This window comes from Lathyrus oleraceus, chromosome 3 (genome assembly GCF_024323335.1).
Source record: "Lathyrus oleraceus cultivar Zhongwan6 chromosome 3, CAAS_Psat_ZW6_1.0, whole genome shotgun sequence".
Taxonomy (NCBI): Eukaryota; Viridiplantae; Streptophyta; class Magnoliopsida; order Fabales; family Fabaceae; genus Lathyrus; species Lathyrus oleraceus.
The window spans coordinates 394992253-395064341 of NC_066581.1; the positions used below are offsets into that span (position 1 = coordinate 394992253).

The following is a 72089-nucleotide window of genomic DNA, read 5'->3' on the forward strand; positions in this document are numbered from 1 at the left end:
TGCTGTACCCTTTTGGCGAATCTTTTCTTTGATCCTTATACTTCATAGGGCAGTCCGTTTTATAGTGTCCGGATTTACCACAATTAAAACAGGATCCTCTTCCTCTACTCTTCTTGTTCTCTTCTTGTTTCGAATTTGTAGATTGTTTTCGAAACTTCATGAGATTTTTGTCGGAATGCTTGACTCCATTCTTTCGAATGAATCTATTGTATCTCCTTACAAACAGTCCCATTTCCTCATCATCCGAGTCTTTGTCACTACTTGAATCATTGTCGCTTTGTTCTTTTCGTGAGGACTTAGAGCTAGAAGCCACAAGAGCTATTGGCTTCTTCTCTCCCTCTTTGTCTCTTTTCTTCTCCTTTTCCTTCTTACTTTTATTCTCATATTTTTCAAGACTTTCCAAAGCTTGCTGATGTTCTTCCAGCTTTCCAAACAGAGTTGTAATCGTGAGTCTTGTAAGATCGTTGGCTTCCTTGATTGCTGTAACTTTAGGTTGCCACTCCCTGCTAAGACACCTGAGAATTTTATTAGTAGCAATTTCATTGGAAATAGGTTTTCCAAGAGCATTCAATCGGTTAGTTAGATGAGTGAATCTCTTTTGCATGTCGGAGATGGATTCTCCTTGTTTCATGCGAAAGAGCTCAAACTCTTGATTGAGTGTGTTAATGCGGGACTGTTTTACTTCAGTAGTACCCTCATGGGCAACTTCTAAAGCGTCCCACATTTCTTTAGCTGTCGTGCAATGGGATACTCGATAATACTCATCAACACCAAGTGCTGAAATTAACATGTTTCGAGCTCTCCAATCACACGACCACTTTTTCTCATCTTTCTCATTCCAATCATCTTCTGGTTTAGGTACTATGCCGCCAGCCGCATTTGTCATAGTGATTTGAAACGGACCGTTTTCAATGGCAGCCCATACTAACCTATCCACAGAATTTATATGAACTCGCATGCAGTCTTTCCAGTAGCCATAATTTTCACCGTTGAAAATAGGCGCTCTATTATACGCCCCCTTTGGTTCAGAATCCATATTGTTACAGGCAGCCACAGAGCACCAGCGAACCGACGCTCTGATACCACTTGTTAGACGGTGTGGCTAGTGATCGACAGGGGGGGTGAATAGATCACCTCTTTTAAATTTAACGGATTTGAAATTTTATCAGAGTTTTCAAAGTTGGCGGAAAAATTAGTCCCGAATCGACTTCCGTCTATTCTGAACCGCTACTAGAAAGCCGGACACACAAGTTTAATTGCTGGATTTTAATGAGAATGACAGAACCAATTCACACCAGAATTTTAACTAATTGAATGCACTTATCATTAAAGTCTATTTCCAATGAATAAAATCTAGCTAACCGTTTTATCAAACAGTTGGTGTGTATGTGATCAATGTTAAACAGCAATGGAGTTTGATTAAAGTTTTCTTGCCACTGCTGTCTTGAAAAAGAAACAATCACCACACACTAACTGAAATTGCGAAAACAGTTTGAAAAACGTAAAGAGGAGTAAGGTAAGAGTACGATACGCAGAGATTTGGTAAGGAAGTTCCCCACGTCGTCCTCGCGTGTGGGTACTTCTCCCTCTCAATTTCAAATGAAATTGAGAACTTTGATTATCAATTATTGCCGAATCCGTTGATACAAGGTTATGATACAAAGACAGAATTCTAAACTCTAAGAACCTCTTCTTGTATAAACCTTCACTTGATCTGAGCACGATCAAGATTTTCCTGCACAAAGTTGCAAACAATTCACCGGTTCCACGACCTGCTTGCGAAATCCCCCGATCTCCAAACGCAACGCTGCGGCTGAATATGTTCTGCAAATGTGACTCCCAAACCCTCAAGAACGCTCCAGTTCTTGAAGGACAAACCAGTAGGTTTTTCCTAGAAACCCCCTTCAATCTTCGACTCAGCTAGATCCTCGATCGTTCCACTGCAAACCACAGCTAGATCCTTGATCGTACCACTGAACGTTATCTCGATGCTTCTTTAATCCAAAGAACAAGAATGGTTATGTATAAATGTTCTTGAAGAAAAGTGATTGAGAAGATGAAGAAGATGAAGTCTCTTTCAGGTTTCTAAATGCTCTCAAACAATTGCTCCAACACTGCTTTTGATCTGTGTTCAATTGTTTTCCCTCAATGAATTCGTTTTTTTTGCACTGCTGTTGTAACCTGTCTTTTATATGCTGCAAAACAGTTGCTGTTATAACATAAAACAGTCTTTTGTATTGATGCATAAGGGTGTGTATCGATACATACTGTAAGTAATGTGAATTTTGGTGAAATTGATTATTCATGTATCGATGCAAAGGTCGTGTGTATCGATGCAAGTGCTTATTACACTAGTATGTATCGATGCCTGGTGCGTATGTATTGATACACAGGCTGTTTCAATTTGTCATGTATCGATGCAGGGATCGTGTGAATCGATGCATAGAGTATTTTGTCTTCCATGTATTGATGCATGACTCGTATGCATCGATGCATACTGAACAGAAAGGTTTTGTGATTTATCTCATGCTGTATGTATCGATGCAGAGGCTTTATGTATCGATGCTTACTGACATAAAATGCATTTTAATTGTTATTTAAAGGGGAATATCAATGTAGGTTTATATGTACAGTTATGCAACAATATAGTGGGATGAAAAACATAATAAAACACACATGTATCATGTAATGCAATGCACAACCAACATTTGGATGATGATCACACAATTTGCTATCATTAAAAATTAATTCAAGGTAAGGAATTTTCTCACATCAAGGACTTTAAACATTGAAAACATTTCATACATTGCATAGCATAACATCACATTGCATAACAGGTACTCTAAAGGGATCAATGTGCTCACGGTTTTCCTCCAAACAGAAAAATGGTTCTCGAACAAACTGTCAAAGATCTCCAGGCTCAGAATGCTCAATTCCAGGAGATGATCTTGAACTTATCCAAGGGGCAGGAGGAACTGAAGGCTCTCTTACTCGAGAAGAAAAAAGACAAGAAACCTGTGAGTTACATTAACCCGGGAAGAAGGCTTAAAGGACAGGTTACAGGAGTCAAGATTAGAGTTCCGAAGGATCAAGGAGAGGAGACAGAGAGTGATTCGGAAGAGGAGAATGTTGACCTCTTCAACCCTGAGGACGACGATGAAGATTATGAAAATGAACAGTACTCTCCAAAAGATGATAAGTATAAGTTGCTGGAAGAACGTATGCTAGCTATGGAGGGTTAGAAGGCGCCCAGTCTGGATTTCGAAAGCTTGGGTCTGCTCTCTGATATGATCATTCCCCGCAAATTCAAGGTTCCCGCTTTCACTAAGTATGATGGGGCATCTTGTCCTCAGATGCATCTGAGAGCTTATGTGAGAAAGATTCAGCTGTATACCACTGATAGGAAACTATGGATCCATTTCTTCCAAGAGAGTCTATCTAGCACACAGTTAGAATGGTACTATCAGCTCGAGAGCTCTGACATCCGCACCTGGACTGATTTAGCGACAGCTTTCTACAAGCATTACCAGTATAATTCTGAATTAGCGTCTACTCGGCTACAGTTGCAGAATATGACTATGGGCTCTAAAGAAAGCTTCAAAGAATATGCTAAAAAATGGAGAGATTTGGCTGGCAGAGTCAAACCCCCCATGACTGATCGAGAATTAGTGGACATGTTCATGAGCACACTGACTGGCCCATTCTACAGCCATCTATTGAGAAGTTCCTCATCGGGTTTCACTAAACTTATATTAACAGGTGAGCATGTGGAACGCGGCATTCGAAGTGGAAAGATATAGGCGGCTACCTCTGATCCTCCGGAGACTCCTAATGACATCACTGCCCCTCTGCCTAACCATGACGAGACTGTCAATGCTGTGGAAGATGCTGATAACGATTGTGACTTGGATAGTTGGATTTTCCTAACAATTGGTGACGGACTCAATAATTGGAAGGCTGAAGACACTATCCTGATTTCCTTTAGTCAGGAGTAATTGTTATTGCTTATTTTAATGTATTAAATTTTGTTAAAGGCTTTGTCATTTTTATAAGCATATTCACATTCATTAAATCAATGGACCTTTTTGCATTCAAATATTGCGCTCTTTATCTTTCCTGTCATCTTTCAAATAAGCTATGTTTTCTTGCACACACTCACGTAACAATTTGCCGATCCATATCCACTCTGGATCCTGTTGGTAATAACTCTGCTACTGTTCATTATGACTTTGAAAATTCGATCTACCAAGCCGAGGATGGAAGTGAGGAAGATTGTGAAGTACTTGAGAACTTGCCAGACTGTTACTGCAAGAAGAAAAGACCATACAGCCGCAGGAATAATCAATTGAAACTGTGAATCTAGGTACTAAAGTAGACAAGAAAGAAGTCAAAATAGGAGCAGGCTTGGAAAACAGTGTCAAAGAAAGATTGAGTCGGATGTTACGTGACTATGTAGAGGTTTTCGCTGGAAAAATCAAGAGATGATATGGAATGATGAATGTCAAGAAGCTTTTGACAAAATCAAGAAGTATCTCCAAGAACCTCCAATTCTGATGCCACCAGTTGAAGGAAGACCTCTAATCATGTATTTGACCGTGTTAGAAAATTCAATGGGGTGTGTGTTGGGGCAACATGACGAGTCTGGTCGAAAAGAGCATGCCATATACTACCTTAGCAAAAAGTTTACCGACTGTGAAACAAGATACTAATTGCTCGAGAAAACTTGTTGTGCTTTGGCTTGGGCGGCTCGCCGACTAAGACAGTATATGTTGAATCATACCACTTTATTGATTTCTAAGATGGATCTTATCAAATATACATTTGGAAAACCTGCTCTCTCCAATTTGAACAACAAGATGATTACTGAACTCTGCACGCAGTTCAAAATAAAACACCATAACTCTTCTCCGTACCGGCCAAAGATGAATGGCGCCGTAGAAGCTGCTAATAAGAATATTAAGAAGATTATACAAAAGATGATAGTAACATACAAAGACTGGCATGAGATGTTACCATTTGCTCTTCATGGTTATTGCACTTCAGTACGAACTTCGACAGGGGCAACTCCTTTCTCTTTAGTCTACGGAATGGAGGCCGTCTTACCAGTAGAGGTTCAGATTCCTTCTCTAAGAATCATGAAAGAGGCAGGTTTAGACGAGGATGAATGGATTCAGACTCGACTGGATCAGATAAATTTGATTGATGAGAAGAGACTTGCGGCTGTTTGTCATGGGCAGATATATCAGAAGCGCATGACCAGGGCATTTAACAAAAGGGTCAAGAGACAAGTGTATCAAATTGGCGACCTGGTGATCAAGCGTATCATTCTACCACAAGGTGATCCCAGAGGCAAATGGACTCCCACATACGAAGGGCCATTTGTAGTTAAGAAGGTATTCTCTGGTGGAGCCATGATGCTTGCTACAATGGATGGCGAAGATTTCCCGCATCCTGTGAACGTGGACATAGTTAAAAAATACTACGCATAAAAGAGACCCGCTAGGTCGACGTATCTAGGCAAAAGTAAGGGTATCCCGGCGAACCAAAAGGGTTCGGGAAAAAATTAGGGATAAACATATAAAAATGTACACCCGGCAAGTCGAAAACCTGAAAAGGCGGCTTGGGCTAAAAAGGGTATCCTGGTGGACTGAAAACCTGAAAAGGCGGTCCAGGCAAAAATTAGGGATTAAAGCGTATGACTATGTCCCGTTCTCAGTCAGCTTCACCCAAGTCAAAAGGACTGAACAAGCCAATCACTTTTATCCGATAGCTGGAGATGAGAGGCTTCAAGACATAATGACAGTAGTGGAATTAAAATCAATAGGACTTTTTCTGCATAGCTTTCTCTTTGTTTTCTTGACAACTTCCTCTTACTAGGATTTCTGTCTCCCTGTACATAAATTGCCTATTTATAGGCCCTCTGTCAAAATCAATACAATTTTATTTCCAAAAAGATGCTTTTGTTTTACTTTCTCTGTTTTGTTTGCATAAACGTCCGTTGATTTGATTCGAATGAGTATATGCATTTGAACATGATTGATGTTTACCGAAAATACATGCATAAAATAGCAATAGCAGTTACTAAAAGACTTTGGGGTCGAGGATAAGGTCTAACCATGCTTTCCAACAAGCCCGGTTACAAATCCTTTCCCCAGCAAAAACCAGTTATTCCCCAGAAGAAATTGGCATCACTAGACAGACTGGTCATCTCTTCTATCCCCAGCCAGGCTCTGTTGAATATTTCTATCATCAGACAGAAATCAAGTATCCCCAACTAAGAAAGGGTCATCAATACAAGTATCTCCAACCAGAATATTGGGATTTATTTTCCCCTGGAAGAACTTTTCAGACACATAATTCATTCATTACATCATTTCACAGCATACGCATGCATATAATGTTCGCATTTATTTTCGAAAGCATAAAACATCTCATGCATCATGACATGACATGAGGCTAACTTTATTTTTCAGGTTAATTATCCTCCTGATACGGTCAAAATAAAGATCCATTCAGACGGACATCTTTATCGATTACATTCAAGATTCAAATACATCTTTCGGATAATCCATGTGAACATTCATTCTGACAAACACTCGGATATCCTCCTAATGGTGGCATCTTTAAGCCCACCCCAGATATTTATGGCAAATACAACATATACAAATATTATCAGATATAGCCTAACGTACGGTTCATTCTGATTCAGCCCAACATATGATTCCTTCAACTATTCCAATACGGTCTAGCGTACGACCCATTTGGATCTTCATTTCCTCAGATACTACCTAGCGTACGGTACATTCCGAGGTGTAGTCTAGCGTACAACTACTTTCTTTTTCAGATACAACCTAACGTACGGCTCATTCTGCAACTCCAATACGGTCTAGCATACGACCCATTTGGATCTTCCTTCCTCAGATACTACCTAGCGTATGGTACATTCCGAGGTGTAGTCTAGCGCACGACTACTTTCTTTTTCAGATACAGCCTAACGTACGGCTCATTCTGCAACTCAGATATGATCTAGCGTATGATCCATTCTGATCCTTTACCCCCAGTGAAGTCGACAACCTAATGGATGACTCGCTATGCGGTCTAGCGTATGACCCGGTGTGGCACCCATGTCTTCAAATTGGTCTGATATACGATGCACTCTGAAGCTCTCATCATCAATGATTCTTACTTCGTCAGATACAGCCTAACGTACGGCTCATTCCGCAACTCAGATACGATCTAGCGTACGATCCATTCTGATTCTTACTTCGTCAGATACAGCCTAACGTACGGCTCATTCCGCAACTCAGATACGATTTAGCGTACGATCCATTCTGATTCTTACTTCGTCAGATACAGCCTAACGTACGGCTTATTCTGCAACTCAGATACGATCTAGCGTATGATCCATCCTGATCTTTCATCCCCAGTGAAGTCACCCGCCTAATGGATAACTCATTCTGCTACTCAGATACGATCTAGCGTACGATCCATTCTGATCTTTACCTCTCCAGAGGCAGCCTAATAGACGGTTCATTCTGCAATTCAGATACGATCTAGCGTATGGTCCATTCTGATCCTTTATCCCCAGCAGCGTATGATCCGTTCTGATCTTTCATCATCAAACTTCCTGGATGGCATCTTTAAGCCCATCTCCATCAAGACTAATTAATAAGTTCAAATTTTCGGGGCATTCTAAGTGTTCAATAATCTTCCACCTCCAGACCACGAATGGCGTACATACCATTCTAACTCTCTCGGTTCAAGAATATTGAACAGGGGCAGCTGTCATACCCCAAAATTTTCCCGTTAATCTTGCAAGACATTTTTCAAGGCACTTCAATTCATTTTTCAAGACACTGATCTTAAAGGAACAAAGACCCAGCATACAGGTGGCCAAATCCAGAAAATGGCTCAAAATGGCTTGCTCGCTAGGCGAGCAAAATCCTTCGCCTAGCGAACCCTTCGCTACACCACTCGCCTAGCGAAGCTTTTGAATACCAGAAATTTTGGGCTTCATTCTGAGCCCATTAGGTCACAAAAAAATCATTATAAATACCACAACTTCAGTCAGAAGAAAAGGGAGGAGACAGACGGACAGAGACAGAAAGAAGGAACATCAAACCCTGGAGGCTAACCCAGAGAATTCAGAGCAACCCTAAAGGAAACCCTGAAGGAAACTCATCTGCACAAAGGTTACCTCCGCCCAACTCAATCCGACACCAACCCTAAGAGTGATCTGCCAATTCAACGTTGCAATTCAATTGCCAACAGGTTTGCACTACCACTACCGCTTTATGCTTCCAATTTACATGTGGTATTATGTATGAATTTATAAATATATCTTAGGTTTTGCATGTGGATTTAAATATGTATGGATATCTTGAATGTTTAACCATAAAATTTCTGTAATGGATGCCATAGGGCGTGGAGCTTGCTGAAATCGTACTGTTTTTAAATTCAAAACCCGTAGCCATTCCCTAGCACATCGCTAAGCGAACATGTAGCGAGGGTTCGCCAGGCCCTCGCTAGGCGAGGCAGCAGCGAACATGACAGTCGCTGATTTTTCTGTTCTGATTTTTGCTAATCTGACATGTTTTATTGTAACCATGCATGGTTTACCTGACATTATTACTGTTGTGATTCCTTTTGGTTTGGTGCAACTCTCGATTGCACCCTGATTTGGTATTCTGACCTGTTTTGCTGAATATTGTAAGGGCTCACATACTCCTGGAAAAGGTAGCTTGCTAGGTATTCCACTTTATTTGTGGGATACCCCTGTGGAGATTCATCCTAATTACCTAATTGATTATAAAATATTACCTTTGAATATGTGATCTTGGACCTCTCTTTGTTGCCTTACGGTATTACGGTATTACGGTACTACGGTCATGTCCCGCGAATGTGGGGATACACTTAGCAAAGACCCTTCGATTAAATCATCATGTCCCTATAAGATAAATCATAGTCCCTCGGATGTTGCCTGCGAATATATGATTTTTGTCCCTCGATGACCCGTCGTTGTAGCCTACGGTTAAATGATGATCGTCCCTTCGAATGCTAAGGTATCCTTACAAATGTTGCCTTCAATGACCAATCAATGACCCTACGATGTCCCTTTTACATCCAAAGGATAAAACTACTTACTTCTCAATAGTAAGGACAGTTTTACCCTCATAAGGATAGGAAACGCCCATAAAGACCTTGGGTAGGTATAACTCTTAAATGCTGACTCACAACCTAAAACATTTTTCATACATCACACTTTGCAAAACATCTACTAGAAAATCACCACTTGGTATACATTCATACTAGAATCATTGCCAAGTTATATTTTTCTAAACAGCTTTCAAAATTAAACGAGATAAATACTTTGTATACATTCATACAAGAATCATTACAAAGCTAAACTCTCTTTTCAAAACATTTTCTAAGCAGTTCACAAACACTTTTTCAGACAAGAAAAACATAAGTGATCCAGCAATTAAGAGCCCATGGATAACCATGGATACAAAGGGTGCTAACACCTTCCCTTTGTATAATGTACCTCCCGAACCCAAAATCTAATCAAGGTTTTTCCTGTTCTTTTCCGCCTTTTCTTATTGGATAAAAGAAAAGTCGGTGGCGACTCTTGCTATCTGCGACATTTACTTTCCAAAGCAAAAACACACCAGGTCAGTTCACCGTATGACACCAGGTTTACTCCGAGCGTTTCCTTTCCCTCTTTGGGATAAATAACGCACGGTGGCGGCTCTGTTTGTTCTGTTTTTAGCCCGCCGGTTGTTTTTCGCGGATGCGACAGTTGGCGACTCTGCTGGGGACTTAGAAGTTGACCTTTTGCTGGTCCATCTTCCCTAAGCGAGTCTCTCCTAGCGTTCTCTAGGATAGTTTAGGTTGCTTGTGCTGCTATTTATTGCATTTATGATTATTATGTTGTGTATATATTTGCATAAATGTTTGCATGCATCATACTATCATTGTGCTGTCTTCTGTACAGGTGGTTCCTCCGATTTTGGGGTGGGTGTTCTGAGTGGGGCTAAAACCCAGGCCCGAGTATACACCTAGGATTAGTGTGGTCTCATGTTTCCTCTCATGTTAGGTCAACATGTTTTGGGCGACGTGATATACTACAAGCCGGACGAGGTTCTTTGAGGGAGCTCTTCCTTTGTGGAGTATCCACTTTGGTTGAGTAACTTCATCTGAACTATTGACTTCGGTGACCGTTCATTCCTGGATCTTTGGTTTAGACGATCTTAAGAGAGCTGCAACGGCACACCCGAAAGGGCAAACCCGTTGAGTATCTTTGCCCGATTGTCGAGACTATTATCCGCCTTAGGATGACCTGATTAGAATTCACCTGTGAGGGGAGGGTTGATTCGTACAGATGCATGTTCTGATGGTGACTTTGATGGTGACTAATGGTTCAGTTATTGATCAGAGTCCTATTTATAAGTCGGATTTATGGACTTTTACTTCCGAGACGTCGGAGTTCCGTCCGTGGTATTTATCAGTGGGGATCCGTTTATTTCAGGATTCCCTGGGCTGATTCAGAGGGTCTTATGGTTATCTGTTCAGAGAATCTCCGGTGATGATGGTGATGTTTCTTTCAGGTCCGTTTATTTCGGAACCCTGAGTGGGATTTATGGTTACATATCCCTTCAGATGGTGGTGATTAGTTCAGAGGTTGTAACTCAGTGCAGTGGTTGTTCAGATGACTTGGAGGATGGCACAGTGCATTGCATTCATACATCAACATCATTCACATTTTGCATTTTATCTGCATCTAACTCATGTTTATCCATATGCAGGGACATTCTTGATTGAGATCCTGGTTGAGAGACTTCTTTGTTCCAAACATGAGGACCGGTTTGAAAGATGATGTTGTCTACAGTTTCTTCGACCCAGAGATTGGTGTGCTGAGAGATATGATAGCATTGATTACACCTGACCATGTGGGGATGTTCAGAGAGGCATACGGTGGTATTCTGAAGTTGGTTTTCAGGCTCACAGACAGCGATAGGAGCGCCATTCATACTCTTCTCCAGTTTTATGATCCGGGCTTGAGGTGTTTCGTCTTCCCGGATTATTTGTTGGGACCTTTGATGGAGGATTATGCTAGCCTCCTGGGTATTCAGATCCGAGATCAAATTCCTTTCTATGCCACTAAGGTGGAGCCTGATGTTGTGGAGATTTCTCGTGCTCTTTATTTGAGCCCAGAGGTGACCAAGGGGGGTTTGAAGGAGAAGGGAAAGCTGCCTGGTTTTCATCTGAGTTTCTTGGAGGCTAAAACTAAGGAGCATGTTGCTGTGGGTAATTGGAGGACTGTCTGTGCTTTGATTGCTGTCAGCATCTATGGGATCGTCATGTTCCCTAATCAGAAGAACTTTATGGACATTAATGCCATCAGGTTGTTTATGCAGAGGAATCCTATTCCTACCCTGGTTGGAGATGTATACTACTCGGTCCATAATCGGAACGAGAAGCGGCAAGGGGGACTGATCAGATGTTGTGCTCAGCTGTTGTACAAGTGGTTTATGGGGTGTTTGTCGTCCAGAGGCGCCTTTGTCTTTCTTGATCCTACTGTCAAGTGGTCATTCAGGTTGATGGGTTTGCGGGCCAAGGACATAGCTTGGACTCACAATGGTATGGCTGGACAAGATTTCGTTTACAGTTGTGGGAGTCTTCCCAATGTGCCTCTTATAGGAGTTCAGGGTTGCATTAATTACAACCCGGTGCTTCTTAGGAGACAAATGGGGTTTGCTGTGGAGGGTCCTCCTCTTGGACGAGAGATTCAGGAGTCTTTCTACTTCCCAATTGAGGGTAATCAGCCAAAGTTGAGGCAAGTGTCTGATGAGTGGCGTGACATTCAGAGAAAGGGCAAGGTTCCTTTTGGCAAGGTTAACAGCATGTCTTTTCCTCCGTTTGATGATTGGCTTAGGAAGAGGATAGAGCTCACACATCTACCATTTCCTGGAGGTGATCCTTGGTGTCCTTTGATTGAGGGGCCACGTTCTTCTATCAGTATGGAAGAGTTCCTTGAGATGAAGAAATCCAGAGATCAGCTGCAAGCAGAGAAGACTGAGTTGGAGATGAGTGTTGCTAGGATTCAGATGGCTAATCAGGAAATCAAAGGGAGAATAGAAGACCAGGACAAGAGACATGCCATGGAAGTGAAGCGCTTTGAGATAGACACCGCTTACTATGGCAAGGTCAGCCAAGCTTTAGAGCCATCCACAAGGGAGCACGACATCACCAAGGAGAGGTTGGCTAGAGCTTCGCAAGTCATTGAAGACGAGAAGAGGAGACAAATCCTTGTGAGGGATCAGAGGGAAGACAGAGTCAGAGTCCTTATTGCTGAATGGGAGGCAAAGCTGAAGATTAAGGAAGCAGAGAACGTGAAGATCATTGCTGAGAGAGATCACTACATTGCTGAGAGAGATCATTACTTCCGACAGATGAAGATTCACCAGAAGGAGATAGGGAGATTGCAGCAGGAGAACACTGAGCTTAGGTTCGCGGTGAAGTTTACCAAGATGGTAGATGATACGGAGCCGTCTGTGGGGCCTCCTTCAGTATAGTCTTTTGTTGTCATTTGTGTTGGATTACCGTCAGGCCTGTTGACGGAATTCATTTGCTTGTATGGTCTTTCTGATTCTGGAGAATTGTATTTGACTTGTATCAGTTTGATGTATGACTATTGCACTTATTGTGCACTTTTGGTATACAATGGTTGTTTTCATTCAGTGACTGATCTTCAAGCTTTATTTGCTTTCCTGTGCACACTCACAATGCACACATGGTTGGGTGATATCTTTGCTAAATCATAACTTCCGGCTCTGTATGGCGAAACCAGACGATTGATGTCAGAATATTGCTGCCGGATTATTATCTGTCTCGATGAAACCAGAATCGAAAGACACAATGTTCCACATACGGATAGACATTGCATTCATGCGTGAGTCATAATAACCTGTCTTCTATTTTGCAGGTGTCAGTTTCTAACATGTTTGATTGACACAGGAATGATGAATCCACCCAGCGCTGACATTCTCGAGCTGAAAGAGAAGATGAGTGAGCTGATCAGTGTCATGCAAGAGTTCGCCTTGGGGCAGAAAGCAATTGCCGAGAAGGTGGGGAGGATTGAAGACTGGCTGAAGAAGAGGAAAATACAAGGAAACGCTTCGTCGTCTGGATCGAAGAAATCCTTTGGTAATGGTCAGCGCCAGAACGAGGGTGACACAAGTGCGGTGTATGCCCAAAGGGGACACGGTAGGGGTCATTACTACCAGCATACTGTTGCGGTAATGATTCCTATTGGTAATCAATCGGTACAATAGCAGCATCAGTTCCCTCAACAGAGAACACAGAGAGCTGGATGCCAAGTGAGAGGAAAGGGGATTGATCGTCAATTTGATAAGCCACCCATGACGTATGCTCTTCTGTTGAAGAAGTTGAAAGATCTCGGAATGGTACAGTTGAGGACATTAGCTCCATTGAGATCAGATCAGCGGCCTCCTAATTATGATGAGAACGCCAAGTGTGAATTCCATTCTGGTGCATCTAGACATAACGTTGAAGGTTGTAGAGCCTTTAAGCATGCCGTCCAAAACCTGGTGGATTCCAAGGCCCTCAATTTTACACTGTCACTGAATGTTGGTGCTAATCCCATGCCGGCGCATGGTCAGGTGATGGTGGGTGCAATTGCTGAAGATTCAGGTCACGTCTGTGCGGTGGGTGAAGAGACTGACAGTGACTGTGAACTTGACTCGTAGACAAGACCGTGCGTACCAGGGATGGAAGTCCAGAACTGGAAGGCCTAAAAGATCATCACTGTCACTCATCCGGAAGAGTAATATTTCTTGTTTTTCAAAACTGTTTGCATGAAAGCCGTACGTTTTGCCCGAAACGTAATGGTTCATTGTAAGGGCCACCTCATGTGTTTCATTTTGCAACATTTTGCATCATTAATAAATGGATGTTTTTGTAGTAAAAGCGGTGTTCCCTGTTTTTCATTTATTTTTGCAGTTTTAAAAATAAAAATGGCAATGTTTGTTTTCATTTTTCTTTCTTTTTGATTTGTCTCGTTCCGACTTCAAAAAACTATTCTCCTGATCTCGTTGATAACAAGTCGGTTACACCTTTGTATGACTTCGACCATCCGATCTATCATGCCGAAGAAGAAGGCAAAGAAGATTGTGATCTGCTGGAAGATTAGCCAGGTTGTTGAAACAAGAGGCGAAGGTGATTCAGCCGCACGTGAAGCGGGTTGAGATCGTTAATCTGGGTACCGCTGAGGTCAGAAAGGAAGTGGAAATTGGGGCCGCTTCAGAGGCGAGTCGAGAGCATAATGGTAGCCCTGTTGAAAGAGCATGTGGATACCTTCGCCTGGTCGTGTCAGGATAAGCCAGGGTCGGATACCGATGTTGTTGTGCACAAGCTACCATGGAGAGAAGACTGTCCTCTAGAGAAGCAGAACGCCGGTGCCACGTATCAGAGTGACTTTGTTTCATGATATGATTCATCATGAAGTCGAATGCTATGTTGATGACATGATAGCAAAGTCCCAAACAGAAGAGGGGCATCTGGTAGATCTGGCCAAGCTGAGTGGACCAATTGAGACAATTCAAACGGAGGTTGAATTCAGATAAGTGCACTATCAGAGTGCGGTCCGGTAAGTTGCTGGGGCTTATTGTGAGCAGGAAAGAGGAATCGAGGTTGATCCTGCTAAAAAAAAAAAAAAAAAAAAAAAAAAAAAAAAAAAAAAAGAAAGAAAAAAAAGAAATGCCTGAACCGAGAACCGAGAAAGAGGTTCGTGGTTTCTCAGGTAGATTGAACTGCATTTCACGGTTCATATCTCACCTAACAGCCACGTGCGAACCTATATTCAAGCTGTTGAGAAAAGATCAAACGGTCAGGTGGAATAATGGTTGCCAAGGGGCATTGAGAAATAAAAGAATAAGTTGTAGGAGCCTCCGATTCTGTGGCCTCCCTATGGAGAGACACCGTAAACCCTATACTTGACAGCCCTTGAGGGGTCTATGAGGTGTGTACTGGGACAGCATGACGTGTCTGGTCAAAAAGAGCATGCAATTTACCTTAGCAAAGAGTTTACCGACTGTGAAACAATACATTCACTGCTCGAGAAAACTTGCTATACTGTGGCATAGGCTGCTCGCCGACCGAGATAGTATATGCTGGTTCGTACCACTTTGTGGATTTCCAAGATGGATCCGATCAGGTATGTATTTGGGGAAGCCAATATTGAGAAGCCAGCATCGACCGGACGGGTTGCGAGAGGGCAAATGATTTTGATTGAATAGGATATTCAGTATACTTCTCGGAATGTAATCAAGGGGAGTGTATTGTCTAATTACCTCGCCCAGCAACCTGTAGAGGATTATCAACCGATGAAGTTTGGAGTTCCCTGATGAGGACATCGAGGTTCTCAAATCGAAAGATTGTGAAGAACCGATCCTGGAGGAGGGGCCTGACCCTGAATCCGAACGGATTCTGATGTCTGATGGGGCCATTAACATGAATGGAAGTGGAGTTGGTGCTGCTTTGGTTACGCCAAAGGGATCCCACGTTCCTTTTATTACCCGGCAAACGGTCGAATGCACTGACAGTGTGGCTGAGTACGAAGCTGGTATTCTGGGTATTGTACCTCGGTGCATCTACTGGGGCAAAGCCTTTCTCCTTGGTATATGGAATGGAAGCCGTGCTACCGGTTGAGGTTCAAATTCCCTCTTTGAGAGTCCTGATGGACGTGAAATTGCAAGAGGCGGAATGGGTAAGGACCCGATATGAAGAGTTGAGCCTGATTGAGGAAAAGAGGTTGGCGGCCATCTGTCATGGGCAGTTATACCAGCAGCGGATGAAGTGTGCTTTCGACCGAAAGGTGCGACCTCGTGTGTATCACGTAGGTGATATGGTGCTGAAAAGGATCCTTCCTCCTCAAAACGATCGAAGGGGCAAGTGGACACCTAATTATGAAGGTCCATTCGTGGTCAAGAAGGTTTTCTCTGGCGGAGCCTTGTTGTTAACGACCATGGATGGCGAGGATTTTCCATCCCCTGTGAATGCGGACGCAGTTAAAAAATACTTCGTATAAATTGACCCGCTGGACAAAAAGAACAAAATAGTCCAGGCAAAAATGGGCATCCCGGCGAACCAAGAAAAAAGAGAAAAGGTTCGGGCAAAAATTAGGGATAAAAAGGAAAAATGTACATCCGGCAAGTCGAAAACCTGGAAAGGCGGCTTGGGCAAAAAAGGGTATCCCGGTGGACTGAAAACCCGAAAGGGCGGTCCAGGTAAAAGAGGGATTGATACGAGCAACTCGTCTGGCATGATCGTTTACTTTGGATATGACATGGATAATCCCCGGTAGGGAGCAGTCAGAAGCGTCTTGTTCAAAAGGCAGAAAGCACGGAGAGTCTGAGGACATATGGGGTGTAACCGAGTTGGAACTCGATGAGATCGCGGTTTCACATTGCCATTAGGATAGATTTTTCCTTTTGTGCGCAATTACCTCTTTTCAGGAATTGCTTCCTTTGTATTGCTCAATTTTTGAGCCAGACTGTTTCAATCAATAAATGCATATTCAGTCAAATAATTTTGTTTTTGTTTTCATTACCGCTTTGATTGCGAAAACATTCGTTTATTTTGATAAAGAATCTTTGCATTTTAAAACATGGAGATCCCTTCCAATGCATGTTTATAAGATTGAAAATTTGAAATCTTATTCGGAAGGTTGAGTGACCCAAGTGTTGAATCTCGACACGCCTGGGGCACGTTTTTGTCTAACGATCTTTTTTGCAGATGCTGTTAGATATTTTCACTCACTTGCGGGTTGTGACGTGAAGCCTTTTTGACAAAAGATCCCCGTGGAGTCCAATCAGGGACGAATGAATGGAGGAATGGTGGAAAGACGACCAAAGACGTACGACGATCCTTGAGAATTAATCAAGAAGACTCTTCAAAGTCTGAAATTGAAAAGTCTGTATGAATCCCAGGAGTTCGATCGCCGTAGGGTACAGAGACGTCGGGAATACAAGGTGATGAATCAGAAAAGTCCAGACGAGTCTGGGAGTTCTCAAAAGTGGAAAACTGACATTGGATTTGGATGTTTAATGCCATGGTTCGACGAGTCGACGGGTGTTCAGTGCCAGAACTTCCTGTTTTCCCCAAGTAGTGGCGGAGTTGTTATCTCCCCAGCAGATTCAAAGTCCGAGTCTTCCCTAGCAGGGTCGGGATGGTTATCTCCCCAGCAGGTTTTAGATCGGTGTTTCCTCAGCAGCCAGGCATGAAGGGTGCTATTTCCCCAGCGGAGGTATCTATTGGTAGTGGTTTCTCCAAGCAGAGTCGGGATTGTTATATTCCCAGCAAGTCAGAGACCGTTGTTTCCCCACAGAGTGCGTGGGTGGTTTATTCCCCAGCGAAGTCCCCAAGCGGGTTGAGTTCAGTGGAGGTCATCCTGGTAAGGATGGCCTATTTCCCAGCAGCAGTGCTATTCCCCAGCAGGGTGGAGTTGGAGCAATGGCGAGTTCCTCAGCAGAGTGCCTCGAGCTCCCCAGAAGAGTCCCTTGAGGGGGATACTTTTTATGCATTCATCATGTAGATAAGCATAGCATATTGCATAGCTAATCGCGTAGCATTTCCATGATTATGGAGCATTACGCTGAAAAAAGTCATGCATCATAATTGCAAGCATAAGCTAGTCTCAGACCGTGGTTATTGTTTGAGAGGTGGTTTCGCCAGAAGGTGAAGATGTTACTCTGCGGAGTTTATCATCATGATTGACAGTATTCCTTAGTGGTTCGATATTGGAGGAAGGGTTTCTGTCGTACGGAGATGGAAATGTTAATCAAAGAAGTTTCGGGGTTCAAAAAAGTAAAGAAAAGAGAAAGAGATAATCCCCAGCTAAACGCAAAGTGTTCGTTGGCTAGGGTTGAATAGAGAATAGCCGGTTTGTGGCTTGTTATCCCCAGCGTGGGTCGTTGGCACGCGTGCCGTATCATGTATCACTGTTCCTTTCTGCCGATGCTGACAGGCAAGACGAGTTCCCGGTGATCAGACCGAGGCGGTATTCAGACCAGTCTTCCGGTGCTCAGACCGAGGTGGCACTCAGGCCAATTTCCGATTTTCAGATCGAAGAAGTTTCCGACGTTCAGGTCGAAGAACTTGTGGCACTCAGGCCAAGTTTCCGGTATCCAGACCGAAGTGGTGTTCAGACCAAAGTGGCGTTCAGGCCAGTTGTTTGGTGCTCAGGCCAGTTCCGATTTTCAGATCGAAGAAGTTTCCGACAATCAGGTCGAAGTACTTGTGGCAGTCCGGCCAGTCTTCCGGTGCTCAGACCGAGGTGGCACTCAGGCCAATTTCCGATTTTCAGATCGAAGAAGTTTCCGACGTTCAGGTCGAAGAACTTGTGGCACTCAGGCCAAGTTTCCGGTATCCAGACCGAAGTGGTGTTCAGACCAAAATGGAGTTCAGGCCAGTTGTTTGGTGCTCATGCCAGTTCCGATTTTCAGATCGAAGAGGCTTCCGAAGTTCAGATCGATGCAGCTTGTGGCACTCAGGCCAGCTTTCCGGTATTCAGACCGAAGTGGTGTTCAGACCAAAGTGGCATTCAGGCCAGTTGTTGGGCATTCAGGCCAATCTCCCGGTATTCAGACCGACGTCAATACTCTCATATTCTGATGCTCAGTATTCAGACTGATGAGCGGCGTTCAGGCCATGGTTATCCCTATGTTACCATTTATTTTGGTATCCAGACCATTTCCTTTTCGGTATTCAGGCCGACTGTTCTTTGTGCCAAGTGGATGTTTCTTTTTGAGATTGCTTCTTTGCCAATTCTGACAGGCATTGTTAATTATTTTCCCATCAGAGTGCAAATTGTTCGTCTGTTCTTGGTATTCAATCACTCTTCATCCTGATCATCTGAAAGTCGAGGCTATTCATATCGATGGGTTCACAGTGGATTGAATAGGGGCAGCTGTAACACCTCAAAATTTGCCCTCCTCTCTTGGGACTAGCTTAGCATATTGCATTTCATATTTTAGGACATTAGTCATTGCATATTGCATATCATGTGGAAACATTGAGCAAGTCATCCTCCTAGGTCTTTCTCAGAAGATAAAGAGGTTAAAAGATTCAAGCTTGAGGGTTTTATTGAATTGATCACTAGCCATCTGAGGGTTTGTGCTTCAATTAGGGTTTAATGGTCTCCCAAGGAGATTGGGTATCATCTTGGTTGAAATGTTACATCACCATCATCATTGGTCTCATCATCACCAAGAGGTTCATTATGCTTGATCATGTTCCTTGGGATTAGGGTTTTGACCTCTGGTCAACCCTAATCAGTTGTATTGTGCCAATCAGGGTCTGTCAAGGAGATGGGGTCTTTGTGGAGATGGGGATCATCATATGTGTTTTATTGAGCTTGTGAAAGCTAGGGTTTCATTTTGGAGCCATTTCATCAACTGATTGAGGCTCAAATTCATCTGTGTATGACCAGGTCATCTGTCAACTGAAAAAGTCAACCACAAGTCAATTGTTGGATTTGGAGGTGGGAAGTGGTTAGAAATACTTCATTCATGTTCAAACAAGTCTCATTTGACATTTCAAACATCAACGTTGAAGAAAATAAAGTCAGGACAAAACTTTCCAAAAATAGAAAGTGACTTGTAATTCAAAATTGCCAAAAATGGAAAGGTTTTTCTCCTCAAGATTACATCATCAAGAAAGCTTCAAATGAAATTTTGTTGAACATGAAAGTTGTAGATCGTGTTCTCCCATTTCCAAAAAGTCCAAGAGCATGAATTTCTCATGTGTGGTTGAAGAGATATGATCAAAACTTGGTCAAGTGAACATTGAACTTCAAAGGAGCATAACTTCTTCATCAAATGTCCAAATCAAGTGGCTCTTTTTGCTAAATTCTTGTTATGACCTCTAGTTTCCAAAATTGGCATTACATGGCATGCATTCCATTCATATAAATATTTGCATTTTCAATTGACTTTTGGAGGGAAAATTAAAATTCAAAAATAATGCATTGTTTTCACATTTTAACATTTCCATTGGGCTTAAAATAGTATTTTGAGTGAAATACAAGGCAAAAACGTGCACTATTCACATGCCATGCCATGCATAAGGTGAAAAAATAATATTTGCAAAACACCTCCAAATTAACCATTTTTCATTAGCATTTGATTAGAGGTTAATTAATCATGATTAGTGAAGCATATATAACACAAATCATAACAGAATTTTCACATTTCCCAATTCTAGATCTAGAAATTCTCAAAGTCTCTCAAAATTCTCTCTCATTTTTTCTCAAAATTTCTTCACATCTCATGCATTTTTCTTGATTAATTCATCATTATTAAGCATTATGGAGCAAGATTGAATCAGGATCCAAGTGAATTCGTGTAGTTTGAAGCATATCCATAGCTTGAGTTCATCAATGGTGGAATCAAAATTTTGTTGAATCAAGTGCAATCAAGCCTCAAGACTTCATCCATACACTCATACAAGCTTGCTAGAACACATTGGAAGCATTGCAAGGCATTGAAATCACACGAATCCAAAGCTGCTCTTCAAGAGGTCAAAAATTTGTGTCTCTTATTTCTTGAAATTGTTGTGTGATTCTTGTAGATCTTTTAATGGTGATGATTCTGCAATTTGAATCGAGTGATTTGGTGGAATATTCATGAAGTTACATGTGTTTGAAGTTTGATGCATGAACTTTAATTTACTCGATTTGATCATGTTTTGGTGTTAGATGCTTAGTTATTAGTGGATTTAGTATGTATGTTGAAAGATCTACCAATTCATATGTTCAATTTTAAGTTCTGAGAAATTTGTTCTTGGAGTTCTTGGTGAGTTACTGTTCATAACCGTGCGAATTTGGAGAAGATGAAGCTTAGGTTTAGGCAACGGTTTTCGTGATGCAAATCCGTTCCCTTAGAATGAGTGCAGTACTTTTGGCCACGGTTTTTTCCATATGATTTCGTTCCCTTAGGCTTCGCTCATGATGCGCTCTCATTGGCTGCATGGAAATCCCATGCAGCGCGCCTAATTCCTCTTTTGAAAAGGCAGGCGGTTCGAATCTTGGCTGCCATATTTCCACATGCTTCATTTCAATTTTTCCTCCACATATTCATATAAACCACATGCATTTTTTTTATTTTTTTCTCACTTCAAAAATTCATAATAAATAGAAAATCGGTCCAACAAATATGTGGTTATTTTTTCTATGTCATATTTTGTGTCTAGTTTTTTATCATTATTTTTTCATGAATTATGCCTGGCTGGATTTAATTTTGCCCTAGGGTTTGTGTATACATGTCATGTTTTGACCTTGCCTTGATATATCAATTGTGAAATGCTCAATTCTTATCCAATGCCCATGAAATTTTACATGCTTAAACTAGACATCTTTCTGGACATTTTGGTGTTGAGTTTTCATTTTTATCAATTTCCATTGCTGAGTTATGATTTTTCTAAGTTAGGTGTGACAATTTGAGTCACACCTTGTGATGTCCAACTTGATGAATGAATTTTCCTTATCAAATGAATTCCAATTGCCATGAATTTTTGTATGATGCTTGATATGCATGTTTTGAATGCTCAGATTTTTTGTGGAATTTTTGGAATCATTTCTGATTTGATTGAGATTTTTCATTCTGGATGATCATTTTGGAACTTTTGAATAGTCATGATCTTCAATGATTTGTGAAATGCTTGTGTTTTATCCTATGGATGTGAAATTTTGCACATTGATTATAGACATATTGAAGTTTGTTTTAGCTTTGGTTTTAAGTGTTTATCATATTCCAATTCTGTTTTAGGCTTGTGCTAAGTTGATGTACCAAATTGTGCCCTATTTGAGCTTGTTTGTGCTTACCTTGCCTTATAGAATTTCTTTTCCATGCTTAAACTTGTCCAAATGACCTAATTTTTTGTGTGATGATCATGTTGTATGTTCTGTTTACCCATGATTTTTGCTAAAATTAATTGAAGCATTTTTGAATTAATGTGCATTTGTTTATTCTGTTGCCTCAATGTGGTTACAATGTGCATACCTTGCCATATTTTGTTCGTGAAATGGAATTGGTAATTGATATTGATGTGGGATCTTTTGGATGATGTTCTTGATGGATTGAAGTTGATTCATGTCAATTTTCATGTTCTGTTTTGAATTTTTTCTCCCTCTTTGACCCTAGGCCTTAACCTAGTGGTTTGTCTCATCTTTGAGCTTTGATTTCAGGTTGAACATACAGGTTATATGGTTCATGATGCAATCTCACTTGAGCATTTGATGCTTGCTTTTGACTACTAACATTGTGTGTTTTGTAGGATTGTTAACTCATTTGAGTTTGACTTGTTGGCTTATGCCTTTGATCATTGGGTTTGACTGTTGATATTCATGTTATCTGTTTGTCTGTACAGTTTAACTGACTTGTGTGATGTTTCAACAGGTACATAAGTTGCTTAAGTTCAATTTGAACTTGCTTTTGCTTGGTTGCTTAACCACATAGGTATGATATTTCTGACTTCATGTAGTCTGGAAGACCTGTCCTGTTACTTGGGTAGGCACCTGTCTGAAGTCCTCCTTAAGAGGTAATGCTTGTGTTTGTTTATCTATGTGCCAAGCAGGAAAAGTCCTTTGATAAGGCAATTAGCAGATAAAAGAGATGTGCAATCCATCTCCTGCTATTCAGTGTGTCATCCACTTTGCTCACACATCTTGTGTTGATGCATTGTGGATATTAACCCAAAATCCATGTTGTGTCAGTCATATGTGGAGAAGAGTTCCAACTTTCTGAACTCCCACACTTTCATTTGTCTGAAGCTCTCCCAGGCCAGGGATAAGAGCTGTGAAGTCTTATCTTCACTTCCCATTTCATCTGCTTCACCCTAACTCTCAATGTTAGGGTTAAGAGCTAACTACACCCGATTCCAGTTGGCTTGTGCTTCACAGCCTAACCTTGTGTGAGCCCACTTTGTTTGTATATAGTGTGTGCTAATTGTGTGTATGTTTGCTTTGTTTGTCCTGTTTAGGATAGCTTGCTGCCTGTGCAAGTTAGATAGAAACCTCAACCTAGGACCATTGCGGATTACATGATAACTATTAGGCTCGAGTCAGTCTCCCTTCTAGTTTGTCATTTCCCAGTCTCTGGTTAGGAGAAAGTTTCTCCCCTGTTAAGGGGAACTACGTTGCCCTGATCCTCATACCAGATGAGGTACGTAGGCAGGAGATCGTACGAGATCTCTCCGGGCACCTTTTTTCTTTTTTGTGTGTGTTTGCTTGACTACTAGCAGGCTCGAGTACCAGACTCCCTGTTAGTTTGTTTGTTCAACTTTGTTGTTGCTTTTGACGATTCAGCGTCCGGTTAAACCCTTTGTGTGTGTAGGAGTCTGATGTAAGTCCAGCGATTGGCAGTCGGTTTCCTGTGTGTGGTTTGTTTGTGTAGCAGTCTGACGTAAGTCCAGCGATTGGCAGTTGGTTTCCTGTGTGTGTTTGTTGGTTCGGAGTCTGATGTAAGTCCAGCAATTAGCATTCGGTTTCCATGTTTGCCTGTTTGTGTGGAGTCTGACGTAAGCCCAGCGATTGGCAGTCGGTTTCCTGTGCGTGTGTTTTGTTTGGCGTGCATGAGCCGAACTACGGTTGCTCTGATTCTCATTCCAGATGAGATACGTAGGCATAGGATGCGATATCCTAGCGAGCCCTTTCCCCTCTTATTCCACCTGTGTTGTTTCCAGTGTGTGTGTGCATTCTTTTGAGCAGTGTTTAGCAACCTTTCTTCTATCTTTCTGAGCGTGGATCCTGTCGAGTACGACGGATGCGTAGGGGTGCTAATACCTTCCCTTCGCATAACCGACTCCCGATCCCATCTCTCTTTGGTCGCGAGACCATGTCTTTTCCAAGTTTACTCCGAGCGTTTCCTTTCCCTCTTTGGGATAAATAACGCACGGTGGCAGCTCTGTTTGTTTTGTTTTTAGCCCGCCGGTTGATTTTCGCGGATGCGACACCTCCTCCTGAAAGTGGGGTAGTTTGGGAATTTTTTTGAAACCAGGGGTATTTTGGGAATTCCTTGAAAAAATGGGTTATTTTTGTAAAAAGTTCATCCTTCATTAATACTATCAATTGGCTTAAGAAAATAAAATTATATGAAAAGTGCAGTGAACGTGGAATTGATGCTATTGTGTTTTTAATTATATATTATTTTGTTGGGAAATTTTCTGCGAATATTTTTTTTTATAGAATTTTCTTATACGGATTTTAATAAAATTCGTTCTAAATATATGGTTCAAAAAATTTATATTTTTTCAAAATCTAAAAAAAATTCCATAAAAGACTAAAATATAACTAAATGAACACAATGGTGTCCACTGCACTTTTTTTGTATTTCATTAAAAAATAGATTTGTTTGAAACTTGGATATTTTGAAAACTAGTTTAGAAACATGGGGACATCGAAATAAAAGTTGGAAAAAACAATAAAAAAATCAAAAGATAATAAAATAAAAGCTCTGCTAGGGTTTTGCTTGCAATTGTCCGGCCACCATTGGGGTTTGCTTGGCAAACTCCACGATACTAAATAAACAAGATGATCTAAGAGCTAGAAGTACAAAATGGATAAAAGAAGGAAATGCAGTGTTTTCACCAGGTTCAACAATGCCGATGATTTATGATGAAATGGGATATGAGCACAATGAAGAGAGTAGCATGGAAGAGTTGATAAGTAGCAAGGATAAACAAAAGGAAAGTAACGCACATAACACACTCTTATTTAAAGGGATGCAAGGAGTTATGAAGTTAAGTCATACAAAGATACTGTGTTGGGGCGAGAAAGTGAGAATCAAGACGAATGAAGGAATGAAAACGAATTAGAGGATGGTGGGGAAGAAGAAGGAATCATAGGAGTGAAGGTTAAAGAAAGAAAAGTAGGGGGATATGACCGCAAATCTTTTGTCTTATCAAACTATGAAGAGAAATTCATTCAATGTGTCATACCACAATTTTGTCCGGACATTTTAAACTTTCATGCATCCAACTTTATGTTGTTTTGCTTAGAATAAGTTTTAGGTTTTACAAACATATCAGTTGAATTGATTTTCAAATTCGCGTAAAGTTAGCGGGCGAAAAATTTTAAGATCGGGTATGCAGGTTCTCATTTAATTTTTATTGATCCACGATTCGTGTAGTTTAACCCGACATGCTCATTTAATTTTGTTGATCCCATTTGCATTCGCATTTCGATCAACCTTAGTCTTTTCAACCAAGTACTATTTACTGGAAAATTTGATCTTTATCTGTCTGTATTACAGAAGTATATTTCGTGTAGATCATTTCTTAGTGTTAATATGGGCCATTGGATAAAATTAATCAATAATTCACAATCAATACACACAAAACACTTGGATCCCTATCCACCATTTACTCTACCCACCAATCAAAAATCACGAAATAAGAGAATAAAAGAAAAGGAAAAAAAGAAATAAAAGTAGAGGGAAAAATGTGACAAAGGGGGAACCAATGGGGAAGGGCCACACACCTATCATGTTGTAAATGGGAGAAAAATAGTTTTCTCAAGTGAAGAACATCCAAAAAAAGGCCTTGGGGGAAAGGAGACTCACTTTTGAAAATGACTTTCCTCTCTCACGGATAAGAACTCAGACCCACTAATTCCCTTCGATTTTTGGATTTCTTTCTATCTCAGAACACGTGAACTTGATTTTTTCCCTCTTCCTCCCACTGTACTCCCTCTTTTCTATCTCAGAACCATAACAATCATCTTCTCAACGCATCCTCCATCTCTTTTCTTCACTCGACCACAATCCACTTACCCTTTCATCTCCTCTCCGTACATAATTGTGTCTCCCTCCATCTCTCCCTACATCACCGTACCTTCCTTAAAGAATCACCACCGAAAAGACACTCTGCACCATCATATAAGCTCCGATCTCATACTCCATCCACTGTCAATTTCTAACAAACCAAACTCAAACCATCATTCTCATCAAAGCAAACTTCACCGCCACTATTCTCCAAACAAGTTCGTCCATCCAACCTCCTCCATCTCCATAGCCTCTCCATGTCGCCACCTTCAATACAAACCATAACCGACGAACTATGTCGGTGAGTGTAACACCCCGAGTTAGATTATATGATTTAATCAAATTATTTAGGATTTTATTATAATTGATTGGCATGTTAAATTGTTTATGATGTAGTTGTGGGGTAAGTATCCTTGAAATAGGGGTATGGGGAGAGTATGAGATGGACATTGGTGTTTAGAATTATTAAGATTTTAATGAATTTTTAGAATAATATTTAATTTTAAATTAATTAAAATAATGAGGAAATTAGATGTATAGAGGAAGTCGGGGCAAGGTTGAGAATAAGGAAGATATGGAGGATAGAATGAGGAATACAATGGTAAGTTGGAGGGTATTATATGAATATTCTATTTTGGAAGGAAATAAGTCTTGGAACAAAATAGAGAATTGGGAACCTAGAGAGTTAGAACATGTTTTTGGGAGTTAGATCAAAAGAGGCAAAAAGGAGGAGCAAAGGCTTAAGGTTGAAGAACTATAGGACATCAAATGGGCTTTTGGATGAAAATCAGGTAATGGAGGAGATATGCTTCTTTAATGGGTGTTAGAATATGTGTGATAGATGGAGGAACCCTTAACCTCCTTAGGATTGGGTATTGTAAATCTAAATTCTGATGTGCTATCAATTTTGATTGTATGATGAATTAGGGTGAAATTTGTGTATTATGTGGATGTATATGCTATTTTGAGGTTGTTGATCATGATATTCCATTGATTGATGTTTTGAAGGTCTTTAACCTTGATTGTGTTCTTGATGATTTAAAGATAACGATGTGTTGTAACATGACATTGACTCTTGAAAACTATGAGTAAAATGATGAATTAGGAAGATATAACCATAGAAAAATGGGTTTTTATTGATGGGTTTTCATGGTATGAGTTTTTGGTGTTGTCGTACCGCAAAATTTTCCCTCCCCTTTTCATTTTTCATCTGATCATTAGCTCGAGATTATTCTGTATTCATTCATACTCCATTCATATGCATCATTCATTCATACTAACATTTATGAGCATCCTCATAGATTCAAAGGTTTAGAGTTATTTATACCTAACCAAGCTAGGGTTTTGATTGAGAATCAAGCCATAGGGTTCTTGGTGTTGTGTTCATATGGATCAATCCAGTAAACCCCAATTTTTGGAAGCCACTTGGTTTGAGTTTGCTTCTAGAGCGATGATGCTTGTCCTTGTGCATATAACCTTTTGCTTGACTTGAAATCCTAATTCACGAGGTTAAACCACCTGATCATTTGAGGATTGCAGCATGCCTTTGAGCTTGTTGATCCATTTGGGTTCAAAAAGCCTTATGTTATCTATGTTGATTCATTGCATTATGTGCATTTATTCTAGTCCATTGTTTGTGTTTAGGCTCATGATTCATTCAATCAAGATCCAACTTGCATCATTCATTCAATAGCATGATTATTTACAGTGCATTATACACTTAATTGCATTCTTTGCTTAAGCCGGCTTTTGGTCAACTGTTGACTTTTTGGTCAGCCAGTTGACCAAAGTCAACAAATTAATTTTGTTGTTTAAAAGTCCATCTCATTTTCCAGGGTCATTGGTCACCCATGTTGCTTGGATTCATTGCATTAATAAGATGTGTTTGAGATTCAATGGGGGGCTACGCGCGTTTATTGCATAATTTGCATTTGCATTCATATACACTTTGAATTAAAAATGCCAAGCCAATTTGATTAAGATGTACAAAAATAGCTAGCATTCATTAACATTTACATACAATTGGAGTTGACAAGATCAAATCGAATTTGATTAGAATAATTACAAAGTTTTCATTACATGTGATTACATTGTCCATACAAAGTCCATGCATTAGTACTACATCATGTTACATAACCTTGCTTCGAGTTTAGGAAGAATGTCTAGCCATGTCCTTGCTCATCCACATATGCTTATAGGCCCTGCAAAAACTTCATTACCATTGGAATTCCAATCTCAATTCCGTATAATAAATAATTGGGTTCCATGATTCACATTCCATACACAACATACTTTAGACATGACCTATGTTTCAATAGCAACATCATTATCATATTGCCAAGCATATAAAATTGGAAAGACATAATTGAAAAGCTAAAAAAAAAGATTTCAAATGCTATTATTAGAAAAGCTTAGTTCAATGGAATATATCCAAACACCAACCACTGATTCACAACAATTGAACCACTATAATTAATGGAAGGCTCACCTGAAAAAAAAACAACTGTAACCTGCAAGTTTCATAACCTAGTTCCACCTGCATACTTTTCAATAGACTACAAATACAGCTCCATACAACTAACGGTTGGCGTTTGGATATATTCCATGGAACTAAGTTTTTCTAATAATAGCATTTGAAATCATTGTTTGCCTCGTTAGTCCTCTTTTTCTTTGGTAAACCCTTATTCATTATGAGCCTTATCATACCTCTTACGCTTAGGCCCACTCCAGTCAATCATTGTTTGCCTTATAAGTTCCCTTGTGCCTTGGAAAACCCCCTATTCATTGTTTGTCTTATAAGACCTCTTGTGCTTAGACGAAGTTGTCTTGCCTTGTAAATCCTCTCGTGTGTAGGCCAATCATTTCATAATTATTGTTCGTCTTATAAGACCTATCATGCTTAGACGGATATCTTGTCTTGTAAATCCTCTCGTGTGTAGGCCAATCATTTCATAATCATTGTTCGTCTTATAAGATCTCTAGTGCTTAGACGAATCTCTTGCCTTATCATTTCTCTCGTGTATAGGCCAATCATTTCATAATCATTGTTTGTCGTATAAGACCTCTTGTGCTTAGACGAATCTCTTGCCTTATAAATCCCCTCGCGTATAGGCCAATCATATATCATTTGTCTCTGTGGTTGATTACCATCATTGGTTAGTGCCACACTCTTGCTTGTTAAGCAATCTACCTTGCCTCTGGGAAATCCAATCAATATATTTCCCTTTGTTTTAGCCTTAGTGGGCTAAACTATGATTGTTTTGACTTTCTCATTGTAGGATGAGAATACGTAGGCACGAGGGTTCGAATCCTCCGTGAGCATACTTCTTTATTCCTCCTTACGCCTTAGGGCACCATTCATATCTTTCATGATTCATCATCTACTTTCAATCATAAACCTTTCACCCTAGTGACATATTATTTCTCTGAAACCGAAATACAGTTTTCTTTGGAATTCCATATATACCATTTTAGGACCATATAATGGAAATCCGCATTTGTACCGAGAGTTGTTTGGCTCGTACCGAAACATTTTATTCTTTCTTTTTCGGCCAGTAAGCATGTTTCCCTCTATGGTACAAATTTCATTTCTCATATGGATTCCAATGTACACGATTACCTTTGGTTTCAAACAAAACCTCTTCAGTCACCTTGTTACCAAATCTCTGATTTTGTGACTTTGGTCGTTCATTCCATTCATCTCCATGATGCATTCATATTCTACCTTCATTCACTTCATGTGATACACCCTATTCTTTGAGCCAAATACACTATCCATTTGAGCTCCATCTTGTATCTTCTTGTGAACCAAGAGTTGTTTGTGCTATAAAACCAAACACCTAATTACTTTCTTTTCGGTTATTTCAATACAGTGACACCATGCCTTAGGCCCCTCACTTGTTGGTTCATACCAGTTTTACTCTTGGATTCATATTTCACCCTTTGTTGGAGTTCAAATCAGATTATCCTTTAGTTCATAGCATACCTTTAGCACAATTCTTTTCACCTCGCACCACTAGTTCTTTGAACTACGGAGCTCTGAATTCCTCATTGCACTATGAGGATACCTAGACATGAGGGCCTCAATCCTCACCGAGAACTTTATCTATTTCTTTTGGTTTTCCCTTATTCTTTCGCGAGTAATCTTGAGATCTAACACCTATTCGAGCAAGAACAATCAAAACGGTTCTCATGGAGTATCATATATGTAAGGGGTGCTAATACCTTCCCTTTGCATAACCGACTTCCTTACCCAACATATCTCTTTCCCCCGTATTTTATCAATATTTTCCCTTTCCTTCGGGAATAAATAAATTTCGATGGGGACTCTGTTGTATGTTCTAGTGTTCGATGCATTCGGGTATATTTCCACTAGCTTCAATTGGCGACTCTGCTGGGGAGTTTGCTTGTAGTTGGGTGGTCTCTTCTTGAGCATCCCCAGCTTCAGCTGGCGACTCTGTTGGGGATACTTCGCTACTTGGAATATTTCCTAGTCGCTAAAAGGAGTCAAGCCTAGTTTTGATTACTTTTTTAGCTTGCTTAGGGTGTTTATGTTTGCGCTTTACTCGCTTTATCATTATATTCATGTTGTTTATATTATGAATATTATCTATTATACTCTCTGTTGGGTTGGGCTATGTTACATGAGAGAAAAACTTTATACCCGAGTTTGAGTACAAACATAGGATAACAATGTGACTAGAGTCGTGTTTGACCTCCTTGGAGTTATTCTGCGATCATGGTTGACATGAGACGTCACACCTAGAGTAGATCCTTTTGGAAGCATCATTGTCTGACGAGTCAGTCGTCTAAGGCAATGGTATCTCAAAATGGGTCATTGACTCTAGGAACCTTTTTAGGATCACCTTTCGAGGATAGAACCTACCTTTGAGGGGAATATGGGTTTTTCTACAGGAAACCATAAACTCTACATACCTTTATTCTCATGAACGTAGGACCTTTGATCCTGCATCGGGCAATATGCGCATATTATTCGGATTATTTGTGTTGTTAACATACATTATTGCATATCATTTTTGCATTGCTGTATATATCCCAGAGTTTTGACCCTGAGTTATTACACCATCGAGGCTTTGAATTTAGGATGTTGCATAATTATTTATATTTCATCCCTAACATGTGCATTCATGCATTTACATCTCATGACTATCAACCAGAAAGAGCTCACCTTGTCCTTTTCTTAGACAGAAATACGACGACTCTTCGACACCAATACTTCACGAGGGCTAACAAATCGAGAATTATGGAATATATGGAACAAGAGAATTCTATGTACAAGGAAACCTTGGCTCAGCTCCAGCGAGAAATGAACCTTTTCTGAGGTAACATGAACACCATAATGGAGTTCATTCAAGCTCAGAAGGCTACTACCTCTACCTCTGATGTTCATCCTACTACTGTTGTAGTTACTGATGCCATCATTGTCACCTATGGTTAGCCATCCATTCTGTCAGTCGGGCACTAGTAGGCATGTTGTTGCCTATCCCTAGGGTTGCCTCCAAATTTTACTCCTCAAGCTGCTAATGGAAATGCTTTTGGGCCATGTCAATTGTTTGTTGTATATCCTGCCAATGTTAATTATGTTGCCCATCCTTGGGGCATGGCCACTCACTCTCCTCAAATGGTTAATGTCGACAACCGTGAGATCAATCTTGAACAGGCTCTTCAAACTTCTGCACTAGTGATTATTGAAACTCCTAATGATAACAAAGATGTGTACAGAGGCTCTAGCCTTCATTTCCATCTTCCTCTTAGAGCTACTCAACCTACTGCTCAGAATTTGAATTAAGGTGTTCAGATACCTCCTCCTTATCTTGGGGCATCTTCTGTTGTTGCACCTCCATTTGTGTATCCTGGGGCACCCTATGCTCCATATCAAGGTTACTATGGTTAGACTGTTGGTTAGATGGTTAATCCTGGATTGATGTATCCTTAAGGGTATCCCCAACTTGCTTCTCCTCCAATCATTGCTCAGGAAACTTCTCAGGGTGCTCAACTCCCCAACCATCAAGCTAATCTTCGGCCTGCTAATTAGATTGCTTTTGGTTCATATCAGAATAGATAAGCAAACTATCGATTATAGATTGAGAAGATCAGAGCCATTGAAGGATTCTCTGCTTACGGTATGGATGCTAAGGACTCGTGTCTAGTTCCTAATGTGGTGTTTCCTCCTAAGTTCAAGGAACCAGACCTACCAAAATGCAAGGGTTTAAGTTGTCCCAGAAGTCATGTCATCATGTATTGTAGGAAGATGGCATCCTACATTGATAATAATGAGCTTCTCATCCATTGTTTCCAAGACAACTTATTTGGGGCATCCTTAGATTATTATATGGGCCTGAAACACAGTAAAATCAAATCATGGAAGGACTTGTTTGAAGTCTTTCTCAAGCAATATAAATATAACCTGGATATGGCTCCCACCAGTTTACAGCTATAAAATCAAGCCAGCAAGAGTAGCGAAACATTCAAAGAATACGCTCAAATATGGCGTGAGATGGCTTATAGAGTTAGACCTGCGAGATGATGAATTGGTCGTTATCTTCATGAGCAATCTCCAAGGTATGTACTATGAGAAGATGGTTGACAGTTCTTCATTAAACTTTGCCGACATAGTAACCATTGGAGAATTTATTGAGAATGGGCTGAAAACCGGAAAGATTGCTAGTGTTGATAACCAAACAGTGGTCAAGAAATCTCATGGTTTTGCTAAGAAGAAAGAGGCGGAGGCAAGTGTCATGATAGAAAATGTCCACCCTCAAGTTCAAGCACCTATGGCTCCAGTTTCATATTACCCTTATCCGTACATTATCACTGCTCAATATTAACAACATGCATACCAACCTCAGTATCAGCAACCTCCATAGGCTCCAGTTTCATATTACCCTTATCCGTACATTACCATTGCTCAATATTAACAACATGCATACCAACCTCAATATCAGCAACCTCCATAGGCTCCAGTTTCTCAGAATTAGTGACCTCCACAAGATAACTGAAACCAGAGTCAAGGTCAAGGCAGACGTTATGATAAGAAGCGTCTTCAACGTGACCAGATCCCTATATCATATGCTTAGTTGCTCCCGTATCTTATTCAGCAAGGGGCAGTTATGCCAAAAGAAACTCCTCCATACAATCACAAGCATAACCCTAATATGTCTTGCGCATTCCATGTCGGATACATATGAAATTCTACAGAGGATTGTTTGGTCCTCAAGGCCAAAGTACAGGAGTTAATTGATTAGAAGGTTTTGTCATTCTCCGAGGCAGGGCCCAGTGTCATAACTAATCTGTTGCCAGATCATTGTGGACAAGTTGTGAATGTAGTAAGTGGTGAAAATTTCTCAGATTCACTTGCTTCTTCAGAGGGGTATCCAGGCTAGCAATATCATTTTGATCAATCACATCTCATTTGTAATATTTTCTTGTTTGTTATTTGTTGTTCATTTGTAAAACTTGTCTGATTTTCAGATGACAATAATAATGAAATAAACGTGCATGTTTTTCTTAAATCCATTAGTGTTCACTCATATTTTATTTTATCAGTATCATACTATTGTTCAAACAAAATAAAAAGAGAATGATGCAATTAAAATGCGCAAGATCGTTGTCTGTATGTTTTTGAATAAGACCGTGTTGATGATGTAAGGCATTGTCCTACAAATCTCTATGAATCAGCCAAATTGGGCCTCGAAGTAGGAGTTTTTTTTCTTTAACACAAAAAACCCTCATTTTTAACCAGGGGCAGAGAAGTCTTCAGTTAGTTTGACCTTGCGTTCAAAATTCAAAAGGAGAATATCTCGTCAAGTGATCAATCATATCATATCCCTCTCAAGAGGATGAAATAACAAATTCAAAATGGTTATTCCTTACCTACAAAAGAAGTGAGATAGTCACGAACCGTGCAATAAATCAAGAAAGAAAAGCATCACATGATTTTCTATAATACAAAAAGAAAAGTTAAAATGAAATGAAAAAAAAAATCAAGATCTAAAGCCCGCTAAGTCAAAAGCTTGAAAACAAGATTGACTTAGGCAAAAGTTAGGGTATCTCGATGGGTTACAAGCCCAAAGGATTAGCCCGAACAAAAATAAGGGAAAGCAAAACAAAAGAATCGGAGTATCAATATCAAAATCCTCAATAAAAGCAAATTTATGACTGCAAACAAAAGCAAACAATGAGTGACTGTCACTCCAAACTCCCATAGGTTCCATAACCATCATCGTTGATATTCAAAATCCTTTTTTGAAAGACGAACGTTTGTTTTAAGCTAACTGAATGTAGGACTGAGGAACATCACGAAAAATGGGTGGGTTAAAATAGGCGTCGAGCCTTATATCCTTTCTTTCTGAAGCTGTGAACCAGGCCGCGTTACAACCATCAAAAGACCTAGTTAAAGCAGGTTTTATTTCGAAAGCATACTATTGTAAGATCGCGTTAAGCTGACTCTTAATGATTTGCTTGTCATTTGTATTGATACTGATATGGCATTGTAATCAGTGATTCATTCACTATATGTCATAATCTTAGTGAACACATTTGAGTTTCAAAACTTGCATGAGCATGAAATTGCAATTATCATTTTCAAAATAAGCATGTTTACTTGTGAATAGTCACTTGACATCAAGAAAGCTTACATATTATGAAGGTTGATGAATTTCTTGATACTAGTAGCTCAGATCTCTTCAAAAGTCAATCAATCTGGGGCAACCACGTCGAGATTCTATAAATCTCTCTGAATCAGTCAAATAGGGGAAAAATTACTTCAAGGCTCATGTTGGGGCAGACCACCTCAACAACACGAGAAGTCAATCACTCTCAATATGGTTAATCGAGAGGATACAATTTCAAGACACTAGGGCAAGCCAATTAAGACTTTTAGATAATGAGGTTATCCATAACTTGTAATCGGAGCAGTTGGTTCAGATATTCAGTATGTTGAGGCAGAGGCAGGTTATGTAGGTACAAGTTTTCTCCATGTTTCAGACATAGTTCAAGAAAGGTGACAACAACTATTGAGCTTGAAGTAGGTGTCAGAGAATCACATCTAAATGATCCCTTATCCTAGCCCAAAATACCCACCTCCCTCTATATGAGCATATGGCTTAACCATTGCATGAATCATCATCATATATTAATCACGTCGTTTCACTCATGCATATTATTCATCTAGCATAGCATAAAGCCATGTGTGCAAATCGGAGGAATCAAAGCCCAATATTTTATTGACATCTTCAAATCCCAAACTTGCCTGGTACCTTTTAAAACCAGCTGGTTTGACACTTCTTTCAAAGTCCAACTTGCTTGGTATCTTTCAAAGCCCAATTTTTTATTGGCACCTTCAAATCCAAAACTTGCCTGGTACTTTTTAAAACTAGCTGGTTTGACACTTTCTTCGAAATTCAACTTGCTTGGTATCTTTTAAATCCCAGCTTGCTCGATATATGTTTCCAACCTTCATGGTTAATGAACCTTTTTTCAACCTTCATAGTTGATAACCTCCTTTTCCAACCTTTAGGGTTGATGATCCTTGGTTTCCAACCTTCGTGGTTGTTGAATATTTTTCCAGCGTTTAGGGTTGATGACCTTTTTCTGACCTTTAGGATTGATGATCCTTTGTTTCCAACCTTCATGGTTGTTGAATCTCTTCCAATCTTCACGGTTGATGATCCTTTACTTCTAACCGTCGTGGTTGTTGAATCTTTTTCCAACCTTTAGGGTTGATGATCTTTTGTTTCCAACCTTCATGGTTGACGAATCTTTTCTAACCTTCGTGGTTGATGAACCTTATTCAATCTACATGATTGGTAGAATTTTTCCCAACCTTCAGGGTTGATGGCATTTCTTCTTTTTTATACCTTTGTGGTTGACTTTGTTTCCATTTTTTGAACTGATGATTCATTTTTGAAACCCCTTTTTTGCAAGGGTATTCCAGACCTTTCATGTTTAAGCTTATGGGCTCCTTGTTCCTATACCAGGCCCATAACCTAACTCTATTGTTGCTACTTAGCATACATGGCTTCATGTGTCATAATAGATACAATTTAGCATGCATATAGTGACCTTCATTTTCCATAAATATCCCCACATTACATTAATAAATTCCGGCAGATGAACCTATAAAAGTCAAATTGTCATCCCTATGTTTCATATGATTGTTCTCAAAGGAAAAATGTTTAGATACTTCGGTATTTAATCCACTCATACCTTGAATATCCGAAAAGCTCTCACAATTCGACCATTAAGGTCTAAGCAGATTAAATAGGGGCAACTATTGAATACAACTAACAATGCAGGGCATAACACTATCCAAGCAACAAAACGCATAGCCGAAAATTCCAAACGATTTCCACCTGCAAAATTCAGGCTCCTTCATAACTAACAGTTTTAACCTGCGAATTTGCTAACAAAACCAAATATAACCCTGCATAACACACAATTGGAAGCTCCACGGTAACTAACAAAAACACATCACAGAGAATCAAAACTCACTAACTGAATATGAACATGTTAATAAACTTTCATTTCTAACTAACTTACGGTTGGGTTGCGCCATACATATGAAAGAGTATAGAATAATGATGTATTTCCCAAATCAAATATCATGGTAAAATTTAACAATGACCCATTCGGATTCATTGATAATATTAGTTGATGGATCATTTGTAAAAAGGTTTTATTAACTCCTAAGTTATGTCGAGTAGACCTTGTTGTTGTTGCTATAATTCTTAATTCATGCGTTGTAGGGGGAGATTTATGTCACCACAAACAGAAACGAAAGCAAAGGTTGGGTTCAAAGCTGGTGTTAAAGATTATAAATTGACTTATTATACTCCTGACTATCAAACCAAAGATACTGATATCTTGGCAGCATTCCGAGTAACTCCTCAACCTGGAGTTCCGCCTGAAGAAGCAGGTGCAGCGGTAGCTGCAGAATCTTCCACTGGTACATGGACAACTGTGTGGACCGATGGACTTACGAGCCTCGATCGTTATAAAGGACGCTGCTACGAGATCGAGCCTGTTCCTGGAGAAGATAATCAATTTATTGCTTATGTAGCTTATCCCTTAGACCTTTTTGAAGAAGGTTCTGTTACTAACATGTTTACCTCCATTGTAGGTAATGTATTTGGGTTCAAGACCTTGCCTGCTCTACGTCTGGAAGATTTGCGAATCCCTTATGCTTATGTTAAAACTTTCCAAGGTCCTCCTCACGGAATCCAAGTTGAGAGAGATAAATTGAACAAGTATGGACGTCCCATATTGGGATGTACTATTAAACCAAAATTGGGTTTATCCGCTAAGAATTATGGTAGAGCAGTTTATGAATGTCTCCGCGGGGGACTTGATTTTACCAAAGATGATGAAAATGTGAACTCCCAACCATTTATGCGTTGGAGAGACCGTTTCTTATTTTGTGCCGAAGCAATTTATAAATCACAGGCCGAAACAGGTGAAATCAAAGGACATTATTTGAATGCTACTGCGGGTACATGTGAAGAAATGCTAAAAAGAGTTGTATTTGCTAGAGAATTGGGTGTTCCTATCGTAATGCATGACTACTTAACAGGTGGATTCACTGCAAATACTACCCTGTCTCACTATTGCCGGGATAATGGTCTACTTCTTCATATCCACCGTGCAATGCATGCAATTATCGATAGACAAAAAAATCATGGTATGCACTTTCGTGTATTAGCTAAAGCCTTACGTTTGTCTGGTGGAGATCATATTCACGCTGGTACTGTAGTAGGTAAACTTGAAGGAGAAAGGGAGATTACTTTAGGTTTTGTTGATTTACTACGTGATGATTATATTAAAAAAGATAGAAGTCGCGGTATTTATTTCACTCAGGATTGGGTTTCTTTACCAGGTGTTATCCCTGTTGCTTCAGGGGGTATTCACGTTTGGCATATGCCTGCTCTGACCGAGATATTTGGAGATGATTCTGTACTCCAATTCGGTGGAGGAACTTTAGGACACCCTTGGGGAAATGCACCTGGTGCCGTAGCGAATCGAGTAGCTCTGGAAGCATGTGTACAAGCTCGGAATGAGGGACGTGATCTTGCTCGCGAGGGTAATGCAATTATCCGTGAAGCTTGCAAATGGAGTCCTGAATTAGCTGCTGCTTGTGAAGTCTGGAAGGAAATCAAATTTGAATTCCCAACAATGGATACTTTGTAATCCAGTAATAATCATTCGTTCTATTAATTTCCATTAAACTCGGCCCAATCTTTTACTAAAAGGATTGAGCCGAATACTGTACACAATACTTGTTGTTTGTATCTATAATAAATCCTATCGATCCGAAGGATATATATATATTTTTTCAACACTAATATTGACAACAGTGTATCAAACAAATATAATCTGATCGTGAATAAATGGATCGATTGACTCATGTCAGATAGGTTTTTTACTTAATCTTAATGGTGGATTCGTTGTATTTTGTTTGATACAAACAAGAAGTTTTTTTTTTATTCAAAGTGAAATAGAAATATGAAAAATATGTAAAAAATAATAATAATTTAAAACTATAGTAATACACAAAAAAACTACTGTCCTAAATAAGTGGTCTATCATTTTTGATTCTAATTTTTTTTCTGTTTTTTTTCATTGTAATTTAATGTAATATGTAACATTTGATTCTATTATTTATAGAATTGCATCTTTTTTTTATTGCGATTGGCTATACACATCCTTGTTTGTAATTTGATTAGGGTTGCTAACTCAATGGTAGAGTACTCGGCTTTTAAGTGCGACTCCATTTTTTACACATTTCTATGAACTAATTGGTTCATTCATACCATCGGTAGGGTTTGTAAGACCACGACTGATCCAGAAAGGAATGAATGGAAAAAGCAGCATGTCGTATCAACGGTGAATTCTAAAAAAATTTTCATTCATATTGGATCCGACCAATATTTTTCTTTGAATTGTTGACTCGGAACAAATGAATTACGTTGGGTTGAATTAATAAAGGGATAGAGCTTAGCTGCTCCAATTATAGGGAAACAAAAAGCAACGAGCTTTCATTTTTTATTTGAATGATTACCACATCTAATTATACGTTAAAAAAGGATTAGTGCTTGCTGTGGAAAAACTTTTTCCCACGAATGGATTAAGGATTTTTGTTACGAGTCCTAATTATTAGCTATACCCCATTATGTTATGGGGTAGCAAGAAATATGTAGAAGAAAGAGTATATTGATAAAGATATTTTTTTCCAAAATCAAAAGAGCAATTGGTCCAAAAAATAAAGGATTTCTAACTAGCTTGTTAAAATGAGAAGGAACAAGCGAGGGGAGATAGTCCATTAATCGGTTTTAACTCGTTTTCTAGGTATCTATTCATATTTGTTTTTGATTTCAATTCGAATATAGATATAGAATACCTTGTTTTGACTGTATCGCACTATGTATCATTTGAGAATCCAATGAATCTCTGATCCTTTGACCAAATCGAATTTAGAAAATGAAGGAATATCAAGTATATTTAGAACGATCTAGATCTCGCCAACAGGACTTCCTATACCCACTTCTTTTTAGGGAGTATATTTATGGACTTGCTTATAGTCATCATTTTCATAGATCCATTTTTTTGGAAAATGTAGGTTATGACAATAAATATAGTTTACTAATTGTAAAACGGTTAATTACTCGAATGTATCAACATAATCATTTAATCATTTCGGCTAATGATTCTCCCAAAAATCCATTTTGGGGGTATAATAAGAATTTGGATTGTCAAATAATATCAGAGGGTTTTGCCATCGTCGTGGAAATTCCATTTTTCCGACAATTAAGCTCTTCCTTCGAGGAGGCAGAAATCCTCAAATCTTTTAAAAATTTGAGATCAATTCATTCCATTTTCCCCTTTTTGGAAGATAAATTTACATATTTAAATTATGTGTCAGATATACGAATACCCTATCCTATCCATCTGGAAATCTTAGTTCAAATCCTTCGATACTGGGTGAAAGATGCCCTTTTTTTTCATTTATTACGGCTGTTTCTTTATCATTTTTGTAATTGGAATAGTTTTATTACTACCAAAAAATCGATTTCGACTTTTTCAAAAAGTAATCCAAGATTATTTTTGTTCCTCCATAATTTTTATGTATGTGAATATGAATATATCCTCGTTTTTCTACGTAATAAATCCTCTCATTTAGGATTCAAATCTTTTAGCATTTTTTTGAGCGAATTTTTTTTTATGGAAAAAGAGAGCATCTTGGAAAAGTTTTTGCTAAAGATTTTTCGTATCCTTTAACATTCTTCAAGGATCCTAACATTCATTATGTTCGATATCAAGGAAAATGCATTCTGGCTTCAAAGAATGCGCCTTTTTTGATGAATAAATGGAAACACTATTTTATCCATTTATGGCAATGTTTTTTTGATGTTTGGTCTCAACCAAGAATGATCAATATAAACCCATTATCCGAACATTCATTTCAGCTTTTAGGCTATTTTTCAAATGTGCGACTAAATCGTTCAGTGGTACGGAGTCAAATGCTGCAAAATACATTTCTAATCGAAATTGTTATCAAAAAATTGGATATAATAGTTCCAATTATTCCTCTAATTAGATCCTTGGCTAAAGCGAAATTTTGTAATGTATTAGGGGAGCCCATTAGTAAGCCGGTCTGGGCCGATTCATCCGATTTTGATATTATTGATCGATTTTTGCGAATATGCAAAATCTTTCTCATTATTATAATGGATCCTCAAAAAAAAAAAGTTTGTATCGAATAAAATATATACTTCGGCTTTCTTGTATTAAAACTTTGGCTTGTAAACACAAAAGTACTGTACGCGCTTTTTTGAAAAGATCAGGTTCAGAAGAATTATTGCAAGAATTCTTTACAGAGGAAGAAGAAATTATTTCTTTGATTTTTCCAAGAGATTCCTCTACTTTGCAGAGGTTACATAGAAATCGTATTTGGTATTTGGATATTCTTTTCAGTAACGATCTGGTCCATGATGAATGATTGGTTATGATACTTAAATATTATATATATCTATATAGAAAGGATTATGAAATGTTAAGAGTTGAGTTTCAAGATTCCTCTTCTGGAAAAGTAACTCAGGTTTAGATGTATACATAGGGAAAGCCGTGTGCAATGAAAAATGCATGCACGGCTTGGGGAGGGGTTTTTTATTGTTTTATTTGATTAAACATGGAATTTTCTACTCCATCCGACTAGTTCCGGGTTCGAGTTCCGGGCAACCCATTCTAATTAATAGATAAATTATATATTATAATTAATATAGCGAAAGAATGAATAGATCACTATTACATATCATAGCGAAGTCATATCTAGAGAATATAGAAAACCTTTTTTCTTTTTTTTTGAATGGATGGTGAAATGAGGTAAAAAAATAAAATATGTCTGAATCTAGATCAATAACAGGATACGGTGGATATTGGTATTGGTTGACACCCGTATATAAGTCATGTTATACTGTTTTATAACAAGCCCTTAATTCTATAGTTATAGAGAATTCGTGTGCTTGGGAGTCCCTGATAATTCAATTTCAATAAACCCAAGATTTTACCATGACTGCAATTTTAGAGAGACGCGATAGCGAAAACCTATGGGGTCTACTTTTTTATTTTATCTATCTTTTTTTTTTATTTATTAATCTATATCTTTATATATCTTTTTTCTTTTTCTGCTGCAGAATAAAGCAATTCAAAAAAAATAGAATAAGATGCCCAACTCCATAAAACATAAGTTCGATCTTTCAATTTTTGAATATTATTAATATTAATTACCATTCACGCTTTGTTTGTGTTGTGACTCGACACAAATTGATAAATTTCTTAATTAATCATCATTAGTGATGAATACTAATTGTAGCGTCAAATGAATGTTAAGGAAATATAGGTCAACACTCATGTTGTTGATTGAGAACCACCAAATCAGCCACTCAATGAATGGTAACGGTAGATAAATATAAATCTTAAGCACGATATGTATTATCATTTTTCATCCTCCGATTGAAAAATGATGAATATGAATTTTGTAACTTCAAATGTAATGTGGTAGGTTAATAGAAATCTTAACGACGAGATTTATTATCATTTTTCGCAAATCCTCCGAAGTTTAGAGTAGGTGAAAATTCTCCCAATTTATGGCCTACCATACGATCTGTTATATAAACAGGTAAATGCTCTTTTCCATTATGGATAGCAATGGTATGCCCAATCATTATAGGTATGATGGTAGATTTTCTGGACCAAGTTTTTATTATTGCCTTTTCTCCTTTTGTGTTAAGCTTCTTTATTTTTCTTAATAAATGATTCGCTACAAAAGGTTTTTTTTTCGTGAACGTGTCATAGTTGTTAATTATTCCTCTTATAATTTGTAAAAAAGTGAATTTTTTCTCTTATATTTTATATTTCAAAGTTTTTAAAATAAAATATAGAATCTCTAAAAAAGAAAATCATATAATGTCATAGTAAATTGCTCTTTTCTTTTGTAAAGACGAAGAAACAAATTCTATTTTCTCTACGCTCCACTGACTATTTACTACGGCGACGAAGAATCAAATTATCACTATATTTATTGCTTTTTCTAGTTCTTCTTCCAAGTGCAGGATAACCCCAAGGAGTTGAGGGTTTTTTCTACCAATTGGCGCCCTCCCTTCACCACCCCCATGTGGATGGTCTACAGGGTTCATAACTACCCCTCTTACTACAGGACGCTTGCCTCGCCAACGTTTAGCTCCGACTCTGCCCAAACTTTTCTGGTTTACCCCAACATTCCCTACTTGTCCGACTGTTGCTGAGCAGTTTTTTGATATCAAACGGACCTCTCCAGAAGGTAATTTTAATGTTGCTGATTTACCCTCTTTTGCAATCAGTTTCGCTACAGCACCCGCTGCTCTAGCTAATTGTCCACCCTTTCCAAGTGTTATTTCTATGTTATGTATGGCCGTGCCTAACGGCATATCGGTTGAAGTAGATTCTTCTTTTTGATCAATCAAAACCCCTTCCCAAACTATACAAGCTTCTTCCAAAGCATACGGCTTTCTGGATGTAGATTATAATATCTATACAGATGCATCTTATATATCGTTTATTTCGTAGATTATATATGACATAACGAAGTACCATACCACATGAGTGGATATATAATCTACGAATCAAAATCTTCCGAATGAATGACTCATGTTATGATCTTCTACATCCTAGGTCTTTCTGTTCCGTTCCTTCATCTGGCTTATGTTCTTCATGTAGCATTCAGACCGAATGACTCTATGAAATTACGTTGCTACTTACACCTAGTACGGGTAACGTAGGAGACATTTCTATTTTTTCCCGGAGGAATCCTTAGAATTACCACTGCTTCGCTTTCAATTTGCCTTTGACCATCAAATGAAATGTGAATAATCCTTGTCTTCCCGTTAGTTGAAACGAGGAGCGCTTCGTGTTCTGTCGGTGCTTGAAACAATTTTGTCTTCTCCATATTACTATATCTCTAGGGTCAATAATTGTATATTGGGAACTACTGAACTCAATCACTTGCTGCCGTTATTCTTCAGTTTTCTGTTGAAGTCTATCTACTCCAATTGGATCAGTGATCGATTTCTAGGTTTCGCCATAAACCTAATTGGTTACTTCCAATTACGTAAATCAATAGTTCAAACCGCACTCAAAGGTAGGGCATTTCCCATTTTTATAGGAACTTCTGTACCATAAACAATGGTATCTCCAATTATAGCCCCTTTGGGGTGTAAAATATATCTTTTCTCACCATCCCCATAGTGTATGAGACAAATGTGTGCATTTCGATTAGGGTCATATTCTATGGTTATGATTCTACCATATATGTCTTTTTCATTGCGTCTAAAATCAATTTTACTGTATAGACGCTTATGACCTCCCCCTCTATGCCCTGCGGTAATGATTCCTCTGGCATTACGCCCTTTACCACAATGATGCTGTCCATAACAGAATGTTCATTTACCACTAATTCCGAATTTCATTTGAATTTGAAAGAAATTTCATCTGAATTTGATAACTGAATTCACTGTTATATAAGTAAAATTCTGCATTCACAGATGAAAAAAAATCATTGTTTCAATCACAGGAGAATCCATAAATCTCTTTGAACCAATCACCGCGCTCTTCATCCATTTTCTCTCTCGATTCCTCCATTCTCAATTTCTACAATCCTCTAGCATAGCCTCACAGAAAAACCTCACGCATCACAGTAATCCCGGAACAACATTGTGACAACCACTATGATTCAACGGGATAATGATGCAAATGGTTCACGCGCACAAAACAGAAGCGATTCAGAAGAAGAATAAGAGAAGGTGAATCAAATCGAAGAAAAGAAAGGATTCGGTACCTATTCGTGTCGACGCTTCGATTTAGTGAGTTTCTTATGTTTGATTCAATCTCATTTCTTTCTATTTGTGCAAAGTTGAATTAATGTGAACAAAGAATGTTGATAGAAACCGATTATGGAACTGTGTTCTTCATCTCTTCCTCATTTCAAATCCATGCGTGAACGCCATTGACAAGGACGAAGTGACGCCAGAGAGGAAAAAGCGTGAGTCGGTGCCGATTCCGAGCTTTTGAAGCGATAACTGGAGTGCGGTGATTAGCCCGAGTTTTGTCGATTGGCATGGAAACTTTGTATCGTGTTGAAGAGGTGCTTTAAGGAGTCGCCATTTTCTCCCGTCTCAGCTGAGTGAATTGGTTGATTACACTGCACATTTTGTGACTGAGATGGATCCGGGTTTGGGCCTAAGGCCCAAACGGATTGTTTATGCCATTTCCTTGCTGCAATTCCCTTCAGTTGGGTCTGTACCCCTTTGATTCAATCAATTAGGGCCCAGGTTCTTTTTTTCTTTCTTTTTTTAATTTTATTTTGTTACATTGTATTTATGATTAATTAATTGCATTAGCTTAATTGGGTGGGAATTAGGAAATCAATCCATCTCAATTTCTTTTGAATTAGATTTAAAATTAATCAAGGTTCATTAGGTTAATTAGATCTCTAATTAATTTAATTAGATTATTCATTTTAGAATAAATATAAATTTAGGTCATAATTAGATTTTTAGGGTTTAATTAGGTTATATTAGAAATTAAACTAATTGATTTTTCTTGCATAATTAGATATAATTGGGATTAATTAGTTTTGATCAAATATTGAGTTTTAGAAACTATAGTCCTGATTAATTCATATTGGCACAATGACCGTTTTTCCCTTAGGGCTTAGAAAATCTTGATTTTTAATACATGTTCCCTTATTTTAGGGCCTTAATCAGATTTGTATGATTCGTAATTAGTTGATTATTTCAATAGGTTATTATTGTACATAGTTCATCATGTTCAAGCTATTGTGGATATGCTGAATCTCAGAAGTTCAACACCCCAAGGTTCAAATACAAGATCAAGACTTCAAAGTCAACATCAGTCAAGCATAGCTAGCAAAATGGATTACTTCTCGAAGCACAATAAAGGTATCAAGACTTGATAAGTGCGATTCAAATTGTAAGCCATAAGCCTTCAGTAATGAGGAATGATAAGACAGAGTTTCTCCTACCCTTGTCTAGAATGACTTTGCATACAGGGCGTAGGCCTTAGCTATTCAAAGCATTCACCCTCATTCATAGACTTCAACATAATTCGAATTAAACAATTATCAAGTATTCTCAATACAACAAACAACATGGCATCATACAGATCAATAATCAGAAGCCTCTAATAACATTTATCAATCACGATGAAAGTTACACGCTATTAGCCTTAAGTAATGAGGAATGATAAGACCGAGTTTCTCCTACCCTTGTCTAGAGTGACTTTGTGTATGGGGCGTAGGCCCTAGCTATTCAAAGCATTCGCCCTTATTCATAGACTTCAGTGCAATTTGAATCATGCAATTGACAAGTCTTCTTCAACCAAACACCAATCATTCAACACCTAAACAAGTGAAGCACCATTGCACTTTAATCATTCCTTCCTAAGTGGATCATCAATCATACTCTCTTTGGTATTTAGATACCCTTTGGATCATCACCCTTGTGATCATGTCTTGGAATCTTAATCAATCAATTAAATCATTGTTTGCCTTGTTAGTCCTCTTGTGCTTTGGCAAACCCTTATTCATTGTGAGCCTTATCAGACCTCTTGTGCTTAGGCCCACTGTATTCAATCATTGTTTGCCTTGTTAGTCCTCTTGTGCTTTGGAAAACCCTTATTCATTATGAGCTTTATCAGACCTCTTGCGCTTAGGCCCACTCTAGTCAATCATTGTTTTCCTTATCAGTCCTCTTGTGCCTTGGCAAACCCCCTATTCATTGCTCGTCTTATAAGACCTTTTGTGCTTAGATGAAGCTCTCTTGCCTTGTAAATCCTCTTGTATGTAGGCCAATCATTTCACAATCATTGTTCGTCTTATAAGACCTCTTGTTCTTAGACGTATATCTTGCCTTATAAATCCTCTCGTGTATAGGTCTATCAAATATCATTTGTCTCTTTAGTTGATTACCATCATTGGTTAGTGCCACAATATTTCTTCTTAAGCAAACTACCCTGCCTCTGGGTAATCCAATCAATATATTTCCCTTGGTTTCAGCCTTAGTGGGCTCAACTATGATTGCTCTGACTTTCTTGTTGCACGATGAGAATACGTAAGAAAGAATGTTTGAATCCTCCGCGAGCATACATATTTATTCCTCCTTCTGCCTTAGGGAATCATTCATATCTTTCATGATACATCATCTACTTTCAATCATAAACCGTTCACCCTAGTGACATATTGTTTCTTTGAAACCGAAATACAGTTTTCTTTGGAATTCCATATATACCCTTTTAGGACCATAAAGTGGCAATCCGCATTTGTACCTAGAGTTGTTTGGCTCATACCCAAACATTTTATTCCTTCTTTTTCGGCCAGTAAGCATGTTTCCCTCTATGACACAAATTACATTTCTCCTATGGATTCCAATGTACACCAAACACTTAATTCCTTTCTTTTCGGTTATTACAATACAGTGACACCATGCCTTAGGCCCCTCACTTGTTGGTTCATACCAGTTTTACTCTTTGGTTCATATTTCACTCCTTGTTGGAGTTCAAGTCAAATTATCCTTTGGTTCACACCATACCTTTATCACAATTCTTTTCACCTCTCACCACTAGTTCTTTGAACTATGGAACTCTGAATTCCTCATTGCACTATGAGGATACGTGGGCATGAGGGCATCAATCCTCATCGAGCACTTTATCTATTTATTTTGCTTTCCCCTTATTCTTTCACGAGTAATATTGAGATCTAACACCCATTCGAGCAAGAAAAATCAAAATGGTTCCCCTGGAATACCATGGATGTCAGGGGTGTTAATACCTTCTCCTTACATAACCGACTTCCTTATCCATCATATCTCTTTCCCTCGGGTTTTATCGATGTTTTGCCTTTCCTTTGGGAATAAATAAAGTTTGATGGCGACTTTGTTCTATGTTCGAGGGTGCGATGCGTTCGAGTATATTTCCGCTAGGTTCAGGTGCATTTGGGAGTGTTTAGATGGTCGAAAAGCTGAATTTTGGAAAATTTTGCAGTATGTGTTGACCTATGAAGATCATGTGTCGACCTATGAAGGTCATGTGTCGGCCTATAAATGTCATGTACCGACCTATGAAGGTCATGAGTCGACACATGCAAGTGGCACATGAGTTAGAACGTACAGACTTTAAAAATACAACACATGTGCCGACCTGTAATTCGTACGTGTCGGCGTATATGCAAAAGTTCCTTTTTTGTGTCGACCTATGGATCATATGTGTCGACACATATACTACTTTTTTCTCTTAAAAATCTACTTTTTCAACACAAAACCTTTTCTATCGTATTTCAAAAGGTTTATAGGCTTACTAAGGCTAGGTTACACTCATAGTAGTCAAATGTCAACCGTATAGAGGTTTATGATGATTTGTTTGGTTAATTAGTGAATTGTTACAATGATTGCAATGATGTGTCGTTGCTCTTAGGTAAAGTGATATGAATGAATACCATGTAATAACTTGTGATGAGTTGCTGTTATTGTTGATGTTAATGACATTATGACATGAATTTATGATTGCATAAAGAATGATGTGATACATGAATGGTGAGATGCGTGTATGGGATCCTTTATGGTGAACCTTAATGTGATAATGCATGTCATTTGAGAGTCATGCATCATGATGTACTGACTTCAGTCCAGTTTTGGTGAGCCTCGATCCTATGGTGATGGGTCGGGTGCGAGTAGCTAATTCCTATTATGGGGATTAGTGAAGTGTTACCTATGGTGATGGTAATGAGTTTTGGTGAGCCTAGATCCCATTGTGATGGGTCGGGTGCGAGTAGCTAATTCCAATTATGGGGAATTAGTGAAGCGATACCTATGGTGATGGTAGCGATTTTGGTGTGCTCCAGTTCTAAGAGGGAATCGATCCTATGATGGGGATCATGGAGTGAGATGAACCTAAGTGTTCATATTTGGTACCACATGTATACAATGTTAATGATAATTAAGAGGTGTTGCATATGATGATAATGATAATAGATATGTGTTGCATATGATGTTAATGATAATTGAGATGTGTTGCATGTGATGATAATGATAATATAAATATGTTGCACAAGATGTTAATGATAATGTATGATGTTGATGATAGTCGAGATATTGTTGTGTTTGATGTTGATGATGAATTGAGTGTGAGAATATGATATGTTATTGTGCATGATGGTGTAGATATTGTACTTTATTCTTCATGTTATACCGTTTGTAATTGAAATGAATTCTACATTGCATAAGTGTTGCATTGTGTTGATTGTTGATAATGTGTTATAGGATGAGAATACTTAGTATGTTGGTATTGATTGAAGATTGTGTATGTTGATGTTATGTAATAATTTACTTCCACTTATTTTTCACTGTTGTTTATTGAAGTGCATTCTCACCCCTTATGTTAGAATGTTTCCTTTACATGGGCATCATGTAGATACTCAGGAGTAGCTTGTTGCAGTAAGTGGAAGGTAGCTCTTGGAGTGACTTCCTCTTAGTTGTCATTATTTTAGTAGGGTCTTGCTCTGGTCAATGTAACATCTGGCTGAGGAATGTTTACTCTAATTTCTTTTCTCTTGTTAAATTTGATACTCGTGTTTGATGAGGTTTTAAATGGTGATGAGTTGATCAATAAAACTCTTGTTATGATGTTATGAAGTTGAAGTTATGAGATTTAATTTCCTGAATTGTGATTATTAAATGTTTAAATTGATTAATAATGATTCCGCTGGGATGATACCGTAAGAGAAGGTGATCACACGATGACAAGTATTACATGATATTTTGTAACTCGTGTTACGGAGCAGGATATGTTTGATGTGAGTGACACCCTCATAGTCGCATTTTTAAATTAAATTATGCATTAAAATTGTATGTGGGGTTTAAGGGTGTTACATAGTGGTATCAGAGCATATCGGTCCATCCGTCCAAGTTGTTTAATTATTATGCTCCCTAGTATGCGACATGTGTGTGAAAACACTGTCGATGCTTGTTTTGTTTTTCATTTGCAGGTTGGAAATGAAACAAATGGGGGAGAAGCGTCTACTTCTCTTGGATGTTGTAACTGTAGAGAGTTTGGACCTCATGTTGTTGCATGCGAGAGTGTAGTGTTGGCTAGTTCAACTGCTTTGAGAATGTTGTGCTTTTCATGAACCCGAAGAGAAGTTGAATTTGAGGATTGTGCGGGTTAGAAAATGGTGTGATCCTTTAAGGAAGATGGTCAAGTGTTCTTATTGGCCACTTCCTTGAGAGGGGGAAGGCAATGTTTTGGCTAGAGATGAGCCAATGGTGTGTTGAGTATCTTGACATGTTTCCTAAGGATGGGCACGATTTACCTTTCATATGAACAAGTTGATATTATTCTTGGAATGAATTGGTTGGAGTTAAACCAAGTGTTTACCAATTGTTTTGATAAGTTGATGCAATGTGTTGTTGATTGCAAGAGCTCATGTGACGTCGAAGATGTGTTGTTCCTGACACTAAAGATGCTACGGAATCGAGATTCCTATCTGCCGGTCAAGTTGGGATGTCTTTGGGGAAAATGGTTAGTGATCAGTAAATTAGCAAGTGTACTAATATTCCAATATAGTAATAAGGGAAAATTTCCTAAGTATTGATCTCAAAGACTTCTTGAAGATACATGGTTCGTGTTTCAATTTAGTTAAACAAAAGACTTTGGGGGATTTTGGATTGTTGGTTTCTAAAAGTAGAAAATAAAGTGCAAAAGTAAGTAAAGAATGAAGTTTAACAAATTAAAAGATATTATGAGCAAACATGCTAGGGAAGTTGTATGATTGGATTCATCAACAACAATAAATTAACTTTGCAACAATTTAATTCAATAACATTGACTACCATTTCTTAAGGGTGTTTACTCCTAAGTTCTTAGTGAGAAAATCTTTAATCATTCAAATTAATCCCTATGTCCATAATGATCACAAATGAAATTATGAATTATTTTAATCAAGAATATTCCAGTTTCCACAGGATATCCCTAGGCCTAGGTGATATTTGTTGGTGTAAGCCCTAGAGGCCAGTACTTTTGGTACTTGTATCGAATTATTTATTAATAATAAAATGCATTTTCTTTATTATGTTTGTTTAATAAAGTCCCTGGAATAGATAGTCCATTTAATGTATCAAGTGTGACTTAATCATGAGATCACATTAAACATAAGGACACTATTCTTAAAGTATCCGTAGTCGAGCTTTGTTGTGAAGTGACATAACATTAAAGCATTAAGACTATTATGTATACAGACTGATGATCACATCTCATGGATCATGGATAAGGGAGTTATCAAGTCTTAAACATATGTATGAATATTAGGAGTAATATTTATACTGGATTGACCCGCTATGAGAATACCATATAGAATGTTATGAAAAGTGTCATAAGTTATTCTCATGGTGATAGTGGTGTATACCACCCTTCGACCTGAAACCACTATGGACCCTAGATGTAGAGTTGAGTGCTTTATTGATGATCAAATATTGTCCGTAATTGGATGACCATAAAGACAGTTGATGGGTACTCCACGAAGCATGCTGAGGAACATGTGTAACCTAGATGGAATTTTCTCATCGTATGTAACAGGATAAATGTCTATGGGCCCAATATTGAACTGGACAAGGATGACACGGTCTATGCCTTGTGTTCAATATAGACATAGGGGCAAAAAGGTAATTATACACATAAGTATTATCACAAAAGGATTTGTCATATCACATGACATTTTCATGTCTTGGGTAGCTGTGATATGTTTCTAGATACCGCTTACTGTTTATTATGTTAAATACGTGATTTAATATAACTGCTAATGTCGCAAAAACCTACAAGGTCGCACACAAAAGGATGGATTGATGAGAGATAAAGTAAGTAAGGAACACCGTAAGGTACAATGCACTTAAGTGAATTGTAGAACATCGTAAGGTACGGTGTACTTAAGTAGAATACGAAATATGATAAGGTACCACGCGCTTAAGTGATTTTGGCATATCATAAGATATGGGCCACATACACTTAAGTGGGATTTTTTAGCTTGCAGCCCATACAAGTGGTTCTATAAATAAAACCCTTGTGCAGAAGCATTGGTTCATTTGAAATTTTGTTTCTCTCCCTCTCTCACTCAAAGCCTTCATTCATAGCAGCTAGCGTGGAGATTGAAGGAATCCGTTCGTGTGGACTGAGTAGAGGCGTTGTCACCATTCAACATTCGTGATCACTCCTTAGATCTGCATCAAAGGTTTCAATCGCCACAAGAGGTAACGATTCTATCACTGATCATGCCCATTCGTAAGGATCACTAAAGGAGAAAATTTTAATTTACATTGCATTTTGGATCGCTATTCTCTTTCAATATCTATTATGAGTTATTCACAATTAAGCATTATCAATGGCGGTCAAGCCTAAATATTAACCACACATCAAACTCAATTTTTATGAAAGAGAAATCATTAAGAAAAACTAGTAAATAAGTCATATATCATAAAATCAAAGTCATATATGTGTATGGCTTCATTTCTCACATACTCATATGCGTATGGCCTAGGGTAGGGCGTTTGACCCAACTGGAGCCATACGCCTAAGGCTTCTGCTGCGCATGGGGACTTAACTTGACTGGTCTCATACGCGTATGGGCCTTCCCATACGCGTATGAGCGACTTGTTTTCACCCTCTTCTGCTGGTATGTGTATGCTAGGGGTGAGGCTGCGTATGAGAGGCCCCATACGCGTATGGGTAGGAAACTTGCTTTTTCTTCATTTTTTCTCTTGCTCATGCATTGTCGTCCGATTTCTTCTCTAATCTAGCTCCTCTTGATCTTTTGGCCATATAAACACATCAAACACTAACTCAAGCGAAAAAATATCTCAGAATTATTGAAACACTAGCAAATCAAACTTTTGTAAAAATCTACAAAAATAACTTAAACTACTACCCAAACTCATAGTAATTCACCTACTTTTGGCATTAAAATGACATCAAAACTAACATAAATGGTGACTGATCAGTTAGGTATTATTGATGTTTGCTTCTCAAAGAGTAGAGGGCAATGTTACTGCTAGTGTTATGCCACTGGTGTGTAATCCCTGACGTTTTCCTTAAGATATCTGTGACTTTCCTCCAAAGCATAAATCTGAGTTAGATGGAGGTGAAAAGTTGACGTTTGTATCAGCTAAGAAAGTGAGAGAGTTTGTGAAGGATATGTTACAAGTGTTGTGATGTTAGCTTCATTAGAAGCTAGAGGAAATGGAGTAGTTCTTGATCTTCCTACAGTGTGTGAGTTCCAGAAGTGTTTCCTGAAGACATCAGTGATTTGTCACCAAAGTGAGAAGTTAAGTTTAGTATTGACTTAGTACGTGGTACTAGTATGGTGTCGATGGCTCCTTATAGGATGTTTTCTTCAGATTTGGGTGAATTGAAAAAGAAACTAGAAGATCTGCTTGAGAAGAAGTTTGTCTGTTCGAGTGTTTCGTTGTGGGGGTGCGCTGGTGGTGTTAGTGAAGAAGAAGGACTGTAGTATGAGGCTATGTGTGGAACATCTGAGAATTGTATTGCAGGTATTGAAAGAGAACTAGTTATGCGTAAAGTTTTCCAAGTGTGGGTTCTGGTTAAGAGAAATGAGCTTCCTTGGTCATGTGATTCTAGTGGTGGTATAGTTATGGATCCATCAAAGACATATGTTGTGTTACAATGTGAGACTTCTGTAAGAACAAAAATAGTTCTACAACAGACTCCAGGATTTTGATGATGACAAAGGATGAAACCAAAATTGGCACTCTAACAAAAGGTTTCTAAGTGTGCAGGACTCTGAACAAGAACAAAGGAATCTGATCGCTTTATCAGATATAGAATAAAATCAGATACAAAGTACCAGAAGATCATAAGCATCTGAAGTGGAATCGCTCCCTAGAAGTTCTGACTCCGAGAAAAACAACATATCAGAATATCATAAGCATCTGAAGAAGAAGCACGCTCCAGAAGTTCTGACTCTGAGCAACAGCATATCAGAACACCAGAAGCTCTCAACTTCCTCTGAAGTCAACACTGATGATCTAAAAGACCAAGACTATCAGAAGCTCTAACGTCATCTCTCAGATCTCAGATTAAATAGAGTAATTCAGACTCTGACGAAAAATTTCCTTATCCAGAAAGAGTAACGGCAACTACAACTTCAAAAGGAAAGAAACCATATTTGGAAAGAAGTTATTCAGGGAGACAAACTTGTTTTGGCAAGAAACAACAGAAGTTATGGCATTAAACTCTCATCAAGACAAAATATCTGCCATCACTACAACGGTCCTTTCACCTCCATATAAAGGACGACAAACCTCATTGAGAGACACACCTGAACGCACAGAAATACTCTACTCTCTCTCTTAATCTTTCACGAGCTTTTGCTCATAACGTGAAACTTCTTACTTGCTCAAATTCTGTAATATTTGCTTTAGCCTAGAAGCATTCTAGATTACAAATTCTGTTTTTACCTAAATTGATTTTTATTCCTCAAGTGACTCTGCGCAGTCTGTATACTTGAGAGGACTAAGAGATCCTTCTCTTAGACGTTGGTTGTAATAATCTTTCAAGATTAGTGGATTAAGTCCTTGTTGAAGGCGAAATCACCTTGGCCGGGTGGACTGGAGTAGCTTTGTGTTATAAGCGAACCAGTATAAAATCCTGTGTGATTTTATTTTGCAAAAGCGCTTAATTTTCAAAACAATTCAAACCCCCCTTTCTTGTTTTTCTCACCTTCAATTGGTATCAGAGCTTCGACTCTGTTATTGATTTTCCAATCAAACACGTAACCGTGTAGAGAGATCCAGAACGAGAAAAACTATGGCCCAGACAAATGAAAGAGACAGTTACAATGCTAAGCCTCATGTCTTTGATGGAGAGAAATCCGATTACTGGAAGGATAGAATTGAAATTTTCTTTCTAGGCTATGACGCTGATCTCTGGGACATTGTCACAGATGGATACAAACCTCCTGTAACTAATGCTGGAGTTGAAGTTCCCAGAAGCAAGATGACAGATGATCAGAAGCGCGAATTCAAGAATCATCACAAAGCCAGAACGATACTTCTCAATGCCATATCCTATAATGAGTATGAAAAAATCACCAACAGGGAAACAACTAAAGATATACTTGACTCCCTGAAGATGACTCATGAAGGAAACTCTCAGGTCAAAGAAACAAAGGCTCTGGCTCTAATCCAGAAATATGAAGCCTTCAAAATGGAGGATGATGAAGCTGTAGAGGTAATGTTCTTTAGATTCCAAACTCTTATTGCAGGTCTCAAAGTACTAGACAAAGGATACACAACTGTAGACCACGTCAAAAAGATAGTCAGAAGCTTGCCAAAGAAGTGGAGACCCATGGTCACTGCATTAAAGCTTTCAAAGGATATGAACAACATCAGCCTTGAAGAGCTTGTCAGTTCACTCAGAAGTCATGAGATAGAACTGGAGGAAGATGAGCCTCAGAAGAAGAACAAATCTGTAGCATTAAAGTCCAGATCTGAAAGACGCAAGCCTGACAGGAACAAAGCCTTCCAGGCTGAAACAAAAGATGCTGATGACTCTGAACAGGAAGATTCTGATGATGAAGAAGAATTGTCCCTCCTAACTAGAAGAGTTAAACAACTCTGGAAAAAGAGGAACAATAACTTCAGGAGACCAAGACCCAGAGGGGATCGATCAGAATCAACCTCAAAAGGTAAAACTAACAAAGATGTTACTTGTTATGAATGTAAAGAAACAGGTCACTACAGGAACGAATGCCCAAAGTTAAAGAAAGACAGCTCCAGAAAAGATAGCTTCAAGAAAAACTGCCTTAGAACCAAGAAGGGATTAATGGCCACCTGGGATGATAGCGGATCTGACTCATCAGAATCTGACTCTGATGAACAGGCAAATGTGGCATTCATGGCTACCACATCCAGGAGCACTTCAGATGAAGAATCTGAATCAGAAGAGGTATTTTCTGAACTCTCTCGATCTGACCTAGAATCATGCTTGTCTGAAACTCTTAGCTCATATCAGAAACTAAAACAAAAATTTAAAGCAATAAAAGGATGTCTTAAAGAAAAATTTGAAGAATGTGGCAAACTTGAGATGACAATTCTAGAACTAAAAGATGAAAACAAAGTGTTGACATCACTAAGAGATGCAGCAAAGAAAAATTGTTTAAAACTAGAAGAAGCATTATCTCAAGCTCCACAAACTTCAAACACGATAATTTATAAGTACGAAAAAGCCTTTCAAAAGTTTCTGAAAAATGGGATAGGAAGGAGTGTAATGGCATCCATGATTTATGGAGTTAGTCAGAACAATAGAAGAGGAATTGGGTATGATCCTAAGGAAGATAAAACTTCTACTAGTGACCAACCTAAATCCCCATTTTCATATCACTACACACACACAAGAACAAAAGTTTGATAATGCTAGAAAACCCAAGGTAATCAGAAACTCTGGGAAAACTAATCATAAAGGACCCAAGAGACTCTGGGTACCAAAAGATAAGATTGTTTATGTTGCAGATATCTTATGCAGCAAAGTTGAAACACCAGTCATGGTACCTGGACTCTGGATGCTCGCGACACATGACGGGAAGAAAGTCTATGTTCCAAAGCCTGGAACTTAAAGACGCTGGATTCGTAGGTTTCAGAGGAGATCAGAAAGGAAAGATCAGAGGCTCCAGAACTATTGGTAATGGTACTCTTCCCTCTATATCTGATGTTCTTTACGTAGAAGGATTAATGCATAACCTGTTATCCATAAGTCAATTAAGTGATAACGGCTATGATGTAATCTTCAATCAAAAAACATGTAAAGCCATAAAACAAAACAATGGTTCTGTCCTATTCACAGGCAAGAGGAAAAACAATATTTATAAAATCAATCTGTCTGATTTAAAAGAACAAAATGTGAAGTGTCTGATGTCCGTTCACGAAGAGCAATGGGTATGACATAGACGCTTGGGCCACATTAGCATGAGGAAATTATCTCAGCTAAATAAACTCGAGTTAGTCAGAGGCCTGCCTAAACTGAAGTTCTCTTCAGATGCTCTGTGTGAAGCATGTCAGAAGGGAAAATTTTCAAAAACATCTTTCAAAAAGAAAACTATTGTTACTACCTCTAAGCCTCTGGAACTTCTTCACATTGACTTGTTTGGTTCTGTGAAAACAACATCAGTCAATGGAAAGAAATATGGACTAGTCATTGTTGATGATTTCAGTCGCTGGACATGGGTAAAATTCCTAAAGCACAAGAGCGAGTCTCACTCTGTATTCACTAGCTTCTGTTCCAAAGTGCAAAAAGAATTTGACTCTAAAATTGTAAGAGTCAGAAGTGATCATGGTGGGGAATTTGAAAACAAATTTTTTGAGGAATTATTTGACTCTAATGGAATATCCCATGATTTCTCCTGCCCTAGAACTCCACAACAAAATGGAGTTGTATAGAGGAAGAATAGGACACTCCAAGAGATGGCAAGAACTATGATCAATGAAACAAACGTGGCTAAGCACTTTTGGACCGAAGCTGTAAATACAGCGTGTTATATTCAGAATAGAATCTCCATAAGACCCATTCTGGAAAAGACTCCCTATGAACTGTGTAAAGGAAGAAAACCAAACATTTCATATTTTCATCCTTTTGGATGCTCCTGTTTTATTCTAAACACTAAAGAACATCTGAACAAGTTTGATTCCAAAGCACAGAAAGGTATTATGTTACGATACTCAGAACGCTCTAAAGGCTACAAAGTATACAATACAAAAACCAAAATTGTGGAAGAATCAATTCATGTCAGATTTGACGATAAGCTTGACCCTGAAAAGTCAAAGCTAGTTGAGAATTTTGCAGATTTAGAAATCACTCTTGCAGGATCTGACAAAGCTCCAGAAGCAACTGCCACTCAAAATCCTGAAGAAATTAATCTTCCATTAATCCCAAAGAAAGCTAAAAGTCGCCTCAACATATCTGAAGAATTGATTCTGGGTAACAAGGACGAACCTGTCAGAACCAGATCTACCTTCAAGACCTCTGAAGAGACTCCTCTAGGGCTAGTGTCTCTGATCGAGCCTACGTCCTGTGATGAAGCACTTCAAGATAACGACTGGGTTCTAGCCATGCAAGAAGAGTTAGATCAATTCACAAAGAACGATGTCTGGGATCTTGTTCCCAAGCCCAGAGGCACTCACGTTATCGGAACCAGATGGGTATTCAGAAATAAGCTGAATGAGAAAGGAGAAGTCGTCAGAAACAAAGCTCGACTGGTAGCTCAAGGTTACAGTCAACAAGAAGGTATTGACTATAATGAAACCTTTGCTCCAGTTGCCAGGTTAGAATCTATTCGTCTTCTTGTATCCTTCGCTATAAATCATTCTATCAAACTGTATCAAATGGATGTCAAGAGCGCATTCCTTAATGGTTATATATCAGAAGAAGTATATGTCAATCAACCTCCAGGTTTTGAAAATCCAAATTATCCAGAACATGTTTTTAAACTTAAAAAATCTTTATATAGACTTAAACAAGCGCCCAGAGCTTGGTATGAACGATTAAGTAACTTTCTTCTGGAACATAATTTCATCAGAGGAAAAGTTGACTCCACACTCTTCTGTAAAAACCTTAACAATGATCTCATGATATGCCAGATATACGTTGATGATATTATTTTTGGTTCAGCTAACGCCTCTGTTTGTCAAGAATTCTCTGAGTTAATGCAGGCAGAATTTGAAATGAGCTTAATGCAAGAACTAAAGTTCTTTCTGGGAATTCAAATTAACCAAACTTCAGAAGTCACGTACGTTCATCAAAGCAAATACATAAAAGATGTTCTGAAGAAATTTGACATGGCTGAATGCAACTCTGCAAAAACTCCCATGCATCCAACATGCATTCTTAAAAAGGAAGAAGTCAGTAAAAAGGTTTGTTAGAAGCTCTATCGTGGTATGATAGGTTCCCTTCTCTATCTGACTGCTACTCGACCTGATATTCTCTTCAGTGCCTGTCTCTGTGCCAGATTCCAATCAGATCCTAGAGAAACTCACTTAACAGTAGTTAAGAGAATTCTCAAATATCTGAAAGGAACTCCTAACCTGGGCCTGATGTATGAGAAAACATCAGAGTATAGACTTTTTGGTTACTGTGGTGCAGATTACGCAGGAGATAGATTGGAATGAAAAAGCACATCTGGAAATTGTCAGCTCCTGGGAAACAATCTGATATCCTGGGCAAGCAAAAGGCAATCAACTATCGCTCTGTCCACAGCAGAAGCAGAATACATCTCAGCATCACTGTGCACGACTCATATGCTCTGGATGAAGAATCAGTTAGAAGATCTGCAAATCTTCGAGAGTGACATTCCTATCTTTTGTGATAATACTGCTGCCATTTGTTTAAGTAAGAATCCCATTCTGCACTCCAGAGCTAAGCACATTGAAATAAAACATCATTTTATTAGAGACTATGTTCAGAAAGGGATAGTCACATTGAAGTTCATTGATACAGATCATCAATGGGAAGATATCTTCACTAAACCCTTAGCTGAAGATAGATTCCTCTTTATCTTAGAAAATCTGAACATTCAAAACTGCCCTGAATAAAATGTGCCTCTGAAGTGGTTAAATGAGACTCTGACATAAACAAATGGATTATGCCTCTAACTCTGATACTTCTACCCAGTTAGAAGTTATCTGAGTTGGAAATCTCCAGGAACCAATCGCTTGGTATTCCTGAAGATCAGATATATCAAACCACGTGGAGCATCTTGCGTCTAACCTTGAAACTTCTAGACAGCTGTCCAGCAGTAATCAAGGAGCAGACTCTTGAGATCTCCTCGAGCAGTGTGCAAACTGTTGAGATTAGACATCACTTATGAGCTATAATTATTTCTCCCTCTAAACGTGCTAACTTGGTTTTTGTGCTAAACTCTGAATTCTGTGTCGTTTTGCATGCGCCCTTATGGGTATTTAAACACTCTTTTCACACTTTGCAAACATTTCACTCTCACTCACTCTTTAAACCCAAGTTCTCTCAAGGCATTTCTGCAAATAGTTCATCTTCATCTCAGTTCTTCATCAACACCATGAATACTCAACAACAATCTGTGTTCAACTACTCTCAGCAAATGGATTCCAGCAACCCTGCTCAAAACACCAGCAACCCTACTCCAACGATTACAGGCGTAGTTACAACACCAGTTTACAAGGAGCCTCACATTCTTGACCGTGAACCCCATATTAACCTTGCAACACCTTTTGAAAAACTGGACGTGCTGTGTGAATCCCTAGTGGATTTAGATAACATGAGAAGAAATGGCGTAGACCTTACTGAAGAACTTTGCAAACAAGGTTGGGGAAACTACTTTCAACGCCTCTACGGTCCAGTTTACCCAAATCTCATTAAGGAATTCTGGAGATTTGCTGATGCTAACAATCATTTCATAGTCTCATACGTTCTGGGTGTGAAGATTGTGATAACTGAAAAGTCCATCGCTGCTTTGCTGAACATGCAGAAAGATGGAGGAAGAAGGATTTACAACATCAATCCCAGGGCAAAATACATAGCTCAAGAAATCAACCCAACGATCTTCAAACTAAACGCAGAAGGCAACCCCTCAAAGAACAAGGAACTGCATCAGAACCTCCGGGTCTGGCTCAAAATCATTCTGGGAACAATCCATCATCGCCCAACGTCAAATTCATCAGATTACATCAATACATATCAGAAATGTATTTTGTACTGTATTCATAAAGGTATGAAGCTATGCCTCCCAGCACTCCTCTTCAAATACCTCAGAGACTCTATACGAGAAACCAGAAATCACATGAAGCCCAAAACTTACATTCCCTTGGGAAGACTCCTCTCAGATGTACTGATAGAGAATGGTCTCGTGGATCATCTGGTAAAGCTCAGGCTTATGAACGACATGACAATCGACACTGGAAGGCCTCTGAACTCCAGGAATCTGAAGAGCATGGGAATTTTGGAGAAGGTCAACGTTAGACCCACTCTGGACACCTCTTGGGAAGCCTTAAAAGATCAGAGGAAAATTCCCCATGGTCTATATCTATTCTCCAAGGAAGAACCCAAAGAGGCAATTCTCCACTATCTCCAACGTCTGAAGGATGAAGGCGTGGATATTTCAGATTTCAGGCTGAGCGAACTGCCAAATAAAGCTCCCAACTTCGTGAGGCATAAAAGAGGTCCCTCTGAGAAGACATCACAGGCGAAGAAAGCGAAGCTAGGAGAATCCTCTGAAACAAGACCTCCAGCACCTCTGCATGAGTCTTCTGGTAAGTCTGCCTCTCCTGCTCCTTCTGTACAGCAACTTGCCTCTTCTATTCCTCCACCAACCCCTCTATACACCCCATCTGAAACCCCTCCTTCAACGACCAGAACATCTCAACCACTCCCAAAATTTAACCTCGCCAATACCTCCTTACCCATATCTGAAGCTGAACAAATGAATGAAACCACCTCCTCATCTTCAGCCCCAGAATCACCCCTTTACTGTATCATCTCATCTGACACAGAATTCTCTGACCCCGCTTCTCCCACTCTAGCCCAACTTCAGACACAAAACCTTGCCTCCCAACAACCACAGCCACCTCCACCTGAACCTGAAGTAACCTCACCACCCATAGAACAACCAACAGTCACTCCATCTGACGTTCAACCCTCTGACCCCAATGCCTCTGACCTTACCCCTCCAAACACTTCCGCTGAACCTCAAACTCTCAACCTAAGCCCTCCCACTTCCTCACCTCTACCATCTGAACCTGACCACTCCCTGCCAACCCTAGAAGAGGCAATTATGCTGTTTGCAGAAGCATCAGTGGAAAAGGTTAAGTCCCTGTCCACAAACTCTGGCATCAGTGATGATCCTTCCTCTGTTAGGAGACACTGGAACAGAGTCATTGGCTGGATGACTTCTGAGGCCTTTAAGCTGAAGCACATCTCTGAGCAAGTCAGAAACGACTTTATCAGAGACGCTGAGGCAAGACTACAGGAGCGCTTAGCCAGAGAAGCTGAGGAAGAAGCCAGAAGGGAAGCAGAAGAAAGAGCAAGACAAGAAGAACTTCAAAGGGTAAGGGAAGCTGAAGCCAAAGCTCTAGCTGATGCTGAAGCTGAAGCAAAAGCTGCTGCTGAAGCTGAAGCTAAAGCCGCTGAAGAACAGAATGCTCTGACTCAGGGGGAGTCCTCTACTTTTGCCCCTCTAGTTCTCAAGAATCTTGAGGAGCTTCAGAAAGAGCAGAAGGAAGTCCGAGCCAGATTGGATCAACAGGACACAGTCAACGCCAACATCCAGAATTTGCTGACTCAACTGCTTCAGAGAATGCCTCCTCCTCCCAACCCTTAGGCACTTAGGATTTTTTCTTGCTTATTGCTTTGCTTGTTTTGTCTCTGATGTTTTTGCTCTTATCTGGATATATATATATATATATATATATATATATATATATATATATATATATATATATATATATATATATATATATATATATATATATATATATATATATATATATATATATATATATATATATATATATATATATATATATATATATATATATATATATATATATATATCTTCCTGCTTATTATTTTTTTTAAGTCTTTTTGATTATGACAAAAAGGGGGAGAAATCAAACAGCTTTGATGAAAAATTGTCTAAATCCTCAAGCACTCTGCAAACATACTATTAAATTAAAATCCATCTAACACTCTTTGACTTAGAAAGATGCAGAAAGGTATCTAGAAAACTTCATTGCTTGGAAGCTCTGGTAAGAACTTCTGAACTCCCTAGCTTATCTCAGGGGGAGCTCACTTCTATCTGATCTGATAAACTCTTATATCTGAATGTTTTCATCTGTCATTTAAGTTTGTTTTGTCATCATCAAAAAGGGGGAGATTGTAAGAACAAAAATAGTTCTACAACAGACTCCAGGATTTTAATGATAACAAAGGATGAAACCAAAATTGGCACTCTAACAAAAAGTTTCTAAGTGTGCAGGACTCTGAACAAGAACAAAGGAATCTGATCGCTTTATCAGATACAAAGTACCAGAAGGTCAGAAGCATCTGAAGTGGAATCGCTCCCTAGAAGTTCTGACTCCGAGCAAAACAACATATCAGAATATCAGAAGCATCTGAAGAAGAAGCACGCTCCAGAAGTTCTGACTCTGAGCAACAGCATATCAGAACACCAGAAGCTCTCAACTTCCTCTGAAGTCAACACTGATGATCTAAAAGGCCAAGACTATCAGAAGCTCTAACGTCATCTCTCAGATCTCAGATTAAATAGAGTAATTCAGACTCTGACGAAGAATTTCCTTATCCAGAAAGAGTAACGGAAACTACAACTTCAAAAGGAAAGAAACCATATTTGGAAAGAAGTTATTCAGGGAGACAAACTTGTTTTGGCAAGAAACAACAGAAGTTATGGCATTAAACTCTCATCAAGACAAAATATCTACCATCTCTACAACGGTCCTTTCACCTCCATATAAAGGACGACAAACCTCATTGAGAGACACACCTGAACGCACAGAAATACTCTACTCTCTCTCTTAATCTTTCACGAGCTTTTGCTCATAACGTGAAACTTCTTACTTGCTCAAATTCTGTAATATTTGCTTTAGCCTAGAAGCATTCTAGATTACAAATTCTGTTTTTACCTAAATTGATTTTTATTCCTCAAGTGACTCTGCGCAGTCTGTATACTTGAGAGGACTAAGAGATCCTTCTCTTAGACGTTGGTTGTAATAATCTTTCAAGATTAGTGGATTAAGTCCTTGTTGAAGGCGAAATCACCTTGGCCGGGTGGACTGGAGTAGCTTTGTGTTATAAGCGAACCAGTATAAAATCCTATGTGATTTTATTTTGCAAAAGCGCTTATTTTCCAAAACAATTCAAACCCCCCTTTCTTGTTTTTCTCACCTTCAACTTAGAAGTCTGTCACTAAGATTAGAAGTTTTGTTGGACTGGCTAGTTACTACAGGAAGTGCATTGAAGGTTTTTCAAAGTCAGCATTTCCTTTAACTCAGTTTACTCGAAAGGGTCAAGACTATGTTTGGGATGTGCATTGTAAACAGAGTTTCCAAGAACTCAAGAAGAAGTTGACGTCTTCTCCAGTTTTGATTTTTCTGAATCCAAGTGAATGTTTGTTGTATATTGTGATGCTTTGAAGATGGGCCTGAGAAGTGTGTTGATGTAGAATAGTCAGGATGTGGTTCGAGGATGTTGAGGGTTCATGAAAGGATTTATCCTATGCATGATCTTGAGTTGGTAATAGTGGTATTCATGTTGAAGATTTGGAGACACTACTTGTTTGGCTCCAAATTTGAGTTGTTTAGTGATCACAAGAGTTTGATATATTTATTCGATCAGAAGGAGTTGAATATGAGGCAGAGGAGATGGCTTGAACTTCTAAAGGGTTATGAGTTTGATTTGAGTTACCATCTGAGTAATGTTAATGTTGTAGCTGATGTGATAACTATGAAGTCTTTAAACATGTCGATGCTTATGGGTTGAGAATTAAAACGGATTAAGAAGCTCAGAGATATGAGTTTAGTGTGTGAAGAAACTCCTAACAATGCGAAGTTCGGTATGTTGAAGCTGATGAGTGGTATCCTTGAAGAGATCAGAGAGGGTCAGAGATCTGATTTGAGTTTGATAGATCGTCTCTCGTTAATCAACCAAGGTAATTGAGGTGATTTCCGAGTTGATAAGAATGGTGTGATGAGGTTTAGAGACAAAATTTGTGTTCCTGGTGTACCTGAGCTTAAGAAGAGTACTCTTGAGGAGGGTAACAGAAGTGGATTGAGTATTCATCCTGGTGCTACAAAGATGTATCAAGTTTTACAAAGACCGTTTTGGTGGCTAGGAATGAAGGAAGATGTTGTTGAGTTCTGTATTAGTGTTTGACTTGCTAGAAGTCGAGGATTGAACACCAAAAACCGTTAGGTCTGATGCATCCGCTGAATATTCTAGAGTGGAAATTGGATAACATTTCTATGGACTTTGTGAGCCCTCATGGTATACCTTTGAGTATTGTGTCAGATAGAGATCCAGGATTTGCATCAAAATTTTGGCAGAGTTGCAAGTTGCGTTTGGAAATAAGCTGAAGTTAAGTTCTGCTTATCATCCATAGACGGACAGTCAAAGAGACATGATTATCCAGTCTTTAGAGGATTTGTAGAGGGCTTGTATGCTAGAATAAGAAGGTGCTTAGAGTAGTTATTTTCCATTGATTGAGTCTACCTACAACAATAGTTTCCATGCTAGTATTGGGATAGTACCGTATGAGGCATTATATCGTAGGAGGCGTAAGACTCCCTTGTGTTGGTATGAGTCAGGCGAGAGTTTTATGCTCTGACTTAAGACTGAGAAAATCAAGATGATCCAAGAGGAGTAAAGCACTTCAGTTCTAGGTGGAAGTCACATGCTTTTGAGAGTTACTTCGGTAACCAGTGTTGGTCGAGCTTTGGCGTCTCGTAATCTCACATCATGTTTTGTTGGTCCTTACCAAATATTGTAGAGGATGGAAAGATGAACTATCTGATTGCCTTACAATTACCACTTGCTAATATTCATGATTTGTTTCATGTGTCTCAGTTGAGGAGATACATTTCAGATCCATCTCATGTGATCCAAGTGGACAATATACAGGTGAAAGAGAACCTGATTGTGGAGACATCACCCATGCGAATAGAGGATCGGAAAGTGAAGCAGTTGCGTGGTAAGGAGATTTCCTTGGTGAAGGTAGTGTGGGGAGGATCAACTGATGGAAACGTGAGTTGGGAGCTAAAAGAGTTAGATGAGGGATTCATATTTGAATCTGTTAACTTGACGTAATTTTTTAGGGTGCAGATTCTTCTATGTGGGGGAGATTTGTAACACCCCGAGTTCAATTATTTGATTTAATCGAATCATTTAAGATTTTATTCAAATTGACTGACATGTTAAGTTGTTTATGATGAAGTTATGGGGTAAGTGTCCTTGAAACAGGGGTATGGGGAGAGTATGAGCTAGGCATTGGTGTTTATAACTATCAAGATTTTAATGAATTTTCAGAATAATATTTAATTTTGAATTAATTAAAATAATGAGGAAATTAGATGTATAGAGGAAGTCGGGGCAAGGTTGGGAATAAGAAGACATGGAGGATAGAATGAGGCATACAATGGTAAGTTGGAGACTATTATAGGAAGAGTCTATTTTGGAAGGAAAGAAGTCTTGGAACAAAATAAAGAATTGGGAACCTAGAGAGTCAGAACGTGTTTTGGGGAATTGGATCAAAATAGACAAAAAGGAAAAGCAAAGGCTTAAGGTTGAAGAACTATAGAAAATTAAAGGGGCTTTTGGCTGGAAATCAGATAAAGGGGGAGATGTGCTTCTTTAATAGGTGTTAAAACATGTGGGGTAGATGAAGGAATCCTTAACCTCCTTAGGATTGAGTATTATAGATCTAAATTCTGATGTTTTATTATCACTTTTGATTGTATGATGAATTAGGGTGAAATATGTGTATTATATGGATGTATATGCTATTTTGAGGTTATTGATAATGATATGCCATTGATTGATGATTGTATAATGATATAAAAATGAGTTTTTATTGATGGTTTTTTATGGTATGATTTTTGGCGCATTTGGGAGTGTTTAGATGGTCAAAAAGCTAATTTTTGGAAAATTTTGTAGTATGTGTCGACCTATGAAGGTCATGTGTCGACCTATAAAGGTCATGAGTCGACACATCCAAGCGGCACATGAGTAAGAACATACAGGCTTTAAAAATGCAACACATGTATCGACTTGTAATTCGTATGTGTCGACATATAGGGAAAAATTTATTCCATGTGTCTACCTATGGATCATATGTGTCGACACATAAACTAATTTTTCGCTTAAAAACTTACTTTTTCAGCATAAAACCTTTTCTAACGTATTTCAAAAGGCTTATAGGCTTCCTAAGGTTAGGTTAGACTCATAGTAGTTAATTGTCAATCGTAGAGAGGTTTATGGTGATTTGTTTGGTTAATTAGTGAATTGTTACAATGAATGCAATGATATGTTGTTGTTCTTGGGTAAAGTGATATGAATGAATACCATGTAATAACTTGTGATAAGTTGTTGCTATTATTGATGTTAATGATATTATGACATGAATTAATAATTGCATGAAGAATGATGTGATACATGATTGATGAGATGTGTGTTATGGATCTTTTGTGGTGAACCTTGATGTGATCATGCATGTTATTTGAGTGTCATACATCATAGAGAATGAACTTTGGTCCAATTTTGGTGAGCCTCAATCCTATGGTGATGGATCAGATGTGAGTAGCTAATTCCTATTATGGGGGTTAATGAAGTGTTACCTATTGGGATAGTAACGAGTTTTGGTGAGCCTTGATCCCATTGTGATGTATCGGGTGCGAGTAGCTAATTCGTATTATAGGGGATTAGTGAAGCGTTTCCTCTGGCGAGGGTAGCTATTTTGGTGTGCTCCGATTCAAAGAGGGAATCGATCCTATGGTGGGGATCATGGAGTGAGATGAATATGAGTTTTCATATTTGGTACCACATGCATGTCAAGCATTTTGAGTACATTGCATAAGTGTTGCATTATGTTGATGATTGTCGATGTGTTTTTGGATGAGATGTGTTGCATACGATGTTAATGATAATTAAGATGTGTTGCATATCATGATAATGATAATAAAGATGTGTTGTATATGATGTTAATGATAATTGAGATGTGTTTGATATGATGATGATGATAACGATAATAGAGATGTGTTGCATAAGATGTTAATGATAATTAAGATGCATTTGTGTATGACGTTGATGATAGTCGAGATGTTATCGTGTATGATGTTGATGATGAATTGGGTGTGAGAATGTGATATTTTGTTGTGCATGATGGTGTAGATTTCGTACTATATTCTTCATGTTATACCATTTATTATGGAAATGAATTCTATATTGCATAAGTGTTGCATTGTGTTGATTGTTGATAATGTGTTATTGGATGAGAATACTTCATATGTCGGTATTGATTGTACATTGTGTATGTTGATGTTACGCAATAATTTACTTCCACTTGTTTTTCATCGTTGATTATTGAAGTGTATTCTCACCCCGTTTGAATGTTACCTTTACATGGGCATCATGCAGATACTCAGGAGTAGCTTGCTGTAGTAAGTGGAAGGTAGCTCTTGGAGTGATTTCCTATTACTTGTTGTTATTCTAGTAGGGTCTTGGTATGGTTAATGTAACATCGGGTTGGGAAGCATTTGCTCTAATTTCTTTTGTCTTGTTAAATTTGTTAATCATGTTTGATGAGGGTTTAAATGGTGATGAGTAGATCATTACAATTCTTGTTAAGATGTTATGAAGTTGAAGTTATGATATTTAATTTCCTAAATTGTGATCATTAAATGTTATAATTGATTAATAATGATTTCGCTATGATGATACCCTAAGATAAGGTGAGCATGCGATGACAAGTCTTACGTGATAGTTTGTAACCCACGTTACGGAGCAGGATATGTTTAATATGAGTGACACCCTTGTAATTGTATTTTCAATTAAATTATGCGTTAAAATTGTATGCGGGGTTTAAGGGTGTGCATAAACTCACCACTGTGTTCACCTCCTTTTTGCCGTTTACATCCACTAACCTCTCCATCTTCACTTCTCAACGAAAATCACCCTTAATCCGACAACCATAAACAACCACCACTGTGAGTTCACATCACCCTTATCTCAGTACAGTTTCCGATCCATTGGTACCCTCCTCCTAACCACCACCATTAAACAAACCAACAACTCCGACCGACAATGCATTTCTGCCACTCACTCAATTCTTATCCACAGTGTAACAATAATAACTCAGAGTTACACGATTTTGATTCGAGTAGTATGACACAATAGTGGCCTAGAATCCAACAAAAACGTGAGATTTCGATTCGACATCACAGAATAACGCTTCGCCCTTCTGTTCATGTAATAATGTATATAGCTGTTTACTGGTGAATTTGGTAAACAAAACAAGTTTATATTAATACTTAAAGGATCAAACTCGAAAATATCCTGGAACATGTTTGTGTGAATTATTCCTTTTGAACATGTTACTATTGAAATCAAAATGTAGTGTTTAAAAGATAATGATCTGAACTTGAGTGAAATTGAAACGTAAATGCTTTGCAAATAAAGTGACTGACATCAAAAAGTAAAGACTTTAAAGATAAAAATCAAATAAAGTAACTTAAATGCAAAAATGACTTGAATGTAAAATGCTTGAAATTTACAAATGTGAAACACATACTTATATATTTCCTCACTTATTTCTCAACACGTAAATACTTTGAGTTTGCAGGATTTTTAGTATAATTGTGGACCCCTATAACATAAGCAAACATCTACAACATGGCGCCATGTTTTGCCTCCATGCAACCGTTATCTTCGACAGACTTCCATGTGTCTCCGTATAACCACCTGATTCTATCCAGATCTGCCTCATTTGACTAATCAAAATAACAAACTCAAATATTGGAAATTTCACTAAGTCTGGACTCCACAAAGACTCCTTTATTCTTACTACAGAGTTCGACTGACGAACTACTAAACCACCCTTCGACGGGTTGAAATGTATCAACTCATCTTATGGTATCGGCTGACCATGTTTAACTCCAAACCTCACCATGACATATCCTTGTGTCTTACTTACGATTAATGTCCATGTTAAAGATACGAAGTAACAAATTTCCCCCCAAAATGCCATATTTAGATTTAGATCAGAAAAGAGAAAAATGGCATTTTTGAGCATATTTTCAACATTGTTTCAACTTCACCGATGACGTCATCTTCATCATTACCACTTTACTACTGTCATACCCCAATTTTGATCTTGAATCACTGAATTAATGCATTTGTTATGAAATTCGCATCATCTGCGTAGTATAACATGTATTTTATATCACACAATGTCCAAAATGTCAACCAGAATAATTCTTGGATTTATAGACAAATCCATCGAACTGATTCTCAAATGTACGTGAAATTAGCTGGAGAAAAATTTCTAAATCAAGTCTGCAGACGTCAGTTTTATTAATCTATGATTTGCGTAGTTTAACCCAACATACTCGTTTTATACTTTCGGCTACCTCTTCAGTCAAAATTTGATCCGTCTGAGTCTGTTAACCGATCAAATTTTATTTCCAAATTAAACAAAAAGCTGTATGTTTCCGAGAAATTTATTTCGCGCTGATGATTTTGGTGCATTCAGTTTAATTTTTTTAGCACTTTTGCACCGATTTTTATTCATTTTGAAACCTTTTATTTTTATTTCTTTGTCTAAATGTTCGAAATAAATAAATAAAATTTTCTATATTTTTGTTTCGAATTAATTTTAATTATTTAACTAGTGTAATTTTATTTGATTTAATTTATTTCTAACTTATTTTTGCACTAATAAGTACATTAAGGGCATTTTGGTATTATTTAAATTCTAAGAATCCTAACCTATCCATATATATAATGAGTTTGCTGAAAGTTAAAGGGGCGCGGTTCATAAAGAAGCATCCATGCGACACAACTATGATTTTTTTTCTACTTTTTTTTTTCATTTTAATTTTGGATCCATAAAGAAAAAGGGTAAAAAGTAGCAGGTTTTTTATGTCTCACAAACAGAAAGGAAATGTTACTTTATTTTTTTTCATTTTTTTAACCTCCTCCTTTCATGTTCCAAATGACCTCTGATAAATTTCTTCAAACACATCCCTCCATAGCTTAATCCATATTTTATTTTTAGGTATGATCATACTGATATTTTTATCTTTTTTAATATTTTCTCACCATTAAGCATCTCTTTTTTAATTTTGGACTCTCATGTTTCATTATGATAAGAAAATATGAAATGTCATTAGCATATATATATATATATATATATATATATATATATATATATATATATATATGAGGTTTATGTATATCATATATTAAATTGACTTGTTTTGGATTAACATATATTAATTATTATGAGATATGTAGTCAACATGGGTAAGTGACATGGAAGAGAAACTATTTTTTTTTGCATTTGAAAAAATATGTTTTCTGTAGAAAGAATAGTGAGGGTAGATTTTATGATATTGTGTCATTTTTGTTTTATTATTTTTTGTTTTATTATTATTCTTGCCATGCCATGTGTTTGAAGAAGATAACTTATTGTCAGATTTTGAGAAATATTGGTCTTAGGCTTAGAGAATGGGGCGCAACCCCTTGTCATTATTTATTTATTTATTTATTTATTTATTTTTACTTTTTTGTATTATTAATTATTATTATTATTATTATTATTATTATTATTATTATTATTATTATTATTATAATTAGTTAATTAGGTTAGTTTTGGTGTTGGGTTGGGCCTAATTTTATTTACACCCTCGTATTTATAGTTACACCCTTGTGTTGTTTATTCTAATAATAAATTAGTAGTTAATTTGTTGTTTAGATTTTAAATAGTTATTTGTTTTAAATTTAATTAGCCGCTTTTAATTTGCTAAGTGATTGTTTGATCAGTCGCCTCTTATTGTGTTACGATTTCAGAGTTAAAATTCAATTCAATTTTCGAAAATCATTTAAACACATTAATTCGGTTGCCCGACCTATTATATAGTGATTAATACATGAATCCACTTTAAGTTAGTCTGGAGCTAAATTCAGTCGCTTTCGCTTTCAGTTGGTTTTCAGTCCCATGGCTTACTCTTGTACCTTCTTACAATGAACTCTTTTCTTTTTGCATGCTCATATTTACTTGTCTGCATTTCAATTACCCTAAAATCACTTCAAACCATTTTCATAACTAAATTGGAAGAAAAAGACTACCTGGATGAAAGGTTTAGTTGTAATCCCGAATGCTAGGCCCAACTTGTAAGAGCTTGCAAGCCATACGTGTTCGTCTTCCCTCTAAAACACTTGTAAATGTTCAAACTATTTTCTGAAGAAACTTGAAAGAAAAAGATTACTTGGGTGAAAGGTCCAGTTGTAATCCCAAATTCTAGGCCCAAGTTGTAAGAACTTGTAAGCCATAAGTGTTCGTCTTCCCTTCAAAACACTTGTAAATATTCAAACCCTTTTCTTAATAAAATAGGAAGAAAAATATTACCTGGATGATAGGTCCAAACGTAGTCCCGAGTATTAGACCCAAATCATAAAATCTTGCAAGTCATAAATACTCGTATTTCCAACCCAAAAAGACTTTCAACAAATCAAACTCTTTTTACTCGCCGTCGTGCGATATTTCAAACCTTTACAAAAACGAAAGACATTTTGTCTTAAGTTGATGCAAAGCAATGCTTCACCTATAATTGTTGAGTTGAGATAAGTGACGTTTTCTCGAATGTTGATTTGTAAATCCATTCGACGTGATGCAAACGTCCGCTCCGCACATGATTTGGGTAAAATAATGTTCTTCGTCAATTAATACAATATAACTTTCGCTAAAATCGACCTACAAACAAAAAAATTTCTACCCAGAACTACGCGCGCCTTGAGTTATCTATTGAGATACGTAGGAGCAGGATTGCGAAATCTTGTCAGACCCATTAATAAAAAACTTAGGTTTAGTTCCCTTCG

At 38.3% G+C, this 72089-nt stretch overlaps 1 protein-coding gene and 2 pseudogenes across 1 annotated transcript; 2 read left to right on the plus strand and 1 right to left on the minus strand.

Moving 5' to 3' along the window:
• The first annotated feature begins 36401 nt into the window (after positions 1 to 36401).
• On the plus strand, positions 36402 to 38379 carry LOC127127921 (ribulose bisphosphate carboxylase large chain). The gene has a single exon (XM_051057192.1). It carries the CDS (start codon positions 36594 to 36596, stop codon positions 38040 to 38042), a length of 1449 nt encoding a protein of 482 aa, XP_050913149.1. The 5' UTR covers positions 36402 to 36593; the 3' UTR covers positions 38043 to 38379.
• Positions 38380 to 38713: 334 nt separating this feature from the next.
• Positions 38714 to 41437, plus strand: LOC127127919 (maturase K-like; annotated as a pseudogene).
• A 693-nt stretch (positions 41438 to 42130) lies between these two features.
• On the minus strand, positions 42131 to 42910 carry LOC127131425 (50S ribosomal protein L2, chloroplastic-like; annotated as a pseudogene).
• Positions 42911 to 72089: the final 29179 nt, after the last annotated feature.

Excerpts from the sequence above, each read along its gene's own strand:
- LOC127127921 (XM_051057192.1), top strand. The coding sequence starts at position 36,594 with ATGCGTTGTAGGGGGAGATTTATGTCACCACAAACAGAAACGAAAGCA.